Here is a 72,089-nt window from a genome sequence, read left to right on the forward strand (position 1 = left end):
ATTTCGTCACTATATTGTTGTCTTGTACTTTATTACTTTTCTACATATAAAGTTGACCGTCAGAGTAAAAAAATATAAGCCCATGTCAATTATGATAATTAAATCTCTATTACCAACTTTGATTTTTCACTTGTATCTTACTTCCATGTAATATTGATAAAAAGATATTGTTTTTCTTTTTCTCCTTTTATCCTTTCATAATTTTCTAATTATGACTGAGCTATACCTAAACACATATTTTAAATCTCTTACCAAACTATTTTCCGTTAATTATACACAAAACTAAATATCATTGACATTAGAGAAACAAATTTGGAAACTCTCAATACATAAATGGGTGTGAAATTAAGTTACATATTACAACATATTTGGAAAGCTGATAAAAGAAAACAACATATTTGAGAAAAAAAAAACATAAACTCTCAGCAAAATAAACTTTCTTCATCTCAATATATGAAGTATAATTTCCAGTAAAATCAAGCTCTAAAATCTCATAATCAATTAAGAAAATAAGCTTTTACTAACTTCTTTACATCTTCATCAAATTCGATTATGTACAGAAAAGAATCAGAGACATTTCCACTTATTTAGGTGACTTAAGAAAACTTTGTTGAATAACTTGAATGTACAAACAAAAAATACTTCTCACAAATGCCAACAAATATATAACCTTTTTCAAGACTAAACAAGTTTCACTTTTCGAAATTTTGTGTTTTTCTTATAAATATTACTATTACTTATAAGTTAACCAAAAATTCTTAGAATATCAATATTAAATTCTAAAATCACCTCAACTCTTCGTCTATACCTAAACTTAAAATAGATCACCAGCAAATAATTTCAATTCCAGTTCGTTAAAACCGTGACATCATCGAATCGAAAAAAAATAAAAGTTAAACCTTCTTGGTGACACTGAATTTTTTTTTTCCTTTTGATGAGAGCATCACATCATAAACAAAAAAATTTAACTTTTTTTTTTAAAGTCTTACATCGAATAGAGATAAGGTCAATTCTTAGTTTATAAGTTGGTGTAAACCTCACCCTATAAACTGGTTTTGTGGGGTTGAGTTAGACTTAAAGTTCACTTCTAGCATGGTATTAAAATAATGTTAGAGCCTATCCTAACGATATTTATTGTTTGTTGGGCATATTATTTTACTCGGACCATCCATTTTTTCACCGAAATTTATTATGAGTAGAATTTTTTTTACCAGATTTTAAAATTTGACTATGTGGGAATTTTTTTATTTATCAAATTTTAAAATTTGACTGTGTTAAAAAAAATATTAATTGAATTTAGAAATGATTATGTATATTTTTTTCATCAAAAATTTTGAAGTCTGATTATGTGTGAGTTTTTTTTTTCATAATATTTCAAAATCCAATTAAATGTCAAAATTTTTTAAGCATCGGATTGTGATATTTGATTGGCAGTTGCTCCCTACACCACCACATACTACTTTCAGCACCTCCCCATTCCTGTTTTGCCCTCCAATAAAATTTAATTTTTAAAGGTTAATATTTTTTAACTTTTACCTTTTGTTGGCAGTGTGGTGGTGGTGTGAGTGTGTTTCACAGTGTGCGGTGTGCTTATTGGAAGGTTACAAAGATTAGTGGTGGTGCAAGGAACTCAGCTAGAGATTGATCTTGCTACTAATGCTTGAAGGTACATTGGGAAAAGTGGGGAAAGTGTTTCCCAACCGTGTAATAAACCCTAAAAAAAGTATTATCCTAAACGGATGTGAGTATCCGTGAGCGGATGTCAACATCCGTTAAAGCTAAAACGAATCTCGACATCCGTGTGGAGAAACGGTGTGTTTCAAGCGATTTCGTCGGAAGTGAACGGCGACGGCGTGTCGGTGGAGGACGAGGCGTCTGCGGTTTCGCGCCAAATGGCAGTGGATGTAGTGGCGCTGGACAGTACCATGAGCTCTTCAAATGTAATGAAGTTTTGCTTCCATGGTTGTAGTTCCGAAACACTAAATAGGCCACGTGTGTTTCAGTATTCTCTCTTTTTAGATTCTTTGATTTCTTAAAAGTTCCGTGTACGCAGCTATTTTTGAACCTTCTATGTTTTGCCACTCTCATATGTTCAGCACAGACCTTGAATTTTGAATTTCTCTAAAACTTCAACTCTCCCTCACCCCTTTTTCTGGTTTAGATTTGGTTCTTTTCTAAATCATGGGTACCACAGAAGTGAAGCTCTTGATCACCTTCGCAACATGGCTTCGAGATTTATGCCTCAAAATCCAACTTTTCGGCATAGTTTAAGAGTTGCAAATCTTGGTGTACCAGAGGTGCCGGATGCTGTACGGAAGGACGCCCATATAGACGGCACCATATCTGGGCGTCCGCCCAAGGCGTGGACGTCCGCCCAGAATTGGACGTCCGCCCAAGAAGGACGTTCGCCCAAGCAGTGGACGTCCGCCCGAGTGGACGTTCGCCCAAGAGTTGGACATTCGCCCGAGAGTAAGACGTTCGCCCAAGAGTGGACGTCCGCCCAAGAGCCGGACGCTCGTCCAAAGATTGGACGTCCGCCCAAGGAGTTGACGTCCGCCCAAGGAGTTGACATCCGCCCAAGGAGTTGACGTCCGCCCAAGAAGTTGACATCCGCCCAAGGAGTTGACGTCCGCCCAAGAGCCGGACGCTCGTCCAAAGATTGGACGTCCGCCCAAGGAGTTTACGTCCGCCCAAGGAGTTGACATCCGCCCAAGGAGTTGACGTCCGCCCAAGGAGTTGACGTCCGCCCAAGGAGTCGCCATCCGCCCAAGAGATGGGACGTCCGTCCAAGATGGGACGTTCGCCCATTGACTGAATGTCCGCCCAAGAGCTGGACGTTCGGCCAATGATGGGACGTCCGCCCAAAGATTGGACGTCCGCCCAAAGGGTTGACGTCCGCCCAAGGACTTGACGCCCACCCCGGGTAACTTCCCTGACCGACCACCATTCCCAACCGATCCGCACTTAGTTGTGCTAATGACACAATAAAGTCCTTAATGAAGATTAAGGTATTATTGGGCCGTTCCGAGGCCCCCAAAAGGTAAAAGCCCATTACAACTCACTATAAATAAAGGTCTCAGGTATGAACTCTGACTAACTTGAATAACGATGCATGCACGCATCACAATCGCCCTGTGATATTACTGACTTGAGCGTCGGAGTGCCTTTAGCAGGTACCCGGCCCCTCTCCAATTGGGAGCATGGAGCAGCACCAGGAGAGGGCGTCCGCCCAACTTGGATCAGAGAGCAAGCGTCTGGAGAAGGAGGACGTCCGCCCACCTTGGAGTGAGGAACAGCACAGAAAGCGTCCGCCCACCTTGGAGTGAGGAGCAGCACAGGAAGCGTTCGTCCGGTCAGTACTGTTCGCGTTCGTCCGTCATCGAACGTCCGCCCGTCCGCTGGAGAGAAGGCGTCCGCCCGCCCGACTCGAGAGCAAGCGTCTGGAGAAGGAGGACGTCCGCCCACCTTGGAGTGAGGAACAGCACAGAAAGCGTCCGCCCACCTTGGAGTGAGGAGCAGCACAGGAAGCGTTCGTCCGGTCAGTACTGTTCGCGTTCGTCCGTCATCGAACGTCCGCCCGTCCGCTGGAGAGAAGGCGTCCGCCCGCCCGACTCGACCACTCAGAGACGTTCGTCCGATTCTGAAGTTTGTTTTTGTAGGGTCCGCCCGGATCCAGCCGAAACACTTGGTATTTAGATTCAGGTTTAAAAGCGGCTATCTTTAATGGGTTCTCTTCATGGTGTTCGATTTCTCAGAGGCAAGGGGCACAAGGTGTTGTTGAGTTAATGGTAACTTTCACAATCTCTTTCCTTTGGAGGCTAAGAGATTTTACTGTATTGATCCATATAATGTGCAACATTTCAAGCCGTGGGGATAGGATTTGGGTATGTTTCATGAGTTTGTAGGAGATGATGATGTAAGGTTGATTGGAGTTGAAGGTGGAGGTTTGGAACTTGACAATGACAAACATTATTCAACGTTGATCAAAGGAGAAGTCGGAGTAAAAAGTAAACAAATATAGTTAAAGTAAAAAAGAGTATTTTTGTAATTAAAATTTTTTGGGGAGGTGGAGAGAGTATTTGATGGTGGTGGAGGGAGGAACTCGCTATTTGATTTGTGTTAATATTTACTGAATTTGGAAATCCCATATAGTTAAATGTATATTGAATTTTAAAATCTAACAAATATGTATCTTCAAAAATTAACTGGATTTCTTGTTCTAGTTCACATCATATCCCTCAAACAAGTTTGGAGTGTTGTTCTCTCCATCGTCACAGTTTCTTCCTCCACCTTCCCAGTTTATTTTTTCTCCAAAAATATTTTTAAGTTAATTTTTTTTTTACTTTTACCATTAACTTTTTATACTTTTAATTAAAAATCTTAATTCTATACCCTCCTTCCAGTGCATACCACACTTACCCCCTCTCTCTTCTCCTTCTCCCACCCTCACCCCCCTCCCCCAACCCCATAGAAACTAATCTGAAATAAACAGCAAATAACTGGAAGGAGATATTGTTATATTAGTTTAAAATATCATAATATCTATTAAAAGAGCCGTTGCTTTAAGATATTGGGAATTGAAAAATAATGTATATGTGAAGGAGATAATAATTGGCGAGACTTGAAATTTGTAAGAATGGAATGGTTTTAGAAAAAAAAAAAGAGACAAAAACATCAATGCATATATTTTGAGCAAAGATGCTTGTATTTACAGAAATCATTAAAGAAATGAGAAAGAGAAGGAAAAGAGGGGAGGCAGTGTAAGGGTTGGTGACAGAAATGGGAAAGAGAAGGAGAAGAGAGAGGGAGGTGGGTGTGGTGTGCGCTGGAATAAAGATATAAAATTAGAGTTTTTAATTAAAATATAAAAGGTTAATGATAAAAGTAAAAAGAGTTTAACCTAAGAATATTTTTTGAAAAAAAAATTGGAGAGATGGAGGAAGAAAACTGTGGTGGTGAAAGGAGTAACACCCAAAATTTTGATCGAATTAATTCTCTTACGAACAGGGTAAAATGGAAAAGAAAAATTGAAGGTGCAGAAAGAAAAATGTGGAGTGCAGGAAGGAAGAAGCGCTCACCTTATGTGGCATTGGGTATTATTTATCATATTAATTAACCTAATAAGACTAACTTTATATTTTTATCACGTTATAAAAGTGGTTTTTAAACGTGAGAGTTGGTTCCACCTCACCTTACGAACTTTTATGGATACTTTACTGAAAAAAATAATTATTTTTCAAGAAATACTTTCATGAAAATATTAATATTTTAAACATAAATAAAATATAAAAAACTAATATTTTTCAACTTTTTAAAAACTAAAAAGAATAAAATATATTTAAATTTACTTGCCCTTGCATTCCGATTTTGTTTTTCCTGAAGCAATTAAAGTGCAAAACAAACCTTTATCAGCAATATACATTTTCCTAACTTGTATTTGGTGGTGGGGCGTGACGTTTATGCTTTTGGATGACTATCTCTGTCATTTATAATTTGTTACATGGCGCTACAACTTCTATTTGTTTCTTCCTGCACCCCATAAATCACTTTTCACTAAAACTACAACAGACAGGTAAAAAATAATCTTTCATCTCATTCTTTTTAATAACTCTAACTCAATGTTCCTTTGAACAGATTTTATTGTTCAGAAACGAATACGAGCGATGAAATACAAGACGGATTGTGTTTGGTCGAGAGGAAAAACAAAGACAGGTCAAGATGGATTTGTGGGAAGAGATTTGAGAATATATTTTTAAATTTGAACACATGTTATGAAATATGTATTCATAGATATATTAAAAAAATATTTTTAAAAATAGAATATATTTTCTGTGAGAACCTGATAAATTAATAAACACTAATCTATTCTCTGATCACATTTTACTGCACCTTGCCACGTCAAAAATCCACTCTCTTTCTCTCTGCATGCACTGAATGCCATATGTCACTTTGGAAGCTTCTAAAAGCTGTAGTGGAAGCCAAGTGGCAGTGAGTAACTGCTCAACCGTTTGACGAGGGAGAGAAAATAATTTCTCTGAAAACTCTTCTCTTCCTTTCATGCAATCTTCTTCTTCCTCACAAATTCTGATCTTCCATCTTCTCTGCATTTTCTCTGCACTCTTCCATCTTCTCTCTAAAATACCTCACTATCAACTCCTCTGATCTAATTTCAGAGACCATAGACGCCTTCACTGCACCGTGAGCGTTATTCTGATCCGAACCAAACTGAGAACTGAACTGGTAAGTTCTCGTCCCTGCACTTGTCTGTTTTAGTTCATGCAAATCAAGATTTTTGGTTGCATGTGTAAGTTAGAAGTCTGATCTGTTAATGATTTTGGTGTATTAGATAAGTGGAAGTGGTTGAGTGAATTCTGGATAGGAAGCCGTGAGTGGTCGAGATAAATTCTAAGCATTTGGAAGTGCAGTGTTAGACCAGGTAAGGGAAGCTTTAGTAATTTAATTTAATATATGTTTGATCTGTATGACAGTAATGAATAATGCTGGATGTCTGAAATGTATGCAATATATAAATTTTGAATATGCGTGAATGAGCAGATTTGAAATGGATGTATATCAGGAATGTGGTGTGAAATTATGCAGTGAATGAGATGTATGATTTATAATGTGATTGATTTCTGCATAATTTGGAATGATAATGATTTGAACTATATGTTGGTGATGATATGTTGGAAACTGGAAAATGGAAGATTCTGTATTTATGAGATGATAATATGAATGTTGTAATGTATAAGATTTATGGTGAAGAAGAAAATTCTAAGTTATGAATCGTATAAAAACTGTGCAGTATAGTGTCTGAAAATCTGGAAATCTGATACTCTATGATTGATGATGTACGCTCGTCACCGAACGGTCTTATACCGTTCGGTTTCCCTGGAACATCCCTTAGAATAAGGATTCTTTCATTTGGAAAGGACCTGATCGAGAACGAGCGTTGTTGGTGTTAAGAGTTAGGTGAGCGTTCGGCTTAGCCTAGCGGGTCCAACCATTAAAAAATATAAAGTGAAGTATAGTTAGGACGCTCGGTTTTGTTTACCAGCGTTCGTCATAAGTGGCGCTTAGTATTATACTGAGCGTTCGTCCAAATGAACTCTCAATCTTAGATTGAGCGTTCGTCCCATTTAGCGTTCGGTCTGATACTGAACGTTCGTTCCCATGCGTGTTCGTTTCCATGCACATTCGTTCCTATGTGCGTTCGTTTTATTTGGTGCTCGGTCATTGACCTGGCGTTCGTTCTGAGCAGTGTTCGTTTTTATGATTGAACGTTCATCTTTCCTTGCTTCGTGAGCGAACGTATATGGCGTTCGTCCAAACTGATAATTAACGTTCGGTCTTTCAATTGCAGTGTTGTATCTGAACTTTTATCATTTTATGGGTATTTATTCAAACATATCTAAATTATATTTATCCTTTTTATTCAACCTCCAGTATTATACTTAGAATTATCCTAAGTATTAATCAGATCTTTTTGAATCAATCTCAATTAAATTCTTAAGTGTTCTTAACATCCGTAAATGAATAAAGGTTCGTTTCTTTTGTTCAGAAACGAGGCTGCAGTGCACTGTAATACAGTCGTCTTGATCTATTAAATAGTAACTTGTATTTAAATTAAAAGAGTGGAATACAGAAATGAAAATTTGATTAAGAGAAATTGTGAATATGTACAAATGGTGATTTGAATGGATTTATGAGAATTGGATTGTGAATGAGCGTTCCAAGGAGGAACGTCTCCATGATGTGAATATGAGAAGTAGTGTAGTATGACCATGGTAAAGCTGCTGATGGCTGTTCATCCTGATATTCCGTGAGTGCTCATCCTCATGTAGAGGGGAGTAGGTCATGCGTGGGAATGGCAGGAGGCCCTAGTCCTATTGAGTACTTTGGACTGATAGGGTTAACCTCGGGTGGCAGCTGATGGATGTTCCAGTTACTACACCACCCGGGTGCAAGAACGCCTGTAGATACATGGCATCATACAGTCCGGACAGTCTTTAATTATGAGAATATGAATGAGTTACTGTATGCGTGGATATGTGTTTAATGTTGTATGAACTGCATGACTGATGTTATATGTTAAATTATGTTGATTGTGTTGAATTAAATTACCTAAGCTTACCCTTGCAATTTCCTTGTGTTGTCTACTGTTTTCTGTATGTCCGTCTTGTCAATGCAATGATCATCCGTTGTGGATGTGAGCAGATGGTGATGCATCCCTTGAAACCATGCTGGAAGAAGAAAATTTGGAGGATGCCAACCTTGTGGACGTTGAAGTTAAAGCTGAGCAGTAGAGGCTCGTTTCTGTAGTAGCATTAGTTAGTTTTCTGTGCTGTATTTTGACAGTTCTGTATATAGTTCTGCAGAAGTGTTCATCCAGATCTGTTTTGTATTTTAATGAATTTACTGAACGCTGTACAGTACTGTATGTTCAGTTTTATCATTTTGAGCAGCTGTTGTAAATGTTAAGACTGCACTGTTTTCTGTAAATGTGATTAGTTCTGATTAATGGTAATTACTATTTATTGGGATGTTACATTTATTGGTATCAGAGCAGTTTTGTTCTTTTAAGGACATATAGGGTATGAGTGCACTGTGCTTTTCGTTGTGTGCTTGATATGTGTTTGATGAGTTATTAATTTTTAACTCTTGAACATAGCTAACGTACGTTTTCTCTGATCCAGAAAACGAATGGCTCCTAGACTTCCTCCCCCACCTCAGCCGAATGAATCTGATGCACCAATTAGTGCCCGTGTGTTGGAGGCAGTCATAGACAGGCTTCAACAACAAAACACAACTTTGGTTGAGCAGAACGCTGCCTTGATGAGGCAAAACCAGGAAGCAATGCAAAGTATGGAGGCTTCTCGTGTTCACTCAGAAGCAACGCAAAGACAGCTAATGGACATCTTGGCAGCTGGCCGAGGCACACCAGGAGCCTCCTCCTCTAATGCTGCACCCCATGCAGAATGGAGTTTGGAAAGCTTCTTGCAGCACCATCCTGCCAAGTTCAATGGCAAAGGGCTTCCGGATGAGGCGGATCAGTGGCTTAGAGATATGGAGCGGATCTATGATGCCAAAAGATGCCCAAATGAGAACCGTTTGGCATTCACAGAATACTTATTGACTGGTGAAGCTAGTCACTGGTGGACAAGTATGAAAGCTATCTTGACTGACGCGCAGAACCCCATTAATTGGGAGGTTTTTAGAGCAAAATTCTATGAAGAATACTTCCCGGACAGCGTTCATTTTGCAAAGGAAGTTGAGTTCTTACAGCTGGTTCAAGGGGGTATGTCAGTTTCAGAATACACTAATAAATTCAAGCACCTTGTGCGGTTCAATACTATGGCAACAAGTGAAGAATGGCAATGCAGGAAGTTTGAGAACGGGTTGAGGAGTGATCTAAAAGTATTAATATCCTGTTTGTGTATCAGATCTTTCCCTGCTATGGTGGAAAGGGCAAAGGTCCTTGAGAAGAACATTGCTGAGGCTGAAAAACATAAGAAACAACAAGTGAGTAGGGGTCCGGTTTTGTCCAGAGGTACATCAAATATGAGAGGGTCCCCATATACTCGTCCAACTCAATCCTCTGGTGGATCACAAGCTTTGGTCACTGTTGGCCAATCTGGACAGCCGAGAAGCTTGACCTGTTATCAGTGTGGAGGACCACACTATCGGTGGGCGTGTCCGCAGCTGGCAGGAGGAAAATATTGTACTCGTTGCAGGCAGAGTGGGCATTTAGAGAACGAGTGCAGTATGGGAGGAAGAGCGGCAATGAGGCCGCCAAACGCTGGGAGGACCCAACAAGGGAGAGGTGGACGTGCACAAGCCACAGGGAGAGTTTATGCTATTACTGGTGCTGAAGCTGCTAGTTCAGGTACACTCATCACCAGCACTTGCATGTTATATGGAAAGCCTTGCTGTGTACTGTATGACTCGGGGGCAACTCATTCCTTCATCTCGAAGGCGTGTGTTGAGAAACTGGGAATAAAAGAGAGTGAATTACAGTTTGATCTGGTGGTGTCAACCCCAGCAGCTGGTGGGATTAAGACATCTACAGTTTGTGTAAGATGTCCTATAGAAGTTGAGGGGCGTAGATATAAGGTCAATCTTATTTGTTTACCCCTGCAAGACTTAGAAGTAATTTTGGGGATGGATTGGTTGGCTACCAATCGGATCCTCATTGATTGCGGGAAGAAGGAGTTGGTTTTTCCCAATGAAGAAGAAGAAGAATTGTCTCTCACTCTCGGTCAATTGAAGGAGGATATCATGGAGGGAGCAAGCTGTTTTCTGATAATGACGTATGAAGATAATGGGGTAGAGAGTTCGTCCAACAATGATGGCAGCAGAGGACGAACAGTAGTAGATGAGTTTCCAGATGTTTTTCCAGATGAAGTCCCTGGTCTACCTCCTATTCGTGAGGTAGAATTCACAATCGATCTGGTAACCACTGCTGCACCCATCTCGGTCCAACCTTACAGATTGGCACCAGCTGAATTAGTGGAACTCAAGAAGCAAATTGAAGAATTAATGGACAAGAGGTTCATCCGTCCAAGTGCTTCTCCTTGGGGAGCGCCTGTATTGTTGGTAAAGAAGAAGGATGGCAGCTCACGGCTATGCATTGATTATAGACAACTTAATAAGCTGACCATCAAGAACAAGTATCCTCTTCCAAGGATTGATGACCTGCTGGACCAGTTGCATGGTGCCTGTGTATTTTCTAAGATTGATTTACGTTCGGGCTATCATCAAATTAGAGTGAAAGAGGAGGACATTCAGAAGACTGCATTTCGGTCTCGTTATGGCCATTATGAGTATGTGGTGATGCCCTTTGGAGTGACAAACGCACCTGCAATCTTCATGGATTATATGAACAGAATTTTTAGACCGTACCTGGATAAGTTTGTTGTGGTATTTATTGATGACATCCTCATTTACTCCAAGAGCTTTGACGAACATGAAGAACATTTGAGGATCGTCTTGAGAGTGTTGAGGGAGAAAGAGTTGTATGCCAAACGTTCAAAGTGTGAATTTTGGATGAAGGAGATCCAATTCTTGGGGCACGTTGTTTCTGCTGGTGGTATTGCAGTGGATCCAGCCAAGGTGAAGGCAGTGCTGGATTGGGAGAGTCCACGTTCAGTCACGGAAGTTAGAAGCTTTGTGGGACTCGCGGGCTATTATAGGAGATTTATTGAAGGATTTTCCAAGATAGTAGCCCCTCTGACTTACCTCACCAGGAAGGACCAGCCGTTTGCTTGGACAGATAAATGTGAGGAGAGCTTCCAGGAATTGAAGAAGAAATTAACAAGCGCTCCTGTGTTGGTCATTCCAGATACAGCCAAACCTTTTGAAGTGTATTGTGATGCATCATATCAAGGTTTGGGCTGTGTACTGATGCAGGAGAGGAGGGCAGTGGCTTATGCTTCCAGGCAGCTGAAAATCCATGAAAAGAATTACCCCACACACGACTTGGAGCTGGCAGCAGTCGTGTTTGCTTTAAAAATCTGGAGACATTATTTGTATGGTGCAACATTTCAAGTGTTTAGTGATCACAAGAGTCTCAAGTACCTCTTTGATCAAAAGGAATTGAATATGAGGCAAAGGAGGTGGCTTGAATTCTTGAAGGATTATGAATTCGAACTGTTGTATCATCCTGGAAAAGCAAATGTGGTGGCTGATGCATTGAGTAGGAAAGCTGTAAGGGTCTCTGCAATGATGGTGAAGGAGATGAATTTGGTGGAAAGCTTTAGAGATCTAAGATTGCAGTTTGACTTGGGAACGGACGTTATCAGATGCTGTAATCTCAGAATTTCCAGTGATGTATTTGACCGAATCTGGAAGAAACAACGTGAGGATGAAGAGCTGGTGAAGATATTGGGCGAGCTCGGTTTGAATAAAGATAAGGATTTCAATGCAGGAACAGACGGTATGTTGCGTTACCGGGGAAGGACGTGTGTCCCTAATGATGGCGAACTGAAGAAAATCATATTGGAGGAAGCACATCACAGCCGTCTTAGCATGCACCCTGGCATGACTAAGATGTATCAGGACCTTCGTTTGTCATTCTGGTGGCCTGGTATGAAGAGTGACATTGCATGTTTTGTGTCCTCTTGCTTAACTTGTCAAAGAGCCAAAGCTGAACATCAAAGACCAGGAGGATTGCTGCAGCCATTGGAAATTCCAGAATGGAAGTGGGATAGCATCTCTATGGATTTCGTGACTCATCTGCCACGTACAGTCCGAAACCATGATTCAATTTGGGTAATTGTGGATAGATTGACTAAGAGCGCCCATTTCCTGGCTGTTAATTTAAGGATGTCCATGACAAATTTGGCCAAGCTGTACGTCAAAGAGATTGTTCGGTTGCATGGAGTTCCCTCAAGCATTATATCAGATCGAGACACGAGATTCACATCTCGTTTTTGGCAGTCATTGCAAGGAGAATTGGGAAGCAAACTTCAAATGAGTTCTGCATATCACCCTCAGACGGATGGCCAATCTGAACGAACCATCCAAACTCTTGAAGACTTGTTGAGGACCTGCGTTATAGATCATATGGGAGTATGGGATGAGGTTCTGCCGCTTGTGGAATTCACGTATAATAACAGTTATCAAGCAAGCATAGGAATGGCACCGTTTGAAGCTCTTTATGGAAGAAAGTGTAGAACTCCTTTGTGTTGGTTCCAAGAAGGTGAAACTGCAGTCACTGGACCAGAATTAATCCAGCAAACAACAGAGAAAGTGAAACTGATCCAAGAGCGTTTGAAGACTTCTCAAAGCAGGCAGAAATCATATGCAGATAAGAGAAGAAGACCCTTAGAATTCACTGCTGGAGATCACGTGTTTCTGAGGTTAAATCCAATCACTGGTGTGGGAAGAGTCCTTCGTCCAAAGAAGCTTTCTCCTAAGTATGTTGGACCTTATCAAATTCTGAAGAGGATTGGAGCAGTGGCGTATGAACTGGCGTTACCACCTCAACTGTCCAACCTTCATCCAGTCTTTCATGTCTCTCAACTCCGCAAATATATAGCGGATCCATCACACGTATTGGAGTTAGAAGATATCCAACTTCGGCCAGATAGAACACTGGAGATGCAACCAGTCTGCATTGAAGACAGCCGCACCAGACTTTACAAAGGGAAGGAGGTTCGTCTTGTGAAAGTGGTGTGGAATGCAAAGACTGGTGACTCAACATGGGAGGTTGAAGAGGCTGTGAGAGAATTGTACCCTCACCTATTCCCTGGTAAGCTTTAGAATTTTCGAGGACGAAAATTTTTGTAGTTAGGGGGAATGTGAGAACCTGATAAATTAATAAACACTAATCTATTCTCTGATCACATTTTACTGCACCTTGCCACGTCAAAAATCCACTCTCTTTCTCTCTGCATGCACTGAATGCCATATGTCACTTTGGAAGCTTCTAAAAGCTGTAGTGGAAGCCAAGTGGCAGTGAGTAACTGCTCAACCGTTTGACGAGGGAGAGAAAATAATTTCTCTGAAAACTCTTCTCTTCCTTTCATGCAATCTTCTTCTTCCTCACAAATTCTGATCTTCCATCTTCTCTGCATTTTCTCTGCACTCTTCCATCTTCTCTCTAAAATACCTCACTATCAACTCCTCTGATCTAATTTCAGAGACCATAGACGCCTTCACTGCACCGTGAGCGTTATTCTGATCCGAACCAAACTGAGAACTGAACTGGTAAGTTCTCGTCCCTGCACTTGTCTGTTTTAGTTCATGCAAATCAAGATTTTTGGTTGCATGTGTAAGTTAGAAGTCTGATCTGTTAATGATTTTGGTGTATTAGATAAGTGGAAGTGGTTGAGTGAATTCTGGATAGGAAGCCGTGAGTGGTCGAGATAAATTCTAAGCATTTGGAAGTGCAGTGTTAGACCAGGTAAGGGAAGCTTTAGTAATTTAATTTAATATATGTTTGATCTGTATGACAGTAATGAATAATGCTGGATGTCTGAAATGTATGCAATATATAAATTTTGAATATGCGTGAATGAGCAGATTTGAAATGGATGTATATCAGGAATGTGGTGTGAAATTATGCAGTGAATGAGATGTATGATTTATAATGTGATTGATTTCTGCATAATTTGGAATGATAATGATTTGAACTATATGTTGGTGATGATATGTTGGAAACTGGAAAATGGAAGATTCTGTATTTATGAGATGATAATATGAATGTTGTAATGTATAAGATTTATGGTGAAGAAGAAAATTCTAAGTTATGAATCGTATAAAAACTGTGCAGTATAGTGTCTGAAAATCTGGAAATCTGATACTCTATGATTGATGATGTACGCTCGTCACCGAACGGTCTTATACCGTTCGGTTTCCCTGGAACATCCCTTAGAATAAGGATTCTTTCATTTGGAAAGGACCTGATCGAGAACGAGCGTTGTTGGTGTTAAGAGTTAGGTGAGCGTTCGGCTTAGCCTAGCGGGTCCAACCATTAAAAAATATAAAGTGAAGTATAGTTAGGACGCTCGGTTTTGTTTACCAGCGTTCGTCATAAGTGGCGCTTAGTATTATACTGAGCGTTCGTCCAAATGAACTCTCAATCTTAGATTGAGCGTTCGTCCCATTTAGCGTTCGGTCTGATACTGAACGTTCGTTCCCATGCGTGTTCGTTTCCATGCACATTCGTTCCTATGTGCGTTCGTTTTATTTGGTGCTCGGTCATTGACCTGGCGTTCGTTCTGAGCAGTGTTCGTTTTTATGATTGAACGTTCATCTTTCCTTGCTTCGTGAGCGAACGTATATGGCGTTCGTCCAAACTGATAATTAACGTTCGGTCTTTCAATTGCAGTGTTGTATCTGAACTTTTATCATTTTATGGGTATTTATTCAAACATATCTAAATTATATTTATCCTTTTTATTCAACCTCCAGTATTATACTTAGAATTATCCTAAGTATTAATCAGATCTTTTTGAATCAATCTCAATTAAATTCTTAAGTGTTCTTAACATCCGTAAATGAATAAAGGTTCGTTTCTTTTGTTCAGAAACGAGGCTGCAGTGCACTGTAATACAGTCGTCTTGATCTATTAAATAGTAACTTGTATTTAAATTAAAAGAGTGGAATACAGAAATGAAAATTTGATTAAGAGAAATTGTGAATATGTACAAATGGTGATTTGAATGGATTTATGAGAATTGGATTGTGAATGAGCGTTCCAAGGAGGAACGTCTCCATGATGTGAATATGAGAAGTAGTGTAGTATGACCATGGTAAAGCTGCTGATGGCTGTTCATCCTGATATTCCGTGAGTGCTCATCCTCATGTAGAGGGGAGTAGGTCATGCGTGGGAATGGCAGGAGGCCCTAGTCCTATTGAGTACTTTGGACTGATAGGGTTAACCTCGGGTGGCAGCTGATGGATGTTCCAGTTACTACACCACCCGGGTGCAAGAACGCCTGTAGATACATGGCATCATACAGTCCGGACAGTCTTTAATTATGAGAATATGAATGAGTTACTGTATGCGTGGATATGTGTTTAATGTTGTATGAACTGCATGACTGATGTTATATGTTAAATTATGTTGATTGTGTTGAATTAAATTACCTAAGCTTACCCTTGCAATTTCCTTGTGTTGTCTACTGTTTTCTGTATGTCCGTCTTGTCAATGCAATGATCATCCGTTGTGGATGTGAGCAGATGGTGATGCATCCCTTGAAACCATGCTGGAAGAAGAAAATTTGGAGGATGCCAACCTTGTGGACGTTGAAGTTAAAGCTGAGCAGTAGAGGCTCGTTTCTGTAGTAGCATTAGTTAGTTTTCTGTGCTGTATTTTGACAGTTCTGTATATAGTTCTGCAGAAGTGTTCATCCAGATCTGTTTTGTATTTTAATGAATTTACTGAACGCTGTACAGTACTGTATGTTCAGTTTTATCATTTTGAGCAGCTGTTGTAAATGTTAAGACTGCACTGTTTTCTGTAAATGTGATTAGTTCTGATTAATGGTAATTACTATTTATTGGGATGTTACATTTTCAAATTTAAAAATACTTTATAAATTGTATATGTATTTAAAAGTATATATATATAATTTTTCCAAAATAGGTGTTTAGAAAGGTAATTTTGGATTCATGTTCCCACACTTTTATCCTTCCTGTCTCTCATGCTTCTTCTCTTTCCTTTCCACATTCCTACTTCTTCCTTTCGTTTCAATACTTCTTTTTCTTCTCCTTCTCCACCCTTACTTTTTTTTCCTTTCTATTATTAAAAAATAAATTTTAAGTTGAACTCAATTTTATAAAACCAATTTATGAGATAAAATTTACACTTATATATATATATATATATGGTTTTTTTTAAATTGATATTATTTTTAGTTGACGTAAGACTTCTAAAACCATCCTCACACTGAGACATTTCACATATGAGACTAAACATTAATGTGTGGTATGATAATATCCGATAGTGGGTGAAATAATAAATCTAACAAACAATAAACTTTGTTAAAATACGCTATAACTCGTGGTTTTAATACCAGGTTAAAAAAATGAAATTTAAACCTAACTCAACCATATCAAATCAACTTTGTAAGGTGAGATTTCTATCACTTACATATTGTAAATTAACCTTATATCTAATCTATGTGAGAATTCCAAGATATTTCTTTAGGCTAAGGTATATAGATATCGAACATTGAACTAGATATTAATGGATGATACAATAATAGTATGATAACGGATAAAACAACAGACTCAACATTTGTCTATCTACGAATATTTTAAAATCCTATTATTCAATACACAATTTTAAAATTTTATAAATGTATGTATGTAAAACTTCTAACAAAAACTTATAATAAAATATCATTTTATAAATTATTAATAAGTATTTATAGAAGTTTAAATTAAATATGTTAAAATAAGCGAATTTTAATTTTGATAAACTATAACAATGTTAATTATGGCAAGTTTATAGTTTAAAAACCATAAAATAATATAAAATAAAAATAAAGATATAACAAATTGAAAATTAACATCAATGAGTAAACTGAGGTTTTATAAGAAAAAAAGTAATATCAATAAATTAATTATAATATCTACCAAATAAGTTATTTTATTTATTTTAACAAACACATCACCACGATACTTTCCAATGTGTTTTGCCCTTACTCACACACTTTCTGGAAAAACTTTTCAGAAGGTCATCCATCCATAACTTACTCTAGGCTAAACACTCTTAACCATGGAGTTCTTATGAGTTAGGCTACCAAAAAGCAAAATTCACTCGTCAGTGCCTGGCTGTCACATGCCCATCAACTTCCGCTGGACGAACCACACCGTACTGGAAGAGGCTAGGTTCTGATACCACTTGTAACGTCCCGACAACTTACAGGGAATATTGACTGCCCCTACACATCACCACGAGGCTTTCCAATGTGCTTTGTCCTCACTCGCACACTTTTCGGGAAAACTTCTCAGAAGGTCACCCTCCCTAAATTACTCTAGGCTAAGCACGCTTATCCATGTAGTTCTTATGAGTTAGGCTACCGAAAAGCAAAATGCATTTGGTGATATGAGTAGCCAAATCAATCCCTTTAAGCTATCCTTCAACTGTATAGTCTCATACCTATACAGTCTCTAGATCCCTCTCATTCCGCTATATGTTCGATTCGTCCATGTGCCCCTTCCACTGGAAGCCTGCCAGGAGCCGCTCAATGCCCCTTGCACTTCGTGCCTCTTGCACTGACGATCACTCCCTGCCCTAGTTAGTGCCCGGGTGACATCCCAAATATATAATAACCACAATCATATAACTTAGACGTCCACATTCCAATAAAGAGAACGGTCAGAGTAGAATAGTAGTTCAGTAGCTGATATTACAGTCATCCACAAAAGGACAGAACTTAAAACTTAAACAGTTTAGAGTACTTCAAAATAACACCAACTTAAATTTAGAAATCCTAAAATTACTATATTGCATCATCAACATCCTCCAACTCTTGCTCCAAGGGAACCTCCTCATCAACATCTACTCCCATCCAAGTGGATGATCATCGCAAAGAAAAACATACACAAGCAGCACACAACAAAGAAGCAAGGGTGAGCTAGATAAACAAGTAGTAATCATATAGTTCAATCAATAAATATCATCGTGCTTAGCTACATATAAAAAACAATCAAGGGATACCATTTTAAACCATGACTCAACCACTCACATGACTCATCCGAATTTGTATAACTGTCGAACTATTGGTCGTCTTTGAACTTGCGTAGTTCAGCTGACACTCCCCAACACTATGCAAGGTAACTCCCTATCTGTCTATGTTTAAACTCTAAGACTATAGATGAGAACCTCCCTCTACTCTTACCACTCACACTGCTCTCCTCTATTTGAGCATGAACAGTGCTTCGAGTGTAGGGATAAACATACCAGTTCAAAGCTCCATACAGTTATACAGAACAACCACAACACCCCACACATCACTTTCAATCATCTCACCCTGAGATGTCCACTTCATACTCAATTACATCATTGTAGTTCACATTCATATGCTTTACAATCACTCAATAACACTATACATACATCCTGGCAGTCAAACAACATCAATCAATCCAAACAGAAGAAGAAAAAATGAGTGAAATCCCCTCCATGCACCAATTTACGTTCATATATATATATATATATATATATATATATATATATATATATATATATATATATTATATGGTTCTTATTTGGTAAACTACTTGTCTAATTTTCATCATATAGTAGACATCTTACTTTGTCCTAATTGGATCAGGCCAGGGTTGCTCTAGGATCAGAGATGTGCCAACTCAGGTTTTTAAGTCCACTCTATTGTACCAACAAAGAAAGACTTTTAACAAGTTATGATTTAATTCTCTAAGTTATTAAAATTGTCCTATAGTGTTCTAGACATCAAATACCCAATTATATATATATATATATATATATATATATATATATATATATATATATATATATATATATATATATATATATATATATATATATATATATATATATATATATATATATATATATATATATATATATATATATATATATATCACCCTTCCCCTCACAGGCCCATATACATGTTATCACATAGCCCTTACTCCCAAACCCTCCAACCAGAACAATTTCAACCAAAACAAATTAAATTCAACAGAGACACTTACAAACATAATTGCCACATGTACCCGTTCAACACCAAAGCATAAATTATTTAAGCACAATTTCACAGTCTCAATTATAATTATCCAATAAAAATTAGCATCGTAGAACAACTTCACAAGAACAACACACATGTTCAACATTCAACCTACATATATTTGTATACAATAAATTCATACAAAAATAATTAGCTCTCCTTACCTGAAAAACTTCAGGTTTACTTGATAGGATAATCTAAATAGTGCTCTTCAACAAAATTTAAAGACACCCTATAAATCACCCAATGGTGATAGAATTAGCTTTTTAGACTAGAAATTACCACAAATTTGAAGTAGAACACTTCTAGTGGCAAACATTCAGTAAAATAGCAATGCCCTAGGTGCTAGAAAGGTAGAGAAAAGGAGAAAGTGACTTATCGGTTGGAATAAGAACCCATTCGGTCCGTTACAGAGTCCTTGACGCGATGATCATTTGAGCATCACCTATTCAAAAATTGAACGGTTCAACAAGATGATATTTTAGAGAGAAGACAAAACAATATCTAGAAGATAAATTTAAAAAAAAAAAAAATTTGACAGAAAGAAAAACTGACTTACAAAAAAGACTCATAAGATTATGTGCCTTTGATTAATGGACCTCCCAAAGCCTCCTTATTCATTTTACATGCCCTTACCACAAGAATTAATATAAAAAAATTGAAAGTTATTCTTTAAATAAACTTTTTCAGTTGAAATTCTCGTTGGTTTTGTACTGGTTTAGTAGGCTATTGACACGTTCACACTACTTTTGAAAATTTCAACTTCTGTAAAAGGTTAAACCAATTCAGCTGTCAGATTTTTATAATTATGGTCAAACCCCGTTATAAAATAGTTTTATGTTATCATATAAGGTTTAATCATTCACGAAGTCCTTTTTTTTGCGTGGAATCTCAATTTAGTCCCTTTGTTTTTGAAAATCTCAATTGGGTCCCAAATTTATGAAAATTGCAACAATTGGATCCTTTCCGTTAAATTGTCTCCAACGGCGTTAGTGTGTGTCTGACGTGGCACGTCATCCACATCAGACTACAGCGTGCCACGTCAGACACACACTAACGCCGTTGGAGACAATTTAACGGAAAGGATCCAATTGTTGCAATTTTCATAAATTTGGGACCCAATTGAGATTTCCAAAAACAAAGGGACTAAATTGAGATTCCACGCGAAAAAAAGGACTTCGTGAATGATTAAACCATCATATAATAACTTCTCTTTATCATCTCACCTCTTTTAAATAATTACAATAAAAGTAAAATAAATATCTTTACCTTAAATCGAAACCTTATCTAATTTATCTCTCTTTTAAGTTAAAATAAATAAATATTATTTATTCTTTAAATTTGATGCGAATTTAAAATTTAGTTTTATTAATTTATTTTTTAAACTTTAAAAATAAATACATATAATTTTTTAAACATAATTTTGTTAAGTTTTTTCATGTCAAATACATCTTAAAATGATATTTGAGTTGTTTATTTTATCACATTTCAGTTTAAATATTAATTATAATACATTTTAACAAGTAAAAAAAATAATTAGCATTGTTAAATTAAAAAGATTACACGTTATTATGTTTAAAGTTGGATGACATCCATATTAATTCAGATTCTTATATTCAAAACCCTATCCTCTATCTCAAATAGCTTTCACCTCACTTTTTTTTTGTTTGTTCTAATATTTTCTGGATATATTAAGGACATTAATTTAAATATTAAATCACTTAAATTTAAATATAGCAACTTGAAGGATACATGACCTATGATGAATGATATTTGACTAATAATATTTTATGATTAATAAAAATCTTTGATAATCCTTACATTCAGGATTTCACGGCTAGTGCAACAATTATTATGTCATTGCAGAAATAAAAGGGTTGCTTGAAATATTTTGTTTCTTGAAACTCTTAATGTTTAGATAAAGTAATTGTAATTATTTTCAGTTGTTGACGAGTTTTCAGACTTGTAATTGAATTAAACTATAAATGTATTATTTTCAAATTTACAGTATATTATTATATTTTTTTCATACTAAAAATAAAAGCCTATAAATTGGTCATAATATAGAGGGACTTTTTTTAGTTCCAATCCACATGGTTCGGACCAAGTTTTTCAATATAAACTTATTTAACAAGCCTATTTGATATATCGAAATTTAAAATAAATGAATTTTAATTTTACATATAATTACAAAGACTAAAAATATATTTAACTTAAAAAAATACAAACTGTCAATTTTACTGTCTATTTTCTAAATAAAATTTATTTTCATCTTATTTTATATTACACGAGGATGAAATTTTTATTTACTTTTTATTTATATAAGAAAATAAGTATATATATATATATTTTTTTTTTCTAATTTTAAATATTAACAAAACATCTTCTTATTAGATAATTTTACAGAAAAAATGATATTACTATTTATACCAGAATTTTCTGTTTGGCACACATTTTTTTTTTCAATTTATCTATTTTTTAAATTTAACTATTTCTTTTATTTGATTAATTTTAAAAATCAACTATTAAATTAAAATAAATTTCTATAATAAAAATACCTATGAAATAAACAAAATTTATCCATAGTAAAATTGTAAAAACTATTAATATTTATTTTTATAATTATAATGACAATAACATTTTTCTTGTTATTATAAAAAATTGAATACACATGTACAGAACATATTTTTTCTAATATTAAATATAAAAAATTATAATAGTATAAAAATTAAATAAATAATAAAGGAAATATTAAATATTAATTAAATAAACTTTAAATAATTATAAAAAGGAGTATAAATATTGGCTTTTGCACCAAAGTAGGCAAATATGCCTTCTTTATTACCAAAATAGGCAAAATTTGACCGAAAGTGAAGTCGTGGGGGGCCAAAACGACTTCAAAAGAAGAAGTCGTGCCCCCCCTGCACGACTTCACACTGTTCATAGGTACAGTGTTGAAGTCGTGCATCCCAAAAACGACTTCTGGATCCTGTAATCGATTACATTGATTTGGTAATCGATTACAGAGTGTTGAAACTTTCTGAAAGAATCGCGCGCCCGGGCGCGGACGATCTGTATGTGGACGAGCGTTCACTGAAAATGGACGAGCGTCCACTTCTCCTGCCGAGCGTCCACTGAGCGCATCTCGACGAGCGTCCTCTTAGCTAGATGGACGAACGTCCTCTTAGCTTTCTGGACGAGCGTTCTCTCTGCCTGGCTGGACGAGCGTCCTCTTCTGCCTGGCTGGACGAGCGTCCTATTCTGCCTGGACGAGCGTCCGCTTCTGCCTGGACGAGCGTCTCTTCCGCCTTGCACCAAAAGTGGACGCTCGGCAGGAGAAGTGGACGCTCGTCCATTTGCATTGAACGCTCGTCCATTTTCAGTCTTGCAGGGGTCAGGATTTCAACATTGTGTAATCGATTACCAAAAAATGGTAATCGATTACAGGACCCAGAAGTCGTTTTTGGGGTGCACGACTTCAACACTGTTGCTATGAACAGTGTGAAGTCGTGCAGGAGGGGCACGACTTCTTCATTTGAAGTCGTTTGGGCCCCTCACGACTTCCCCATTTTCGTAATATGGTTTGAATTTGCCCATTTTGGTAATATTAGAGGCATATTTGCCTACTTTGGTGCAAAAGCCATAAATATTAAATATGTTTTCTAGAACTATGATAGGAAACTAGAAAAAAAAAAGTATAAATTCCTGTACCATCTAATAAATTAAAAATGTTTTAATAATTTAAAATTGATACCTGAAAAAGTATCGGTGTAACATCCCGATTATATAATAACAAATATTACATAATAAAGACGTCATCATTCAAATATAGAGAACAGTCAGAATACGACGTGTAATTTAAGTACGAAATTACAGTCATCCAAAATAAAGGAAACTAAAAATTCAAACTTAAACAGTTTATAGGTTCGAACACTACACGTGTTCAGATAGGAATTCCTAAGAAGACTACTCCACAACCTCGGTATTCTCCAGCTCTTGCTCCAACGGACTTTCCTCAACAGCATCTGCTCCCATCCAAGTGGATGATCATCGCCAAAGACATATATCCAAATTGGCACACAACACAAACAATGCAAGGGTGAGCTAGATATAAAAAGCATGTTATCTCATAGCAAAATTAATTCATGTCATCATACAAAGATATCTATAGGAACAATTAAAGCATACTCATAACCCACATCTCATAACTTCATACGACTCATCTTTACACCTATATAGTTCAGCTGGCACTCCCCAACACAATGCAGAGTAATTCACCAATACACAACTCAATAACCCACAGTTCACACACACTCATCTTTATATTCGTATAGTCTGCTGGCACTCCCCAACACTATACAAGGTAAATACACACCACTCATCTTTACCCTCGCATAGTCTGCTGGCACTTCCCAACACTATGCAAGGTAAATACACACGTCTCATCTTTACCCTCGCATAGTCTGCTGGCACTTCCCAACACTACGCAAGGTAACTACACACGATTCACTCGCATAGTCTGCTGGCACTCCCCAACACTATGCAAGGTCCACACACGATTCATCTTTACACTCGCATAGTCTGCTGGCACTCCCCAACACTATGCAAGGTAAACACACACGATTCACTCGCATAGTCTGCTGGCACTCCCCAACACTATGCAAGGTCCACACACGATTCATCTTTACACTCGCATAGTCTGCTGGCACTCCCCAACACTATGCAAGGTAAACACACACGATTCACTCGCATAGTCTGCTGACACTCCCCAACACTATGCAAGGTCCACACACGATTCATCTTTACACTCGCATAGTCTGCTGGCACTCCCCAACACTATGCAAGGTAAACACACACGATTCACTCGCATAGTCTGCTGGCACTCTCCAACACTATGCAAGGTAACCACACAATACTCACAAAACCACTTTCATCCATCTCTCCCTCAAGATGTCCGAATCATACTCAATTTCATCAATTTACATTTACAATCAGATCATTACAGTAATTTATCATATTTCTCACTCATTCACACACTTTCACTTATATCACTTCCCATAGACAACATAATTTGTAGAACACTATTCCGCCGAACACTATTCACCCAAACACTATTCACCCAAACACTATTCATCCAAACACTATTCATCCAAACACTATTCATACGAACACTATTCATCCAAACACTATTCATCCAAACACTATTCATCCAAACACTATTCATCCAAACACTTGTGGAACGAACGTCACTAGACGAACGTCATTTTCCAAACATTAAACCGAACCCTACTTTGAACGTACGTCAACACCAGGACGAACACTATTTGGACGAACGTCGTCTAATTAAACTGGACGAACGTTGTCTAACGATAGCTCTACTGCCGAACGATATACCATTTGGACGAACGCTAGAAGATCATTTACTATTGAGCCGAACACTTAAAACTTTACAACACATAGGGCGAATCAAACTTAGGCCGAACGCTCAAAACCGAACCTCGTATTAAATTCCATACTGTTTGGACGAACGCTCACAGATCCAATCTCGCCAAGACCGAACGCTCAAAACCATGACCGAACGCTCACAATTACGCCAAAACCCAACGTTCACAACCATGACCGAACGCTCATAATTAAAATCGAGTCAAGACCGAACGCTCACAACAATGACCGAACGCTCACAATTAAACCAAAACCGAACGCTCAACACCATGACCGAACGCTCACAATGCCAGATACTTTCTCAAAACCGAACGCTCCAGATCTTAACTTCAGACAATCCAATAAAAACCGAACGCTCAAGATTCCAAACTTTAAGACTGTTGAATAAAATTCGAACGTTCAAGATTAGAATACTAAGTTATCAACGAACGCTTATATTCACTAATTCATCAATGACGAACGTTTAAGATTCAAACTTAGGACATTATATTAAGGTCGAACGCTCAAGTCCATTTTACACTTAGACGAACGCTCAAAATCCATTACACGAAGAACGTTCTAAATCACTATCATAGCCTATTCAATAAAAACCGAACGCTACCACTCAGATTCAAAGACGAACGTTTTACTCATATGGCAGGACGAACGCTACACTTTAAGGACGAACGCCAACTCCCGTCAAATTGAAGACCGAACGCAACACTCAGGACGAACGCAAACACTCGTCAAACTGAAGACCGAACGCTCAGCGTATTTTAGCCGAGCCATGTGGACGAACGTTCTAATTTGAACGTTTCGAGCGAACGCTCAGAATAAAAGCCGAACGTTCAGAGTTTCACTATTTTGGACGAACGTTCAGAAATTTGGTCGAACGTCCAATTCTTAACAAATTGGACGAACGCTAACTGAAAACCATGGCTTTTGCACCAAAGTAGGCAAATATGCCTTCATTATTACCAAAATAGGCAAAATTTGACCGAAAGTGAAGTCGTGGGGGCCAAAACGACTTCAAAAGAAGAAGTCGTGCCCCCCTGCACGACTTCACACTGTTCATAGGTACAGTGTTGAAGTCGTGCATCCCAAAAACGACTTCTGGATCCTGTAATCGATTACATTGATTTGGTAATCGATTACAGAGTGTTGAAACTTTCTGAAAAATCGCCCGCCCTGCGCCCCTTTGTTGCGTCCGATCGCGGACGATCTGTATGTGGACGAGCGTTCACTGAAAATGGACGAGCGTCCACTTCTCCTGCCGAGCGTCCACTTAGCGCATCTCGACGAGCGTCCTCTTAGCTAGATGGACGAACGTCCTCTTAGCTTTCTGGACGAGCGTTCTCTCTGCCTGGGTGGACGAGCGTCCTCTTCTGCCTGGGTGGACGAGCGTCCTCTTCTGCCTGGACGAGCGTCCGCTTCTGCCTTGCACCAAAACAACCTGGTAATCGATTACACATGTTTTGTAATCGATTACCAGTGCTTTTGGTGGCATACAAATTTGAAGTCGTGCAGGGTGGTCATGATTTCAACATTCTGTAATCGATTACCATTACATTGTAATTGATTACAAAGTCTTGAAGTCGTTTTTGGGGTGCACGACTTCAACACTGTTGCTATGAACAGTGTGAAGTCGTGCAGGAGGGGCACGACTTCTTCATTTGAAGTCGTTTGGGCCCCCCACGACTTCCCCATTTTCGTAAATTTGGTTGAATTTGCCCATTTTGGTAATATTATAGGCAAATATGCCTAGTTTGGTGCAAAACCCGAAAACCATAAATGGACAAACGTTCCTAGCTATTGTGGACGAACGTCCAATTTGAAACCAAATTGGACGAACGCTCGATAATTTAGACGAACGTCCAATTTGTAGCCAAATTGGACGAACGCGCCTGCAGAATTTCAGAATTTACAGAAACCCAGAAACGAAACCAGAACTCAAATATTCATCCCATTCTTCCCAGATTTGCATCAAATACAACATATATCATCAATTAAACAAAAGATCTAGCTCCCCTTACCTCTTGAAGACTTCCTTTGTGAATCTTGAACCTAGAATTGCAAGTGTTTGGATCTCCTTCCAACTCCAAATCTCTTCACTTCTTCTCTCCCAGCAAGCCTTGCACTCCTCCAGATGCAGTACCGCACACCTTTCAATCTCCTCCAAGACTTGCAGCACCAAGGTCTTTTGCACTCCAACAGCAACTTCCCCTCACTCACGAAATTCAGCTAGGATTTTTCTCAGTGCAGAGCCCCTCACTCCTTTTATTTCTTACGTTTGCAGCATTGTGAGAATGGTGCCAAAACTTTGACTGCTGCCTCCCCCAAAACCCGGACGTTGCTCCCCCCTTTGCTGCTGTTTTTCAACACCTATGCTCCCCATTTTTCCAAATAAAACAAAACCTACCTCTCTTTATGCCAGCTACTGCTCTCTCTCCAGCATTAAATGCTTCTCCACCCCTTTTAGAAAAACGGGGCCTTACATTCTCCCCAACATCAAAAATTTTCGTCCTCGAAAATTGAGCTTACCAGAACAAGTAAGTTTCTTTTATCTCGTCCTTTAACTCCCGGTAGAGTTCCCTGCTCTACCGTCCAAGATTTACACTTAGACAACTTGGCATACAATCTTCTTTTTCTCAGTACTCAAAGTACTGCACTAAGGTAATCTTCATGCTCACGTGAAGGAGGTAAACCAGAAACGTCTCTACGAAACTCACTGCGAGGTTTACACTCCGTTTACACAACTTGCTTCTCTCTACGTTCGCTGCACCTTCTCTCTAAGGAACCACCGTTTCATCTCCTCCAATTCTGGGATCCGGCAGCGGAAGGACGAACGTAATCCAAGGCTTCCCGAAAAGCCGTTCGTTTCAGACTGAGCTGGTAAGCCTTTTCCACTCTCTGGACGTTCGTTTTCCGCGTATGCAAAATCAATTCTGAGTTGTACGTTCGTTATTTTCTTAGAGTGGAGTGGTTTTGATTTTTGGTATTGGGGTTCGTCTGAATAGTGGATTAACGAGCATTGGTGATAAGGAGTTGAGTGGAGAGCGTCTGTGTGCGTCTGTGAACGTTCGTTCATTTCCAGGTCAGGGAAGCTTATTTGATTTAATTCATGTGGTGTGCCTAGTATGAACGTTCGTTAATTTACTGCATGAAATTAATGCATGATGTATGATACGTATGAAATGTTTGAACGATCGTTATTTGATTCTATGAATATAATGCATGATATTGGATTTTCTGAATGTATGAACGTTCGTTATTATTGGTGAAATGAAACGTATGAAGATTGCATGATATTAGTCGTATGAAATCTGAGATTTTGGGGTGATTAGAACGAACGTAATTATGCAATTATGATGAGAAGTGAACTAAAAATGTAAATGAACTCCCCATGAAATTCACGTTCGTACTGGACGGTCATTGACCGTTCGGTTTTCCGTAGTAATATGTTTGAAATGTTGATTCGGTCATTTGGGCAAATTTGTGGTTGAGGACGAGCGTCCTCACTCTAAAATGTTCTATTTGAGCGTTCGTTCAAATTGACGTTCGGTCTTATACCGAGCGATCGTCCATAAATTAAACTAAACGTTCGTCCTAATCTTATATTGAACGTTCGTCCTAGTCTTATAATGAACGTTCGTCCAAATGGTGTTCGGTCTTAAACCGAACGCTCGTTCAAAATGGCGCTCGGTTCTGAACTGAGCGTTCGTCCAAATAGTGCTCCAAATTGAGCGTTCGTCCAAATGGTGCTCGGTTTTGAACTGAGCGTTCGTCCAAAAATGCTCCAAATTGAGCGTTCGTCCTATTTGTGCTCGGTTTTGATCTGAGCGGTCGTTCTAGTTGGTGCTCGGTCTCAAACTGAGCGTTCTTCCTAATTGTGCTCGTTCTGAACTTAGCGTTCGTCCTTTTGTGTGCTCGTTTTAATGTGAGCGTTCGTTCAAATTGGGGTTCGGTATTATACCGAACGTTCGTTCAAAAGGGTGTTCGGTTCTATACCGAACGTTCGTCCTAAACAGGGGCTCGGTCTTAGATTGAGCGCTCGCTCAAAAATCGGTAGCGTTCGTTTTCTGATTCTTAACGAGCGTCCGTTCATTCAATTGAATTTTTCAGGTAAATAACGTTCGTCCAATGAACAGGGTACGTCATGGAAATTCTGCCGTTCGTGCTCTTATTCGAACGAGCGTCTTTTGGTCTTGCTCACAGCGTTCGTCCTTAGTCTTATTCGGGACAGAACGTTCGTTTTTGATGGTTTCCTTATAAATGATGAAAATGGATATGAATTGATGAGTAATGAATGATGAACACTATACGAGATGAAAATGAAAGTATGATGATTGAACGAGCGTTCCAGTCAGGGACGACTCATTGATGAATAGTAAATTTTGGAAAGTATTCGAAATGGAATGAAACTATGATTATTGAACGAGGGTTCCAGGTAGGAACGACTCAGATGAATGTTGAAATTCGTAAAGTATGACTGTGGGAAGTTAATGCTGGCTGTTCGATCCTGATATTCCGTGACTACTCGTCCTCACATAGAGGGGGTATGCCATGCGTGGGAATGGCAGGAGGTCCCCGTCACATAACAGTAATTTGGACGGAACCGTTACATAACAGTAATTTGGACGGAATGGACTAACCTCGGGTGGCAGCTGATGAGAATGCCAGTTACCACACCACCCGGGTGCGTGAACGCCTGTAACTACGCAGATTTCATACAGTCCGGACAGTCAGTCGTGTCGAGTCTTATTTTGTGCATGCGTTATAATGCCTTGATATGTGATGAGTTATGTAATGAATTGTATGACTGATGCATGAGTTAAATTAAGTAAGCTTACCCTTTCGTTTCCTTGTGTTGTCTATTGTCCTTGTACGTCCGTCTTGTCATTGCAATGATCATCCGTGTGGATGTGAGCAGAGGGAGACGAGCGTTTGGAAGAGGCGCTGAATGAAGAGAACCTGGTTGATGTCGAAGTGAAGACCGAGCAGTGAGGCGCTCGGCCAGTTATGTAACCTGTATTAGAGTGGTCGTTCGACCATCTTGTCTTGTTATTTTATTTTGAGAAACCGTCCGGTATTTGTGCCGTGTAAACCGTTCGGTCAAGTTTCGTGTACGTTCGGCTTTTTCATTTGTAACTCTTATTTAAGGACGTGCGGCTTTGCACGTTCGTTTCTTTAAAGTTGTAATATTGTACTCAAGGACGTTCGTGTTTGAGTGTTCATTCGTTTTTCGTTTTTAGTTGGAAAGACTGTGCTGTTTTATTATTAATTGTGATTTTCTAATTATATGGTTTATGACTGTATTTTTGGGATGTCACAGGTGTCCTTTAGCAACTAAATCACATAAATAATTTGATATTTGTGTATACTAATTAAAGATTGAAGTTAGATATTCAATTTAGAAACACGATTAAAAATGATGATTTTTACTCTTAAATGGCCATGAACAAGAAGGAAAAAGTTCAATTAATTATAAATAAGTAGCCCCAGCTGGTTATAAAAAAAAACAATATAAGTAGAGCTAAAGTCTAAAATTGGGCAATGTACCAATGTACCGAACTTGAACTAAATTTGAATGCACACAATTGGTTGTTTTTCTGTCCGATATGTGTTTTATGAGGTTCAAATCTCCATCGGATTTTTTAAGGTACCCCACCCAAATATTTTTTTTCACATGATTGTTAAGGTTATGTCTGCTTTATGATTTGGACTTCAACGCGTTGAAAATGCAAATTGAAAAATAAGGACATGTATTTTCTTATTCTTTTCACATCTTCATCTTGAAACTTTCTTCTCTCTCCAAATGAATTTTTCAATTTACCTGTATATCCTTTTGTAAGCATCTTGTGCATTTGAGAATCATAATATAAGCTGTTTCGGTTGGGATGTGGAGAACGAGATACGAACCTAACAAACTTGCTCTGCGCTGTTTCTCTGTGCTGCTTTCACTGTGTTACCTTTTTTCTGTCTCCTTTGAACAAGGTGGGCTGGGTACCTGCAAAAGTACTCCGACGCTCAAGTCAACAAGGGTGTTGTCTGAAAAATGAGAATATCTATCTGAAAATAAGAATATCTCTCTTCTTAGGGGAAAAACGTACCTTTTTTCTGGTCTGCTGTGTGTATTTAAAGGAGTAAAATAAACCGTTTACCTGAAATCTCGGGTGGTTACTGGAGTTGGCTATCTATAAGTTATAACTGCTAGATATTGAGTCAAGTACTTCCATGATTCACGGCGTTTGTTAGCCAATATGCGTAACTGTTTATTTGTAACCGCTAGATCACGATGTCGCATATTGTATGTCGATCATCATGCGTGTCGATCTGGGCGGACGACATGTCGATTGTCGAGCCTCAACTGGACGACAACGCCACATGGTCGTATGTTATTATAGTCGGTTGTCTAGTGGTCGACCACACTAAGTGGTCGGATGCCCTGCATTGGTTTAATTGTCGTCGGGTTATTGGTCGACAGTTGGAGGATTAGGTATCCTATAGTACAAGCCCCCCAAGTCCGAGTAAATGGGTGATGACAGAGTTATGAAGGACTTTTAAGTAATGTGTGAAGTGTATGACAGCTGTACGGGGCGTTACGAATTTTGGGTTTTCCCGCTCCTGTAGGGAAGTGAGGGGACGCGTCGTAATAGCCGTTAGATTAGAAAGGATCGGACGGCGCCTGACGATTAAACGGTTTGGCTTCTTCAGCACGATTCAGAAGGAGGTTATTCACTTTTGCGGAGGAACAGAGTTTGACAGTGTGCATCCTGAGCGAGATTGTTTCTCTTCTATCTTCACTGCTTACCCTGTTACGAGACGTTACCAGGTAACCCTAAAATCTCCTTCATCTTAGTTTGTTTAGTGTTGACTATGGAAGGAAAGGGGCAGAACCTTGGGGGCGAGACGCCGGGGCCGTCATCTACGGCGGAATGTCGCGAAATTACCACATTGCCTTTTGGGGAGGAGGCTTTTACATATGGAAATGTGTGTGCTGAAGGACCGGGGGGGCGTATAATATCTCCGATTAGTGGAGATGAGTACGCCTGGGCGGCGCGTGAGGTGAAAGAACTTAGAAGCCAGTTTAGGAGTAGGGTTGTGTTAGCAGACTGGATTGAAAATAGCTGCGTGTTGCGAACCCTAGGGTATCAAACTTGTATAAAATTGATAGCTTGCCGGGATGATGAGAGAGTGTGCCATGGGAGGGAGAATGCTTCTGAGGAATTCTTTTATTTTTATTCTGTGTTATTCTACGACTTGTATGTGAGGCTGCCTTTTACCAGCTTCCAAATGGATGTTCTGCGTACCCTAAACGTTGCACCGAGTCAGTTGCACCCCAATAGTTGGGCGTATGTGCAGGCTTTCGCCATAGTGTGTCGGGCACTAGCTATTAGGCCCACTGTAGGTTTGTTTCTGCATTTCTTTAGATGTCGACCAGTAGCCACAAAGGGATGGGTGTCATTGATTTCGGAGCCGGGTAACGCGCTGTTAGAGCTATATTTGCAATCATATAGGAATTTCAAAGAAAAATTTTTTAAGGTGTCGATTACCGCTGTCGGTCGACAGTATTTTTTCGATGATGAGGGGAACCCTAGATTTCCCCTGTACTGGACGCAGGACCCGCTGAGGTTCACCTCTTGGTCGGAGGATAAGATGACGGTTGAAGAGTTAGAGGCGTTGAGTGTGTTGACTGCGTTGCCACGCCCCCTTTCTTCTCGTCAGCTTATTAATTGCCTCGAGTTCGACGACGCAGGGGCGAGGGTGTTTGGTATGTGTCCTTGCTTATCATTTTTGTAACTTGTTATGTTGTTGCTGACCATGCTGGATGGGTTTTGGTGTTTTGCAGAGATAATGGGGAGGAAAGGAAGTGGTCGCAGTTGGTTTCAGACCATCGACGATGAGAGGGATGAAGGCAATCGTCCAGGGTCATCCGCTGGGCAACAATGCCCTCCGGTGCCACCATCTGGTCCACCTCCCGTCGTGGTGGCAGCGGCTGCGGAGACGACAATAGCTGAGGTGCCTCTCGTGCGCAAAAGGAAATCCAAGACAGGCGACATCAACCGCGAGGCAGCAAAGAAAAGTAAGGAGGTGGTTGAAGAAACTGAACGCCCCCTGCCGCAGGGTATATGGGACCGTGCCTTCATGCCTGGTCATAGGGTAGACCTCAACTTGGATGTTTCAGAGAAGAAGGTGATCGAAAACATGAGCGAACAACAGATTGCTGAAGGCTTACTAGAGATGAACACACGAGCACAAGCGTTGGCTTGGCATCTAGCGTATGCCTCGGATAGGGGTCAGATGCGGTCCGAGTTAGAGAAGGTGCGCGCCCAGCTGAAAGAGCTCGCCGAGATCCATGCAGGCTGTGAGGCCAAGCAGAAGCATACTGAACAACTGCTGAAGGAGGGCGAGATATTGTTGAATAAGGCTCGAGAAGCTGGCGTGGCCCTTCAACAAGAACGTGATCAGATGGGCCGGGATTTGGATCAAGCAAAGAACTCAATGTTGTTAGTGGCCCGAGAGAGAAACGCACTAAAGGTAGAGATCTTTGACAAAAATGAGTTGATCGAGGAGTTGAAGGATGCAATCATGGACGAACATAAGAGAGGTTTCAGGAAGGCCTTGAGACAAGTCGAGCACTTGCTTCAGGTATCAACCAAAGGAGCTGAATTTGACGTCCGGAAGGATGTGCATGAAGGTCATCTGAAGCCCTTGAAGGAAATTCCGGATGACGCTGTCCTGGAGGGGGAAGAGAATGAAGAGGAGGTCGCCGACAATGAGCCTGAGGGAGCAAAGGAAGCTGACGAGCCTGCCAAAGAGACTGCTGAAGCTGTTGAAGGCGACGCACCCCCAATTGTAATAGAGTAGGAAGTAGCAATGATCTGCGTATACATACTTGAGTATTTGATTGACGACTATGAATGTTTAAACTTTGATAATTTTATGAATGCTCGACTTGTATGTTTGGTGACTTTGCGGTTTGCTTTTTAACTTAGCTGATTCTGCAATGTATTTGCTGTAGTGATGGCTAAGTGTGAGTGTCGAGTGTGTTGATAGCATGTCGTGTGACAGTTGAGAACGATGGTTGAGTGAAGAAAATACTGGGTGTTCGAGGGTGAACCTCTACCAGATATTGGATGTTCAAGGATGGACATCGACTAATGGGAGTGTATTCCACGTGTGTGGGATGTTCAAGGGCGAACATCGATTAATGGGAGTGTATTCCACATGTGTTGAATGTTCAAGGGCGAACATCGAGTAATGGGAGTGTATTCCACGTGTGTTGGATGTTCAAGGGCGAACATCGATTAATGGGAGTGTGTTCCACATGTGTTGGATGTTCAAGGGCGAACATCGATTAATGGGAGTGTGTTCCACATGTGTTGGATGTTCAAGGGCGAACATCGATTAATGGGTCTGCTCTTAAATCCTTTGTAGGTGGAAGTGTCCTGTACGACAGCCTTGGGACTCGACATCATAACATTGATAAATGAATTAAGACAATAAGCATGATGGAATGTAATCTTTATTTGATAACTGAACTTGATAGAGTTGTGAAAAGAAATGAACAATAAACGGATATTAGCTAAAATAATATTTAAGATGAGTGGCGTTCCAGGTATTGGGAACTGGGTGTCCATCAAGCTGTTGGAGGCGATATGCACCGTTCGACATGTCTTCTGTGACCCGAAAGGGTCCTTCCCAGTTAGCTGCAAGCTTGCCATGGGCTCGATTTTTCCGAGCCTCTCCCCGCTTTCGCCATACCAGATCGCCGCTTTTGAAGGCTCTGGGCTTAACTTTTGTGTTGTATCGTCGAGATAGTATGCGTTTCTGGGCCTCTGCGCGGATGGTGGCAACCTCTCGACGTTCAGGAAGTACGTCGAGGTTTGTCCGTAATTGCTCTTCATTAAGTGACATATCNGGGGAACCAAAAAAAGTAGCCATCTTGAGGATGAACGAAAGTTGGTTTAGATAGAAAAGGTAAAAAGAAATATCTCACAAGGTCCAGTTAGGAGATTGTGGTCCCCACCTTATCCCTCTCAGGATCCATCTTAGCCTTTAGTTGCACATGTCACAGATGATAACATAAACTATAAAACCTTAGCTGTTACGTATAAATTATGCAGAACTGATTCTCTGCTTTTACAGTAAAACAAAAATAACACGTTTCTTTCTTTCTTTCTTTCTGTCTTAAAGGGGAAAAGGGAAAAGTTTCCCTACCAATGCCAACTATAGCTACATCATGGCTCTCAATCTTCCCAATCTATTATATATATATATATATATATCTTAACATACTCTGCAGAAAATTTAAAGAGAACAATATTTGCTTGTGGAATATGAAGCATGGTAATTGTTGCCTCATATGTCAGTAGTCTTTTAAAATCTGAGGTAAATTTTCTTTTGATCCTCAAATTTGAAATTAATCTTTTAAATTGAAAATATTTATTTTAATATTTTTGATCTAAATACCGCTACAAACTTTATTTATATAATTAGCAATTACTAGTCGTTGCCTTAATAATGTGTTATCATCAGATATTAAATCAGATGTTTGCTTACATTTTAGTATGAAACACTTGGATAGATGAACTAAAACTTAATCTGAGTTTAATTGATTAAAAATATATTTAAACTTATTCACTAAATATAAATTATACTAGTTAATGTATCAACCAAGTGAGACCAACTCCACTAAAATACAAAACCTATGTTGTTGCTCAGTCTCTAGAAACACAAACAACTGAATAAATAACATTATTTTTCCTTTAACAGTGTGCAAGTCCAAGAGAGAAATGCAAGGCTCACAGAGAACTTAGCACATTAACCCAGTTAACATGGTCACTAATTACAGAAGCAAGCAACTTTCAATTATGTTAATCCTTTCTTCTATCCAAATTACAGTTGCAATTTTCCGTTACTATTTATGAACAACAAAATTTAGACACTGATTACAACATGTTTCAAAGAATTTTGTACAAACAAATGGTACAACCTGACACTAACAGCACTGTGGATAACACAGAAAAGAAAAGGAAATGGAGGAAAACAAAGAAGGAGAAGGAACTAGAGGAGTGAAAACCTTGAATGAGAATGTAAGTTAGCTGAACCAATCACTTTTGTCAATCCCAAACGGTAAATACTCTACAATTTGCCCTCACATTTATAGCAGTAAAATGAAAAACAAAATGTTAGTGGTATAATTTTCTTCTATCCTGCGGGAAATTCAGTAACTCGTGATGACTGAGCACTTGATCTAGGCACTTGAGAAGCAGTAATTGGCCTCTGCAATGGCTTCAGAGCAGCCATGATTTCAGCAAATGTTGGCCTCAGCTTTGGATCTCTGTAATTCAGAAAAGTAGAATATCCAGTCATACATCTTATTGTAGAAAAGAAAAATATTCTATCACGTGCATAAATTTATTACATGCAATGACTGAGATATATTATTGCAACCTCGTATGTACAACCTTAGAAACATGTTTATGCCCTTTAAAAGATCACATTCAAATAAGAAAACATATCATCTCCAACTGTTTCACCGTTTAAACTTAGAAATTCATCCATAGAGTTGGAGAACGTCAAACAGTCTAAACAGAATGAGAAGAACAGCTTCTCAGAGTGATATGCCACAATTCTATATTGTTAAATAGAACAGTATAAACATATTTGAGTCATAGTTCAGAATGGAAGGACAAAATGATTGAAAGTACACTCACGTCTGCCAGCATTGTCTGATAATATCTGCAATGACAGGGTCTACATCATCTGGAATGTCTAGACGGCGATGTTGGAAACCCACAGCACCAACAACTTGCATTGGATTCATTCCTCCCCAGGGTTGCTGCAACGTAGAGAGCTCCCACAATATGACGCCATAGCTGAAAACGTCGCACCTAGAAAATGAGTAGCAACTTGTCATCATAAAAGCATTGAGTTTTAAGAAGTGGCTGAGCCAACAAGAAAATTGGTTTGAGACAAGACAATGATAGAACAGTTTTTAGTGAACTGCAAAGAAAAACCTTGTTTTGTTTTACCTAAAACCGAAGATTCCAGAGGATTAACCAAGTTAACCAAGCTTATTTTTTTGTTGATAAAAGAATAATTTTAATTGCAAAGAGAAAAAATGGAATATTACATTCCTCCTAGGAAAAAAATGTGGATGTTAGCATCAAGAACCAACTCTCCCAAAATCTTTAGTTTTTAGGTGCAAGACCATGAATGTTTTTATTAATATTATCATTTCAGAAAAAATAAAAAGAGATATGGACCACATTGGAGAATTCGACCTAGCTGCAGTATCCAAGATCAACTGATGATTCTGTTTCTCATCATCAGCCTGATGCTAAGAAATCTAAAGATTCCTCATGATCAAACTATAGAAGACAGACATTTGATCTCCAGTCGTGGAACTCAATCTGTCCAATACCCTATCGTGATTCATTGCTCCAACCTCAAATATGTTTTTCCTCAGTGTAAAGCCTTAAAAACCATACCTGAACATTGTAGAACCTTCCATATAGCATCTGAAGGTTATTATTATCCAACTTTTTAATTACCGAGTTTGACATGCAGTTAGTTCCTGTTTGGTATAATTAGCTTGCTTGGGATAGTATAAATTCTAGCAAATAATAACTTTTCCAAAAGCTCTTTCAGAAAGCTAACAAACATGAAAAATTATTTCTTCAAAATAAGCTGAATCAAACGTGCACTTAATCTAAATTCATAAATTTGGCTATTGATATTTAGAATAGGCTAAAGAATCAGTCTGTCCAGCCTACTTGTTAAACTAATGAAATCTACATAAATATTTGCATGCACAATGTGCTAGTCATTCATTTGTGGCAATGTTAAATAGAGGAAGAGTGGTGGGATTGGAAGGGTTTTCACAACACCTTCGTGTCCCTAAAGCAAAACAACAACTGCCAAGAATAACAGAGCTTACTTTTCATCTGAAAGTTCATTTCTCAACACTTCTGGAGCCATCCATTCAGCCTGAAACATATCATACACATAAGTATTTGCTTGCATATCCAATTCCAATAAGTTCTACTAGGTGGCCTTTCATCATTGCAGATAAAAGAATGATGATGCAAGAAAATATATGTCATAAACAATGCCCAAATTAGGAGCTTCAAAACGACAGAGCCAAAGCATAACAGAAAAACCGTAGTTTAAAAATTTACAGGGAAGAAAATCCTCAGCCTTCCAAAATTATTTTTTTGGTAAAGGATATACCAAGTGTCTTTAATTTGTGTTCTAACATATGATTATTAGCATGATATTATTTCATAAAGGGGACAGATTTTACAACAGCTATTGGACAAAGGAATCAAAATTATGATAGCTTACTGTTCCCGCAGTTGATCTGGAAGAAAGGAAGGTGCTATGCTTCATTCGTGATAAGCCAAAATCACATACCTATTCAACAGCAAAAAGAGTGATAACCTATCAACAAATAAAGTCAATCACAACACTATAAGGAACACATATCACAAGATTAGTTATCAGAACCTTTACAACCCAGTTTTTATCAACAAGAAGATTTGGGGACTTCAAATCACGATGCACTATCACTGGAGTACTGCTGTGCAGATAGTTCATTCCTCGGGCCTGAATAATCAAAAGAGAGAAAGGTTATAAATCATGACATCTCTGGTTATTACAGCAATAATTTACCGAGTGAAACTGCATTCACTAAGAGACAACAAGATCCTACAGCATCAAGGGCCATCCGCAACCGCCTTCGCTCATCTAATTGATTGTTAGGTCGGTGAATTAATCTATACAAACTCCCTCTGCAAAAGATTATCTACATCTCAGTATTCGAAGAATCAAACTCAGAAAGATATTAATCAAGTATAATAAATACCCTTGAGTGTGGTTATCTATAATTTCTGACTTCTTACGTTACCAGCCTAACAAACATCAGTATAAAGTGATTTTAGAAAATAATTTTTTGAAGATGAAGCATTACTCTTGTCTCAGAACAATAACAACTATTTGTCTATTTAATTGATTAAGCTGGTAGGGCAAGCAAATATCGACTTCTAAAAAATTGAGAATCCACAAGATCAGTCTCATTAAGCTCAGGAAATGAAGAAATTCAAGTTACCTAGGAAGAAATTCAGAAACAATTGAAAGATTTGGAGGCCGAGTTACTGCTCCCATGAAGAGAACAACATTTGGATGCCTCAGTCTTTTCATTATTTGGACCTATTGCAATTTACATAAATTAAACAAGCACCTCCATCATTCAACAGGGAACCAAATAAAGATGTAAATGAGATGGTGGCACAACAAAAACAACCAATATTACATAATAGCTGAAGAATTGACACAAAATTACTTCACACAATATTTTGAAATGGTAAATCTTAAATTAGAAATATTAAAGAAACAACTCAATCAAACTATCTTCCATTTGATCCACTTATCTCACTAAAACTCTAAAGTCTCTACTGATATTATCTATTGACGAGACCAAACTATTGTACACTCAGATGGAATCATTGATCATATGGGACCATACATAAGTAGAAATGGAAAAAGAAGAAAACCGTAGGTAGGAAGTCCTTACCTCACTTTTGAACTCTTCAAGTAATTCACCAGAGATATCTTGATATAAGAACTTTTTTACGGCAACTTCCTGAAAAAATAAGAGAGGGAACATACTGTAAATCTACACAATGTAATAGGAAACAACGGCTATACATATATTGACAAGTGGTAAAATAAATTAGGTAGGAAATACTGCAACAAAATCACATTTTATAAAATGTTGTACTTGCATATACAAAGGTGCAATTGCAGTAGTGAAGGCTCACATTTCAATCCAAACAACGATGACTAGACTACCAATAATAATAAAAAGATGAAAAACTTCTGTAGTACACTAAATAATCCAATAGATAAGGTTCATGATGGTATGATACTCACAGTTCCATGCCATTCACCACGGTAAACTTCCCCATATGATCCTGCATGTCAAACACAAGCCACGCAATAGCAAATTGAGATTTTCTACAGAACAAGGACAACAACCAAGTGCTCCACTAAACACTAGCACTGTCAAACAGAAAAATGTACGACTAATATAGAACAATGCACAACCAATACCTAGTCCAATACGCTCTCCCATTTTGATTTCCTCCCATGGAATGTCATACTCGGCAACCTCATCCAGTGCAGAATCAGATTTGTTGCTGTCATTACTTACTGATCTGTCAGATTTTCTCTCACCTTCCGAGTTTTCTCCTAAAGGATTAGGCTCTCCATCACCACTACCCTTTGACTCAGAACCACCACCCTCTGTATCCCCATCACTTCGACTGTCCTGCTCATACTTACTGACAGCAGCAGTGGTTGCTACAACAGCTGCAGCAGTAGCAGTAGCAGCTGCTGCTACAGGAATCTCAAGATTAGAGTCAGTGTTTGATTTTGTCGCCGCAACTACCATAGAAGATGCAACAACAGCAGCTGCAGCAGCTGCAGCCGCTGCCACTGGGACATTTTTCCCGTACTTTACCCGAGCTGCTTCTGCCTGAGATGGTATGTTCTGTCCAACAGTTTCCCCTGTATCAAGGGGAAGACCAATTCCTAAGCCATCTACAGGCTTAGAATCTAGATGACTGCCGGGAGCTGCTTTGCGAAGAATTTTGTGGTAAGGCAAAGGAGGCAAAAATCGAGCAGGAACTAGGTTGTCATCAATCTTAATTTCTTGCTGCACACTTGGTTGTTTATTTTCATCTTTCTGTTCAGTAGGAAAATTTGTCCCAGTTGGAGTACCTAACTGCCCATGATACATTTCAGAAAATAAGTTTGGAGGTGCGACAACACCACTTTCAAGTAAAACGTCATGAAGTTTTTGAGCCAAGTTAGGATTCTCCTTAGCAGCATCAATCATGTATTGGGAAACATCTTTGACTTTCATTCTACGTGCTGCAGGGGAACTGATGCCCTCAGTCCAAGAAGGAGATCGTCCATGCGTGTATGGATAGTTAGTTCTACCGGAAGAATCCTTCACTCTGATCTTCTCTGCATAGGGGGTACTTTTGGATTCATTTGATGGTTTCTTTAAATCTTCCTTGCCTGTAGCAAACCCACTCAAACCAGATTCTTTCCCTCCACAGTCTGAAGTTTCTTCAGATGAACTTCCAACCCCGCTACTGAACGATGCTGCATTGGACGAATCTAGCTCTCTTGATGAAGGACTGGCCAAAAAAGAAGATCCATCGCATTCAATGTGTGATGCAGTAGCATCAGATGGAATAAGTGCTCCAGGAGCTGCCATTAGGTCCACAATGTACTCCCTGAAATTCATATCAGTCATAACTTTTAGATACATGATAGCAAGGCTTTGCAACTTCTACTTAAGGAAGTTACAAAAAGAATAAGAGAACATTCAGCTCTAGGCAATATTAAAGGATTTATTGAAAACCTGACATGAACAAAGAAATTAAATAGTATTAGAAATAGTAATATAACACATTTTCAAGTTAGGAACAATATATGACAAAGGAAACATTATGAAACAAGATTTCATGCCCATTCCACTGAAATTTAGCATTGCCATTCAAGACAGGTAAAACTGTTGTACTTGGGTATAGAAACCTTGTTTCAATGACCATGACTCATTAGGGTCTAGAGAGGATAGACAGTTGTAAGCAGTCTTACCTTACCTCAGAGAACTATATATGAACAAATAATGCTGCTCACTTGTCTATACCACAAAATCCAACTTTTAGAGTGCTTACCTTCCATCATCAATCTTGACAAAGTTCATTGCCACATCATCAGAACCCATATACTGCAGTCCTTTCACCAATCGACACGGAATGCCCAAACTGTCAGCTAAAACCTACATTTAGAAAGATAAATATAATTTTATTAGATGAATCATGGAAGCTTCTAGAAGAGTATAACAAAAATTTCATAGCAAATAGCGTTTCAGACTGCTCATTGAAATAATATTTTTTGGATTAAATCTAACCATAACCAATGTTACTATAGGCTTACTCGGCCAGACCATTCTTCATTGAATGTAAACCTGAAAGAAGAATATTAGGAAAAGCACCTTGAATAACAATGCTCGATGCCGAGCCAATCCAATGGTCAGTGAACCAAGAGGCAAAACCATGCTGCCAAGGGTGGCTTTTAGACTGTAACTAAGACTCCTCCAGGCTCTAGACATGCTTTCAGGATCTTTAACTGATCCACCCATATAGTCAGCTACCATTATTGCAAGCTTGTGTACCAAATTGCTATTTACAACTACTTCAAAATCTTTTCCTGAACTGGCAGCCATCTTCATGGCTTCTTGTTCAAGTTTCAACAAGTTGGAATCAGCAGCCCTATTGACCAAGACTGCTTCCCATGTGACATCAATTGAGGTTGATTTTCCTTGCAGATCTACTAGAGAAGGCATTCTTGCAGAGGTTGACTCAGTCAAGATGCCATACAGATCATAGAAACCATCTGAGATCTTGTCATCATAACCAAGAGCATTGTAATTCTGTGAAGCACGGATAAATCTACGATATGAGATAAGTCAGAAAGGAATATAAAGTAGGACATATTACAGTTAAGTGATTAAGTGGCATAAAGAAAGAAGTTAGCTTTCATCAGTTCATGCATCGACATCCTGATCAATTCAGCATCATTAACTCTAAAATTACTATCCCAAGATGTCAGCAAACCATTACTAATATAAATCGTTTGATGCCAGGAAATATGTCGTATAAGTCACAATTGAGATTTCTTATTGCATCTCAAGCACAACTTGATTATCCTTTTTCAATGTATATGATATGGATGAAATAGTAACCATTATAAAACTCCAACTTCTAAGAGCAAATATGCTGAGTGATATTGGAAGCTCCAGCCCTACGGCACTGTTCAGAGTGCTATTGATATATTTAATGATGGAAAAATTCTTCCAACAATCATGAGTTGTTATCTTAGTCATCTCATACAGATAAGAACGTTTAAAGACAAAAAACAAGTGAGGTCAAATGCAATATAAAGAGTCACAGATCCTTTGCTTTCAAAATACCACCACCCCACCCCACACCACACACACACCTCCCTTTCTTCAGGCTTTATATCACAATTCCATGATTCAAGTTATGAAAATGAAGCAACATCTCTGAATTGCAAATCTCGGTTTGTAATAGATGATACTTTTGCTCTTGTGGCACCCTCATAAGTACAACTAGAAGAATGTGACATTGGCCTTGAAGTCAATGGACTAACAAAATGACTTACCCAGTACCGGTAGGCCACAACTTCAGCTGGTGTATTATCAGGGTCACAAGATCCCAAACTGATCTGCTTAACAGCTTCAATCTGTACAGCCTCAGGATCCTCTTTTGCACTCAGCTCCAAAGCCAGTTGTATCTGATATTCCTCTTCCACTTCAGGATCCCTAGACGCGCTAGACTCCGAATCACGCCTTGCTGAATCAGACACAACATCCAAACCACCACTGCTCACTGAATCAGATGGGTCCATTCTTTCTCCTCTGGCAAGATTAGGAGACGGAGGACTGGGACTCTGCCTATTAGAAACTGAATGCAACCAATTCGAAAGCTTCTTAGGGGTAGTGGAAGATGAACCGTCACTGGACTTGGTGCTCTTTGATGAAGTAGCCCCCTGTGCATCATCCGATTGGTTAGACATGATATGAAGCTTCTTAAGAATGTTCTTCATATCTATTCCCTAGAGTACTGAATACTAAAGAAGTGGAAACCTCTCCATTTCGTTCTTCGACCAAGCATGAATCTCTCTGATTCGAAGTATGGTCTCCGGTATCTAGAAAACTATCCAAAGAACCCCTTTTTGTGAAACAGCTCCCGAACCAAGACAATCAAATCCAAACAACAGTCCCCAAGCAACAGGCCTTGCAAGCTTCCAAGTGAGGCGATCCAGATGGTTTAATTGAGCTGGAGCAGTCTCCTATTTAGCAGACAAGACTAAAATATTCCAAAAGAAACACAAACAGATGTTTGATACCATTCACCACCTTTAGGAAGCAGGGAAACCAAAATCACTTAGCCCCTATATGGAGAAAGAATGGATCTTTGTTTCTGTTTGTGGAAGGAATAAGAGCACAAAAATGGAAGAGACAAGAGGGTCGCGAAGACAACATTAAAGGGCAGAGGCTAAGACAGCAGAGACTAGGAGCAAGTGGGAGAAGGTAGGGGCCACAAAGCATGACCCACTTGAGAAGATAGAGGGTCACAAGTACTTCACAGTCCCAGAGAGAAAATTAAAGGGAAACTCGGTGGTGGGACTGGGAAACAAACACACACAAACAACAAATTTGCTTTCTTTTGTTCTTCCTCCTCCTCCTCCTTATCTCTGTGTGTTTGTGTGTTTAGTGGAGCCCCAAATGAAAGTGGTGATGGTGGTGGCATGAGTTGGGTGCTTGTGGTGAACTACTCAGAATTGGCATACAGAATGAACAAGTTGGAAAATAAAAATGGTTGCTTTGAGTCTTCAACTTTTGCTATTTCAAGCAAACCCAATCTTTGTCCTTAGTGATATGCAAGTATAGGACAAAGGGCATTTCATTGAAGTGGAAGTGGCTAAAAAACTCACTTTCATGTGCACCCTCATCTCATCTCATCTCTTCTACTTGAGTAGCCCGCACTCTGCTCCCACCTTTTCAATGCTCTCTTCAATTCTGTTCGGTTCTATGCTACTCGCGGATAACGGTACCCATTATTACCCCTTTCCTTTTTCCTTTTTCAACTAAATCTAGTGTGTGCTACACTCCTAGTGCTTCCAACACAGTATTACACCATAAAAAATTCCATCCCACCATTCTCCATAATTTATACATGGTGGAGAGTCTACTAGACTTCGTACTACATTTCACCTTTACCTATTAGCCTCCACCATTTCTACTTTTCCACAATATCATTTCTCATTTCCTTTTCTCGTTACTCTTCTTCTTCTCCAATCATTCACCAACTCACTGTACACATCGCTTCACTTTATTACTGTCCATGGAGGGCACTTGTAACATCTATATTTCAAATCTCATCAAATATTAAACATGTTTTAACACAACCTTGTCTCACATGTCCCGTTAAATTTAACCTCTTTAGTCAATTTTACTTCCTTAAATCCTTAGTTGTCAGGTTTCTTTCACAAAATGAAATGCTGATAAAGCAGTGATGCATTACCCTCTCTCTCTCTTTTCGTACGTAACGGTGATACGCATTCAGTTTAGCCCTTTCGAAAATTAAAATTCCTCTACTTAAAAAAAGTTAGCTTTTTTACGAGATTCATTTGGTTTTTTAAGAAATCAGATTATGTGGTTTTATTTAACATTTTTTTTAAGAAAAAATTCCCTGTTAAAACACGTCTAGGATTCTTCATAAAATTATAAAATAGGGCAACTTAAATACATTAATTTTACTTCCAAATAAATTATTAATTTTAAATCTGTATATAACAACATGCTTAAACACTTATATAGACTGACAGCATATAATTTAAAAACAATGCAGTATAATTTATTAGTGTATTTTTTTTATGTTTTATCCGAAACTCTTTTATTGTATAAAATTACTATTGTGAAGTGTAATTATAGGTGTTTATTTATTATTGTGAGTTTTATTAATACTAAAATAAACATCAGTCTTAAGCATTGCTATAAATAACTGCAAAATTATAATTTTTTTAAAAGTACTTATTACTGTAATTACCAGAAATAAAATAATGAAAGAGAAGAAGAGGTATTGACTAATTAGTTTTGGTTGGTAAAAATAGCGGTGTTGACCATACAGTCGGTTTGATTGAGTTTTGAAAACAACAATATTTAATTTCATAAAGAAAATACAATTTGATTTGAATATTGGAAAAACGAAATTTGATATAGTAATTTAAAATAACTTTGATTTATATTAGATTAAATTAATTTTAACGTATATGTATATAACTTTGGTTTATATTAGATTAAATCAATTTGGAAATTATATCTGAAATTAAATTGAATTAAATATTTTTCATTCAATTTTTTCTTGAATTTTGACATTCAATTGGAGTGATCTATTATAAATAAAGATAATAATATTTTGATAATATTTTTTCATAATATTTTAATATTATCTACGTGTTATTTTATGATTGATTTACGTTAGTATTTATGATTTATTATTTTTATAATAGAATAATTTTAGATTATAAAATGATACATAAATAATTTTAAAATATTGTGAAAAAATTGATTAAAGTTTCATTATCTATATATAAATAAATAAATAAATACATTAGAGATAAAGAAGGAAAACTGAAGAAAAAGTGACGTGAGCTGTTACTCTGCAATACAACACTTATTGCTGTTTTATTAATGACCACTAATTTTATTGGCCACAAATTTCTTAGATGCATAACCCTAAAGTCGTTGCCCATGAACAACAGTGACTTATGAGTAAATGATAACGGTTGTTTATATTTATTTAAATTTTATTTTCTAATAATAGACATATTAAATAATATAGTTTAATAAAAAAAATTTAAACTTCTTCGTTAAAAATTAATTTAAACATATATTTTTTTAGATTATATGAGTTATTATTTATTATTTTATTATTATTTATTATATTGTTATTCTATTTTTTAAATAAGTATTATTTCAATATAACAGGTGCTCGTATTTATATTAATTTTATAAATATAATTAATATATTTACTTCATAAATATTTACTCTCATCTTATTTAAAAAAATTAATATTTTACTAATTTGAATATTAAAAAATATTCTACAAAAAAATTTCTTCTCTCAACAATTATTAAATAAATCTGTGTAAACAATTCAAATTCCGGATAAAATAAATTTATCTGATAGTTTAAATTACAATCTAATATATTTATAAATATCTTAAAATAGTACTTTTGAAAAAACGGATAATTTCTCAAAGATTAAACAGATATTTTTTTTCTAACATATTAAAAATTAGTTTTATTTGTAAGTAACACACTGACAAATTTATGAAATTTATAAAAATTAGAAATTAGATTATTATATTTTATGTTTGGGATTAAATACCAAAATCTTGGAAGGGTGGAAAGTGGGTGACGTGGCTATTTCGTTCTCGCGGTGCCCTAATTAACAGGACATTCTCGTCATCCTTTCTGTCAAACTACTTTTAAAATAGAACTTTCTGGAATCCAATTTAAATTAATCAACTTTTTAATTCTTGAAAAAATGACAAATTAATTTAAGATACAAAAATAATTATATAAAATAATTTATTTCTAATACAAATATAAGGGTAAGAGTTTTTAGTTTGTACATAAAATTCTTCATCTAATTTATATAAAAGTGAGTTAGTTTGGGTTCTATCAAATTATAAATAAAATTCAACCTAATTCGATTAGATTAAATTATGAGTAACCCAATCCAATTAACATCCCTAAATTTTGGTTAAATTTGTCCTAAATTCAAAGAAAAACATTTGGTAATATACTGAAACTTTTTACAACAAAAGGTTTTTATCACAAATTTTTTAAAATAAAAAAAAATCAAATATAAAATATGATTAGAAAGTATTTAAAAGTGTTTTTCTAATTAAGAAATTTAATTATCGATTAACATGTATCGTTAAACGTGTATTAGTAAGTTTTTAAGATATTGCTAAACTATATATTAACTTTGTTTTGTTAAGTTTTATGATTTATTATGATTTGTTGTTTGTATATTTGAAGAGATATATAGTCAATATTTCACATTTGATTTAAACTTAGTTTTTATTGTCATTATGTTGAATTAAAGAACAATGATTTTGACTGGTTAAACTAACATTACTTGTTTATTATAGTTGAGTGGACTGATTAACTAGTTGAAATGCAATTAATTCAATATCAAGCAATATAGTTACTATAAAAATAGGATATGACGTTGGAGAAAAATGTAGAAGTTTCTTATAGAAGAAATTAATAAAGTAGAAGAATTCCATTGGATTTGTTCAAAGTGACATGACTCGGTGCAAATCAAAAATCGTAAAATTGAATAAATAATAAATAAAAAAAGAAAGAGATAAGAACATTAATGAAAAAGGTAAAGCAATGATATGATAATAAATGCTTAAAGGACGATAATTATAAAAACAAGAGAAATGATAATGGCAAGGGCGGCGCTTTTTGTCCTTAACTACTAACCCTTTTCATTATTCTCATCAATTATTCTAATTTTACTTCACTATGTCTATGGTTGTTTATTTTTTTCTATTTGTTCTATATGCATTAAATATATTATTGTTTTTTAATTCTTTACTTCATTTTATTTCTATAAACGATCAAAATATTATTTTGAAGTAAATTTAAAATTTAATTTCATTTTATAAAATTAATTTGGAAAATAAAGTTTTTATTATAAAAACTTTAATTTATCTTTTAGTTAATATAGATTTCTAACATATTTTTATTACATTGAAATATATATACCATATTAAACATTAAATGATTTGATAACAGTCAACAATAAATAACATAATCATCCATTAATTTCATGCAGTAAATTAACGAACGTTCATACTAGGCACACCACATGAATTAAATCAAATAAGCTTTCCTTACCTGGAAATGAACGAACGTTCACAGACGCACACAGACGCTCTCCACTCAAGTCCTTATCACCAATGCTCGTTAATCCACTATTCAGACGAACCCCAATACCAAAAATCAAAACCACTCCACTCTAAGAAAATAACGAACGTACAACTCAGAATTGATTTTGCATACGCGGAAAACGAACGTCCAGAGAGTGGGAAAAGGCTTACCAGCTCAGTCTGAAACGAACGGCTTTTCGGGAAGCCTTGGATGACGTTCGTCCTTCCTCTGCCGGATCCCAGAATTGGAGGAGATGAAACGGTGGTTCCTTAGAGAGAAGGTGCAGCGAACGTAGAGAGAAGCAAGAGGGAATTCAGAAACGAAAATGGTGCAGCGTGTGGAGGGTGGAGGATTTATCAGAGTCTTTCCACCTCGCCAGCGTGCGTTCACACTGCCAGCGCGCGTTCCCATTGCCAGCGTGCGTTCCCACTGCCAGCGTGCGTCGCTGAGGTGGCGCGCTCGAGGCTCGCCACGTCATCATTTTTTTTTTTTTCTGAAACCTCACAACCACGAATGGAGAGTGGTGTGTGGTGATCGTGGACCTTGGTTGTTACCATTAGAAGAAGGTGAAGATGCGTTGAAGATGGGCAACAAAAGGTTGAAGCACGAAGAGCAGATGAAGATGGAAAAGCAAAGGTTGAAGACGAAGATTGAAGATTCGGTTCCAGACACTGTATCTGATTCCATTTATCAGAAAAAAATTTGGAATGAGTGTATTCGGTTACGGGGACTGCGTATTCGGTTACGCTGCAAAATTATAGGAATGGTGGATGGTGTATTCAGTTCTTGGAGGTTGTATTCGGTTACAGGTTTTTGGGTGAGCGTGGTCTAGAGGCGGATTTGGTTACGAGCTGTGTTATTGTGCAACACCAAGTTTGATCGTTCTTCCATGCTTCGTCCATTGGGTGATCTGATATATAACATGGTTGATGTTGAGTCCTCTGGTCAGAACCTTGATTGACATCTAGAGGTCCATGAAGCAGTGCATGCAGGAGGCGGAGAATTGATCCGGCCATGGCAGTGGAAGGAGTTCGTTGTAAGTCATCACCTCTAACGTTTTCATTGTGTTGCAAGTTTTACGAAGCAAAACTGGGGGCTTGGTTAGCTGGTGAAGTTGTTGAAGACGAATGTGGTCGCTGGTGGAGCTGTTCTCAAAGAAGACAACGATGTTAAGGTGGTGGACGTTGATGAGGTCACCATGAACGTTGTTGTTTCTGAAAAATGATATAACAAGCGATTATAATGTTGCAGGTTATGACGTGCAGTGGAGTTGGAGATTGAGAGGAGTTTGATGCCTTCGTGAATATCATGGACTCTTTGCAAAGTTATCCTTGTTTATTGTGATTCGAGTAAGTGATTGTTGTGTTGTATGTGTGTAAATTGGTCTTTTGTTTTGTTTGTTCATAATGAAAGGAAATTATTATGAGTTCCACTGTTTCGTATGTTAAGCAGTTTTTATTCACTTGCATTGGTACGAAAGAGGTGGTTGTGCGTTGCATTGGTACGAAAGAAATGGTTGTGTGTTGCATTGGTACGAAAGAGGTGAAAGTGGGGGATTGTGGTGCATGAGGGCAGCGAAGTGGTTCCTTCTTATGATTCAAACTTCTTTGCAAGGTTATTGTAGGAGGATATCTTTATGTTATGGGTGCTTAAAAATAATATAGCTATCAATTGGCCTCATCACATCATGCAGCATATGTTTAAATGCAAGGCCAATGACACACCCCTACCATATGGTGTACTAATCACCCAAATCATGCAATATTGTGGAGTACATGTTGATGTCGATGCCAGCACTCATATTGGGAACTGACATCATTTTTCAATTAATTCTTTGAAGAGGTTGAATATTGTTAATGTCAACGGTGTTTAACAACACGATGTCGGTGACGATGAAGAAGAAGAGCAAGCACACCATCATGACAACCCTATGCAACCTCCTCCACCTCTTTCAAATCCTAATATGATGAGTCAATTGGCCTCATCACATCATGTAGCATATGCTTAAATGCAAGACCAATGACACACCCCTACCATATGGTGTTCTTATCACCCAAATCATGCAATATATTGGAGTACATGTTGATGTCGATGCCAGCACTCATATTGGGAACCAACATCATTTTTCAATTAATTCTTTGAAGAGGTTGAATATTGTTAATGTCAACGGTGTTTGACAACACAATGTCAATGATGATGAAGAAGAAGAGCAACCACACCATCATGACAACCCTGTGCAACCTCCTCCACCTCTTTCAAATCCTAATATGATGAGTCAAATGTGGGAAGGGGTACAAGACTTGCATAGAATACAAGGTATGGAACAAATGCAGATGCAGGTTCAACGTATTGAAGATAACTTGGCAAACCTTTCCCTCGACATGAACCACCAATTTGCTCAACTCAATTAGAATGTTAACTTGATTCTTCACCATTTAGATGATTAAGTTCATTATTATTCCGATAATCTATTACATGACTTTTTATTTCTTAAATTGATTTATGTGTTTGAAATATTGCATTACATATTTTTCAATGTTATTATCTTTCACATCAACTTTGCTATTTTTATTTATTGTCAACTTAATGATATGCAAATTAGATGGATTCTCGAATCATTGATGAACTGCAAAATCAAATTAATCAATCAAGAAGACTATGTGCTGCTCTTGAACGACATACACAGGCCATGGAGTATCGAATATCCCTGGTAAATGCTAGGATTCAATCATCTAATCCAACTATAGAAGAAATTGAAAACTTATTACGGACTATGAACATTGACAATCAGAATTTATTCAGACGGTGCTTCAACTTTTTATCTTCGCATCCATCCCATACAAGACGTCTAATAGGATGCCAATACAATATCGTTTCAATACATTACAACGATACCTCACTGAAGCAACATCATCATGAACTATTACAAATATATTTGTATGTTATTATGTTGCCACTTTTTTTGCAAAGTCGTGTAATATTATAACTTTGTTTAATTATATGTTTGTTTAAAATTAATCAATCTCACTTTTGTAACAAATAAATTTATACTACTTGGTAGTAAATTATATTACAAACAAATACTACATTTAAAATAAATTCATTTTACTACATTATAATTTTTATAATTTTTAAAAATTAATTTTAAAAATTATTTATAATTTTGGTCTCTTTATAAACATTTTTATAATTAAATATAACATTAATAAATAACATTTTATATTACTTTAATAATTATGGGCATTTTGGTAATCTTTAATTTTTAACAATTATACTAATTTTTTAAATATGTTACATCAATCAAATCCTACACTAATTCTCACAAACTTTACTTCCAAATCCACTCTCAATTACCCACAAATCCACTCAAAAAAACAACAAAAAAATTACCCTCAAATTCATTCAAATCATCTTCCCCAAATCACTAAAAAGAAAAAAGCCTAAAACATTGTTAATGGACCATGGATTTGAGAAAGGAGATTAGATTTTGTTGAGTTGATACTTCCAGCACATTTGTGAGTGAACTCCTTTCCAGTCATTTGCGACTCCGCTTGAGTTTCTAAAACTCTCCTCTGAAAAAAAATAAAAAATTATAATCTTTTATTAACATTATTGCAAATACATACTTTTATAACACAAGCAATTTCAATTTTCAAAAATATAGTACCATTTCTGTAAATAAATTGTTATATATTATATAGTATTTGTTGATGATAATCAAGTTGAAAATTTTGACAATTATTGTATGGATAGAAAATAAATGTGTTAAGATAAGGATAACCGAGAAGAAGAGTTGAATATAAACATTATTAAGATATCAGAATAAGAAGCTTCATCAGGATAAAATAACAAAAAAAAGTTTAAATGGAAGAGAAATATTGAGAGAAGAATAATTGAAGCAAATATTAAATAACAACAGGTGATATACATTTATTTAACACACAATAAATATCATAAAGAAATAAATATTTGTATTTTAAAAAATAATAATAATAATAATAATTTTAAATGAATGTAAAATTTTTATGCATATCAAAATATATTATTTAATATTAAAATTAATTCAATGAAAAGTGAATCAATAAGAATATTTGATATTTACCCAAGTAGTTTAAGACAATTATTCAATTTATGTAATTTTTTTATTTTATTATATCAAGTAACTATTACAATAGAAAGAAATATAAATAAATAAAACAAACATAAATAAAATGCGAAAAATTGAATGTATAATTTTAAACATTATAATAACATCGCGAACTATAAAAAAAACACGGTATTAATTTCAATAATTTAGATCGTAACTTTTAGGCATAATACCCAATTTTGTCCCCACTTTGGTTCGGAAATCTCAAATTAGTCCCTTTATAGAAAAGTGAGTTGAATGGATCCTTACTTGTAATTATTTGAATCTAATGAGTCCCTTCCGTTAAATAGAGGGAAACGGAGTTAGTGGACTGATGATGTGGCAGTCGTATTTGGTGAGGTGTCAATACGGAATAGTTTGCTTGCTTACGTGGTGTTAGGGTTCCCATTTCCATTTGTGGTTGTATTAAAAATTGGGGATAAAGGTTTTAGGGCTCATTTGTTCGAGACTAGGGCATGACCGAGAAAGAAGGCAGAGGCAGGCAGTGTTTCGAGATTACAAGTCATCGCGGGAACTGGTGAGAACTTGTAGACAAAGCATTTGTGAGTGGACGACCATTGGTGGGGTAAATAACGAAAAGCGACTTTGGAAGGTGCGTTTATGGTAGGTTTTGTTCTATGTTTCGTTGCTTTCGTTGTGGTCCCCCCAGAAGTTTTGATTTATTTTATGGTTTGTCTGTGTTGTGTGCCCCATTGTCAGTGCATTTGCTTTGTTTGTGTTGCGACGTTGTCGTTGTGGTCCCCCTTCATAGTGTGTGGTACTGTGTTGTGGCATTTGCTTTATTTAATGTCATAAATGTGGTTTTGTTTTGTTTGAGTTGTTTATGGTCTGTACAGTAGTATGTTTATGCTTTGTTTTTTGCTTAGATATCATTTGGGTTAAGGGTTAAGCATAGATTAACTAACTGTGACCAATTTTATATTAGATAATATGGCCAACTCAGACATTGAAGTCGTGTTTCACCATGGGGGAAAATTTGAGAATAATGGGACATTTGGATATCACTATGGTGAAACCACAACTATAAAAATAGACCCTGATCGATGGAGTTATTTTGAAATATTAAGCATTCTAAAGGAGATGGGTTATAGGAATATAAAGGACTTATGGTATTCATTGGGTCGTGGTCCTGTATTAGAAGATTGTTTGGAACCTTTATTAGATGACAAGGGTGCTTGTCATCTGATCAATATTGCTATGTTGAATGGTGAAGCTCACCTCTATGTTATACATAGGGTGTGTGAACCTGAGTATCTTCTGCAGTTGGAATGCATATCTGAACCCCAAATTGATAGACCTAGTGTTGAGGGAGAAGTTGAGAGAGAGAGTGCTGAAAAGGAAGTTCAGATAGAGATTGGTGTAGCAGATGTTGAGGCAGTGGGTGAAGCAGAGGGTCAGACAATAGCACCTGCTGTAGAACCTGAATCAGAAATGATAGAAGTTGAGGTTGATGTACTGGCTGATATAGAGGGTATGGTAGAGGATGTAGAGGATGTTGGTGTGGAGGATGCAGTGGAGGATGCAGTGGAGGATGTTGGTGTGGAGGATGTTGGTGTGGAGGCACAGGTTGAGGTAGATGATGTTGGTGTGGAGGCACAGGTTGAGGTAGAGGACGTTGGTGTGGAGGCAGAGGTTCAAGTAGAGGGAAATGGTGTGAATGTAGACGTCCAGTCTGATGTGGAGGGGCAGGCAGAAGTAGAGGGTGAGGTAGAGGGTAATGGAGTAGAAAGTGATGAGTATGATGTTAGCAGTTGGAATGGGTCCGAAGAGGATGTAGTGGGATTTGATATATTTGAAGGTACTAATGAAGTTGAAGTTGGTGGACCTAGGGGTTTATCTGACAGTGATTGGGAATCCGACAGTTTGAAGAGTGTTGTGGAAAGTGATAACACAGATGATGACAGGGATGACCATGGGGATTTTGGTGTTTTTTCAATGCCCAAAAGTATGGAACAATATAAATGGGAAGTGGGCACGTATTTCAGTGACAAAAAAGAATTTACAGAAGCTATAAGAACCTATGGAGTAGAGAATGGTAGAAAATTAAAGGTTTATAAAAATGACAAAAGAAGAGTGGGTGTCAGATGTTGTGGGGCAAAAGGGAAATGTCCTTGGAATGCATATTGTGCATATAAGGCAGCTGAAAAGACATGGCAGCTAAGGAAAATAGTAGACAACCACACTTGCAGTAGAGAATTTAACATCCGTCTAATGACTTCAAAATGGTTGAGTGGGAGGTTAGAGAAGACTATGAAAGACAATCCAAATATTAATCTGTATAACCTCCATAACAAAGTTTCTAAGAAGTGGAACATTGGTGTTTCACGGTCGACAACCTGTAGGGCAAAAGCAATGGCATCCAAACAAATAGAAGGTGATTTTAAAGAACAATATAGAAGAGTGTATGACTATGCCAATGAGTTGCTTCGGTCAAATCCTGGTTCAACTGTGAAAGTTCATGTTGAACCTAATGAGGACACTCCAATTTTCAAGAGACTATATGTGTGTATGAAGGCCTGTAAGGACAGCTTCGTGTCATGTAGGAAGATTATAGGTTTGGATGGCTGTTTCTTAAAAGGAAAATTTGGAGGTGAGTTGTTAACTGCACGTCATCCACATCAGACTACAGCGTGCCACGTCAGACACACACTAACGCCGTTGGAGACAATTTAACGGAAAGGATCCAATTGTTGCAATTTTCATAAATTTGGGACCCAATTGAGATTTCCAAAAACAAAGGGACTAAATTGAGATTCCACGCGAAAAAAAGGACTTCGTGAATGATTAAACCATCATATAATAACTTCTCTTTATCATCTCACCTCTTTTAAATAATTACAATAAAAGTAAAATAAATATCTTTACCTTAAATCGAAACCTTATCTAATTTATCTCTCTTTTAAGTTAAAATAAATAAATATTATTTATTCTTTAAATTTGATGCGAATTTAAAATTTAGTTTTATTAATTTATTTTTTAAACTTTAAAAATAAATACATATAATTTTTTAAACATAATTTTGTTAAGTTTTTTCATGTCAAATACATCTTAAAATGATATTTGAGTTGTTTATTTTATCACATTTCAGTTTAAATATTAATTATAATACATTTTAACAAGTAAAAAAAATAATTAGCATTGTTAAATTAAAAAGATTACACGTTATTATGTTTAAAGTTGGATGACATCCATATTAATTCAGATTCTTATATTCAAAACCCTATCCTCTATCTCAAATAGCTTTCACCTCACTTTTTTTTTGTTTGTTCTAATATTTTCTGGATATATTAAGGACATTAATTTAAATATTAAATCACTTAAATTTAAATATAGCAACTTGAAGGATACATGACCTATGATGAATGATATTTGACTAATAATATTTTATGATTAATAAAAATCTTTGATAATCCTTACATTCAGGATTTCACGGCTAGTGCAACAATTATTATGTCATTGCAGAAATAAAAGGGTTGCTTGAAATATTTTGTTTCTTGAAACTCTTAATGTTTAGATAAAGTAATTGTAATTATTTTCAGTTGTTGACGAGTTTTCAGACTTGTAATTGAATTAAACTATAAATGTATTATTTTCAAATTTACAGTATATTATTATATTTTTTTCATACTAAAAATAAAAGCCTATAAATTGGTCATAATATAGAGGGACTTTTTTTAGTTCCAATCCACATGGTTCGGACCAAGTTTTTCAATATAAACTTATTTAACAAGCCTATTTGATATATCGAAATTTAAAATAAATGAATTTTAATTTTACATATAATTACAAAGACTAAAAATATATTTAACTTAAAAAAATACAAACTGTCAATTTTACTGTCTATTTTCTAAATAAAATTTATTTTCATCTTATTTTATATTACACGAGGATGAAATTTTTATTTACTTTTTATTTATATAAGAAAATAAGTATATATATATATATTGTAACATCCCAAAATATAGTAATTACCATAGATCAGAATTAATTACAATTAACAGTACAGTAAACAGTCTTTAAAATTAAACAGAGTTCAAGGTTCCGAAGCCGAACGGCTGCAGTACAAACTAACGAGCGTTTCAGAGTAACAGGAAATAAATCAGAACGAACGGTTTTACAAAATAACTGACCGAACGTCCCAAAAAAAAACTATACAGATAAACCAAAGACTAAAACTTAACGAGCGCGCTAAGGCTCGGCTTTAACCTCTACTTCTAACAGGTTGGCGTCCTCCAAATTTTCTTCTTCTAGCATATCTTCAAGAGGTGCCTCTCCATCTGCTCACATCCACAACGGATGATCATCGCATTGACAAGACGGACGTACATATACAGTAGACAACACAAGGAAATTGCAAGGGTAAGCTTAGGTAATTTAATTCAATACAATCAGCATAATTTTTAAACATAGTAAATCAATCATACCATTCATACATCGTTAGATACATATATATCCACGCATACAGTAACTCATGCAAATTCTCATAATTAAAGACTGTCCGGACTGTATGATCCATGTAACCGCAGGCGTTCGTGCACCCGGGTGACGTAATAACTGGAATTCGCATCAGCTGCCACCCGAGGTTAACCCTTATCAGCCCAAAGTACTATGTAGGACTAGTGTCTCCTGCCATTCCCACGCATGAACTACTCTCCTCTACATGAGGATGAGCAATCACGGAATATCAGGATGAACAGCCATCAGCGATTTTACCATGGTCATACTACACTACCTCTCATATTCACATCATGGAGACGTTCCTCCTTGGAACGCTCATTCACAATCCAATCCGATAGAATTCATTCACATAACCATTCTCGCATATTCACAACTTCTCTTAATCAAATTTTCATTCTGTGTTCCACTCTCTTAATTTTTTAAAGGACGTTCATCTCTCAATAGATGGGGAAGAACATATTACAGCACTCATACATTCACGTTTCTGAACAAAAGAAACGCACCCTTATTCATGCACGGACACTGATACAATTAACTAATTTAATTGAAATTGAGTCTAAAAGATCCAAATAATACTTAGGAAAAATTCTAAGTATAAAGACTTGAGATTAAATGAAAAGAACCATTACAGTTTTTCATGACTTTAAGTAAATAATCAGAGCCTTTGTAAATTCGGAAACGAACAATGCCAGTCAAAGACCGAACGTTAATTAATCAATTGAACGAACGTTACAAGATTCGCCCACGAAACAATGGTAAGGACGAGCGTTCAGTAGAAACCGAACCCTCTTTAGGACGAACGTCAGGTCAATGACCGAACACCATTTGAACGAACGTGCATTTGAACGATCGTGCATTTGAACGAACGTTCGGTATCAGACCGAACGCTAACTAGGACGAACGCTCAATCTAAGATCGAGAGTTCATTTGGACGAACGCTCAGTATAATACAAAGCGCCACTTAGGACGAACGCTGGTAAACCAAAACCGAGCGTCCTAACTATACTTCACTTTATTTTCAATAGTTGGACACGCTAGGCTAAGCCGAACGCTCACGCCTAACTCTTGACAACTAATAACGCTCGTTCCAGATCAGGGTCCTTTCCAAATGAAAGAATCCTTATTCTAAGAAATTTTCCAGGGAAACCGAACGGTATAAGACCGTTCGATGACGAGCGTACATGATAGATCAGAGAAGGTAAAATTTCCAGGTTTTTCAACTCGATAACTTCACAGATTTTCATGTGATTCAAAATTTTAAAGTTTTCATTTCCATCCTACATTTCATACATTACAGAATTCATATTACTCCATCATCAATACAGAAATTTCCAGTTCCAAACATATCATTCCAAATTCTACATAGCTTCAATAATATTCCAAATCATACAGCACATTTTCTGCATAAAATTCAACATTTCTCAACATCTGATCAACCCGAATTAATCATTTTCCAGTGCAGACATACCAGCATTAATATACAGTTTCAAACATTAACATTCATACACAACCAGTGCAACATACTCATACATGCATACTTAAAATTCATATATTTCATACAATTCAACATCCAGTGCACTTCATTACTGTCATTAACATTAAAACAGCATTAAATTAAATTACTAAGCTTCCCTTACCTGGTTCAGCAGTGAACTTCCAAATGCTAGGGTTTCACTCTTGCTCTCACAGCTTTCTATCCAGAAGTTTACTCAACAACTTCCACTTAATCTATTACACCAAAATCATAGACAGATCAGACCCCTAACCCACGCATGCAACCAGAATTTTGGTTCGCATGAACTGAATGAACGAAGTGCAGAGATGAGGACTTACCAGTCACAGAATTCTAACTTGTTCGGTTCAAATGAAAGCTTACAACACCGTGAATGATCCTACGATTTCTGAAATGGAAGCAAAGATGCTGGTGGTGAGTGATCTTAGAGAGAAGATGAAAAGAGTTTAGAGAGAAGCTGGAGGATTTGAATTCAGATTTTCTGGAAAGAAGATGAAGCATGCAAGGAATGGAGAAGAGGTTTCCAGAAAATATTTTTCTCTTCCCACGCAGGACGAACGTCCATTCTCTGCATGCCACTTGTTTTCCACTAACGTTTTTGGAACGTTCCCTCAGTGACACATGGCAGGCGCATGCAGAGTGGAAGTGAGTGGGTTTTGACGTGGCAAAGGGGTAATAAATGGTGATCAGAGTGTGGATTTAAGTGCTTAATTAATCAGGTTCTCACATTCCCCCTAACTACAAAAATTTTCGTCCTCGAAAATTCTAAGGCTTACCAGGGAATAGGTGAGGTTACAATTCCTTCACTGCCTCTTCAACCTCCCATGTTGAGTCACCAGTCTTTGCATTCCACACCACTTTCCCGAGACGAACATCCTTTCCTTTGTAAAGTCTGGTGCGGCTGTCTTCCACACATACAGGTTGCATCTCCAGTGTCCGGTCTGGCGAATTTGAATGTCTTCTAACTCCAGTACGTGTGATGGATCAGCTATATACTTCCGAAGTTGGGAAACGTGGAAAAATGGGTGAAGGTTGGACAGTTGAGGAGGCAAGGCCATGTCGTACGCAACTGGCCCTATTCTCCTTAAGGGTGTGTTCGGTTGAAGGGAATTCACTGTTTACAGTAACTTGTGAGCGACGATGGAAATAGCGAAAGTGTTCGTTTGTAGCGATTGTTGATGACGGAAAAGAATGGATTTGTGGGATGGCACAGCTTGATCGATAGCCGCACTACTGAAATGCCTTGAGCAGATTGATACCACATTTACACAATCGCCATGAGCCATTTCCATAATACCCAGGAAGATGCACGATCAAATGCCATGCGAGCACATTATTAACTTTTGACTGGCAGACGCGTAATCGATTTCAACCACACCGATCGGTTATATTTGAGTAAGGCTGAATGATCATGGGAAGAAAATGAACTACAGAAGAACGATGACGTAAAGAACTGGTTGACAACATTTCATTAAAGAGATAATAGCTTTAAAAGGTCGACCAACTCATGACATAAATACAGAATGGGAAAATTACTAGTAGGAAATCACGAGTCTTTCCAAAGAAAATGGTGAAATGGGAAAGTTTATCACTGTTTGATTCGAGTGTGAACAGAGAAACAGAAGGAATCAGAGAAATAGAGGAGAGAAAACACCTACACAAGTAATCTGATCATCACGGGGAAAAATTATTATTAATTGAAATTCAAGACATATACGTATATATATATGTATATATATATATATATATATATATATATATATATATATATATATAGCTAATCCAAGTAAAGAATGGAGATAACGAATGTCCAAGAAGAGAAAAATAGAACATTCGTTTATAACTCACGTGCAGAAAGAAGAGAATAGAAAGTTTCACTACGAACGTTTAAACGAAAACCGAACAACTAATCAGCAAGAAAACCCACTAAATGAATTAAAAGTTGGTCTATCTGACAGTTACTGTTTAAAAAGGAGAGCATAGAAACTTTTCCAATTGATTGGTGGAGAGTATCAAATTTCTTCAGTTTATGCAAGGACTGAACTGCTTGGTTCTTGGAGAAAATGAGACTTCATCTCTAACCCATAATAGACTCAAAACATGCGTATGCCCAGGTCTTCCTGTTTTGGGATTTTTTTTTTTTTCCTATCCGTCTGGCCGTTCGCTTGGAGTAATAAGTTGAACAAATCATCAATTGGTTTCCCCCAACTTACTCTTCAATGATTGTACGGAACCTAGAGATGAACTGAAAATGTCTACCAGAATTGCTACCAGTTTGGATTCTAAAAAATAAATCTACTTACCTACTGTGGAGTTAAACCCATCATTATGGTTAGTCCTCAAACCGATGATCATAAAGCAAAATTTCTTGGTCAGCCTATCCTCAGTAATTCTAATAGTACCTCTACCTTATGACCGATCTATAAAGGTAATTGACTTAAGTTTTAGGTAACCCTATCCTGTTGTCGTGTGATCTACAAAGTTCCACCTTTACATTTTGACATGTTACTTTATAACACGTAAACCTAGCTACTCCTGCTCAAAAACCCATCTACTAAGTTGATCGTGATGACCTTGCAAAAATCCATCTCCAAATCCACTATAAAGGACCAAATTCTTTAGCTGAATTTCCAATACACCACCCATTCGTAACTTAAAAATCTGCTCATTACTTACTTTCGATTGGTTCTACCGAGCGCTTCACTTCCTACTTCCAATTAAGGCCCCTAATAACGTTCGTATCATCCCTTAAAATGTTAAGTGCCTGAATCTTTCAACTAACCCAACTCTCGATTTGTCACTGCTTACACACGCCCTAGTATTTGTATTTTGCTCATCCAGTAATCCACACTTTGAACTATTCTACTCACAATTCTTCTTATCCTTAACACTCCTAGCAATGCTCTCAAATGTTTCATTCTTATTCATCCTTCTTATACGCTAGTAAAAAGTGGGTACTACATAACAAAAAAATCCAACTTACTTAACTAATTCTTGGTTCCCATCCACTCGGTAAAGGTTATTTTGAAAAAAATTTTACTGATGTTAATCTAGCATCTAGCATAAGTGTGAAAGAGACTCAATTCTTACTCTAAGTATGTATCCTTGGCATCGCTTCAGGAAGACTCACCAGTCCAAGTATTTGTTATTACCGTTCTGTTACTTTTTGCTACAGAATGGTCTAATCTTAAAAGAAGCCGAACGTCAACACCCCGTTCTCGGGAAGTAGTCTCCTAGGGTAGTCAATTATAGAAATTTACACCCTCCCTAATATCCTAATAAGCGTCTATCTCACTGTCGGATATTAAAACTAATCCAATTGTTGGTGTATACACTATCAGACCAGACTGCTTCCTTATCACAATAATTAAAACAGCGTACAGCAAGACATTTCATACCGCAAGAAAGTGCAGGTGATAAGCGTACCTGGACTTGTTGCTTCAGTGTACGTTAAGACATAGACTCATCCCTCTTATGCTCGGCCACCTCTTCCTGGTTGATCTCTGCCAGCATTTGGTGGCCCAAACTCTGCTCGTCCTCCCTTGCTGCACTCGTTCTTGACATGTCCGCTTCCCCCACATTGAAGGCAGTATTTTGCTTCCACCAGTTGGGGACACGACGATCGGAAATGTGGTCCTCCACACTTAAAACACTTCACTGCCCTTTGCTGTCCAGACCGATTGACAGCAACTAACGATTGTGCTCGAGACCCATTAGGAGTAGATGGTAATCCAGTACGAGCGTAAGGCGTCCTCCTTGTCCTCCTTGAATTAGTAATATTCCTTGAAGATTTGGGTACTCTCATTACCTGCTGTTGTTGCTTCATATGTTGTTCCACTTCTGTCACGTTCTTCTCTAATATATTAACTTTCTCCACCTCCCCAGGGAGACACTCCTCATTGAACTTAGATGGATGATGTTGAAGGAAACTCTCCAAGCTCCACTCGGTCCTTTTATTCCCAGAGGAAATGGATGCTCCTGAAATATTCTCAGTGATTTCTAGGATCTCCACCAGCTGTTCTTGGGTCGCTTCAGAATTGGCACGTACAGCTTCCAAACTTTGTAAAACATTGGTAATCTGCTGCACTAATGCAGCGTTCTGTTGTTGAAGTACTCCTATTACTGATTTCAATAGCCTATTGTGGGCAGATGCATCACGTTCGGTTGGTTGAGGTTGGGAAGGAGGTATTGGTGCCATTAGTTCTCTAAGAAGCAGAGAAAACAATTATTAGCAAATTTTAAGAAGTTTGAATCATTCATCAAACGGACGTTGAGCACACAGCAAAAGCATAGTATGCTCATAACCTACAGTGTTCCTTTAAGGAACAAAACTGCTCTGATACCACTAATGTAACATCCCAAAATATAGTAATTACCATAGATCAGAATTAATTACAATTAACAGTACAGTAAACAGTCTTTAAAATTAAACAGAGTTCAAGGTTCCGAAGCCGAACGGCTGCAGTACAAACTAACGAGCGTTTCAGAGTAACAGGAAATAAATCAGAACGAACGGTTTTACAAAATAACTGACCGAACGTCCCAAGAAAAAACTATACAGATAAACCAAAGACTAAAACTTAACGAGCGCGCTAAGGCTCGGCTTTAACCTCTACTTCTAACAGGTTGGCGTCCTCCAAATTTTCTTCTTCTAGCATATCTTCAAGAGGTGCCTCTCCATCTGCTCACATCCACAACGGATGATCATCGCATTGACAAGACGGACGTACATATACAGTAGACAACACAAGGAAATTGCAAGGGTAAGCTTAGGTAATTTAATTCAATACAATCAGCATAATTTTTAAACATAGTAAATCAATCATACCATTCATACATCGTTAGATACATATATATCCACGCATACAGTAACTCATGCAAATTCTCATAATTAAAGACTGTCCGGACTGTATGATCCATGTAACCGCAGGCGTTCGTGCACCCGGGTGACGTAATAACTGGAATTCGCATCAGCTGCCACCCGAGGTTAACCCTTATCAGCCCAAAGTACTATGTAGGACTAGTGTCTCCTGCCATTCCCACGCATGAACTACTCTCCTCTACATGAGGATGAGCAATCACGGAATATCAGGATGAACAGCCATCAGCGATTTTACCATGGTCATACTACACTACCTCTCATATTCACATCATGGAGACGTTCCTCCTTGGAACGCTCATTCACAATCCAATCCGATAGAATTCATTCACATAACCATTCTCGCATATTCACAACTTCTCTTAATCAAATTTTCATTCTGTGTTCCACTCTCTTAATTTTTTAAAGGACGTTCATCTCTCAATAGATGGGGAAGAACATATTACAGCACTCATACATTCACGTTTCTGAACAAAAGAAACGCACCCTTATTCATGCACGGACACTGATACAATTAACTAATTTAATTGAAATTGAGTCTAAAAGATCCAAATAATACTTAGGAAAAATTCTAAGTATAAAGACTTGAGATTAAATGAAAAGAACCATTACAGTTTTTCATGACTTTAAGTAAATAATCAGAGCCTTTGTAAATTCGGAAACGAACAATGCCAGTCAAAGACCGAACGTTAATTAATCAATTGAACGAACGTTACAAGATTCGCCCACGAAACAATGGTAAGGACGAGCGTTCAGTAGAAACCGAACCCTCTTTAGGACGAACGTCAGGTCAATGACCGAACACCATTTGAACGAACGTGCATTTGAACGATCGTGCATTTGAACGAACGTTCGGTATCAGACCGAACGCTAACTAGGACGAACGCTCAATCTAAGATCGAGAGTTCATTTGGACGAACGCTCAGTATAATACAAAGCGCCACTTAGGACGAACGCTGGTAAACCAAAACCGAGCGTCCTAACTATACTTCACTTTATTTTCAATAGTTGGACACGCTAGGCTAAGCCGAACGCTCACGCCTAACTCTTGACAACTAATAACGCTCGTTCCAGATCAGGGTCCTTTCCAAATGAAAGAATCCTTATTCTAAGAAATTTTCCAGGGAAACCGAACGGTATAAGACCGTTCGATGACGAGCGTACATGATAGATCAGAGAAGGTAAAATTTCCAGGTTTTTCAACTCGATAACTTCACAGATTTTCATGTGATTCAAAATTTTAAAGTTTTCATTTCCATCCTACATTTCATACATTACAGAATTCATATTACTCCATCATCAATACAGAAATTTCCAGTTCCAAACATATCATTCCAAATTCTACATAGCTTCAATAATATTCCAAATCATACAACACATTTTCTGCATAAAATTCAACATTTCTCAACATCTGATCAACCCGAATTAATCATTTTCCAGTGCAGACATACCAGCATTAATATACAGTTTCAAACATTAACATTCATACACAACCAGTGCAACATACTCATACATGCATACTTAAAATTCATATATTTCATACAATTCAACATCCAGTGCACTTCATTACTGTCATTAACATTAAAACAGCATTAAATTAAATTACTAAGCTTCCCTTACCTGGTTCAGCAGTGAACTTCCAAATGCTAGGGTTTCACTCTTGCTCTCACAGCTTTCTATCCAGAAGTTTACTCAACAACTTCCACTTAATCTATTACACCAAAATCGTAGACAGATCAGACCCCTAACCCACGCATGCAACCAGAATTTTGGTTCGCATGAACTGAATGAACGAAGTGCAGAGATGAGGACTTACCAGTCACAGAATTCTAACTTGTTCGGTTCAAATGAAAGCTTACAACACCGTGAATGATCCTACGGTTTCTGAAATGGAAGCAAAGATGCTGGTGGTGAGTGATCTTAGAGAGAAGATGAAAAGAGTTTAGAGAGAAGCTGGAGGATTTGAATTCAGATTTTCTGGAAAGAAGATGAAGCATGCAAGGAATGGAGAAGAGGTTTCCAGAAAATATTTTTCTCTTCCCACGCAGGACGAACGTCCATTCTCTGCATGCCACTTGTTTTCCACTAACGTTTTTGGAACGTTCCCTCAGTGACACATGGCAGGCGCATGCAGAATGGAAGTGAGTGGGTTTTGACGTGGCAAAGGGGTAATAAATGGTGATCAGAGTGTGGATTTAAGTGCTTAATTAATCAGGTTCTCACATATATATTTTTTTTTCTAATTTTAAATATTAACAAAACATCTTCTTATTAGATAATTTTACAGAAAAAATGATATTACTATTTATACCAGAATTTTCTGTTTGGCACACATTTTTTTTTTCAATTTATCTATTTTTTAAATTTAACTATTTCTTTTATTTGATTAATTTTAAAAATCAACTATTAAATTAAAATAAATTTCTATAATAAAAATACCTATGAAATAAACAAAATTTATCCATAGTAAAATTGTAAAAACTATTAATATTTATTTTTATAATTATAATGACAATAACATTTTTCTTGTTATTATAAAAAATTGAATACACATGTACAGAACATATTTTTTCTAATATTAAATATAAAAAATTATAATAGTATAAAAATTAAATAAATAATAAAGGAAATATTAAATATTAATTAAATAAACTTTAAATAATTATAAAAAGGAGTATAAATATTAAATATGTTTTCTAGAACTATGATAGGAAACTAGAAAAAAAAAAGTATAAATTCCTGTACCATCTAATAAATTAAAAATGTTTTAATAATTTAAAATTGATACCAGAAAAAGTATCGGTGTAACATCCCGATTATATAATAACAAATATTACATAATAAAGACGTCATCATTCAAATATAGAGAACAGTCAGAATACGACGTGTAATTTAAGTACGAAATTACAGTCATCCAAAATAAAGGAAACTAAAAATTCAAACTTAAACAGTTTATAGGTTCGAACACTACACGTGTTCAGATAGGAATTCCTAAGAAGACTACTCCACAACCTCGGTATTCTCCAGCTCTTGCTCCAACGGACTTTCCTCAACAGCATCTGCTCCCATCCAAGTGGATGATCATCGCCAAAGACATATATCCAAATTGGCACACAACACAAACAATGCAAGGGTGAGCTAGATATAAAAAGCATGTTATCTCATAGCAAAATTAATTCATGTCATCATACAAAGATATCTATAGGAACAATTAAAGCATACTCATAACCCACATCTCATAACTTCATACGACTCATCTTTACACCTATATAGTTCAGCTGGCACTCCCCAACACAATGCAGAGTAATTCACCAATACACAACTCAATAACCCACAGTTCACACACACTCATCTTTATATTCGTATAGTCTGCTGGCACTCCCCAACACTATACAAGGTAAATACACACCACTCATCTTTACCCTCGCATAGTCTGCTGGCACTTCCCAACACTATGCAAGGTAAATACACACGTCTCATCTTTACCCTCGCATAGTCTGCTGGCACTTCCCAACACTACGCAAGGTAACTACACACGATTCACTCGCATAGTCTGCTGGCACTCCCCAACACTATGCAAGGTCCACACACGATTCATCTTTACACTCGCATAGTCTGCTGACACTCCCCAACACTATGCAAGGTAAACACACACGATTCACTCGCATAGTCTGCTGGCACTCCCCAACACTATGCAAGGTCCACACACGATTCATCTTTACACTCGCATAGTCTGCTGGCACTCCCCAACACTATGCAAGGTAAACACACACGATTCACTCGCATAGTCTGCTGACACTCCCCAACACTATGCAAGGTCCACACACGATTCATCTTTACACTCGCATAGTCTGCTGGCACTCCCCAACACTATGCAAGGTAAACACACACGATTCACTCGCATAGTCTGCTGGCACTCTCCAACACTATGCAAGGTAACCACACAATACTCACAAAACCACTTTCATCCATCTCTCCCTCAAGATGTCCGAATCATACTCAATTTCATCAATTTACATTTACAATCAGATCATTACAGTAATTTATCATATTTCTCACTCATTCACACACTTTCACTTATATCACTTCCCATAGACAACATAATTTGTAGAACACTATTCCGCCGAACACTATTCACCCAAACACTATTCACCCAAACACTATTCATCCAAACACTATTCATCCAAACACTATTCATACGAACACTATTCATCCAAACACTATTCATCCAAACACTATTCATCCAAACATTATTCATCCAAACACTTGTGGAACGAACGTCACTAGACGAACGTCATTTTCCAAACATTAAACCGAACCCTACTTTGAACGTACGTCAACACCAGGACGAACACTATTTGGACGAACGTCGTCTAATTAAACTGGACGAACGTTGTCTAACGATAGCTCTACTGCCGAACGATATACCATTTGGACGAACGCTAGAAGATCATGTACTATTGAGCCGAACGCTTAAAACTTTACAACACATAGGGCGAATCAAACTTAGGCCGAACGCTCAAAACCGAACCTCGTATTAAATTCCATACTGTTTGGACGAACGCTCACAGATCCAATCTCGCCAAGACCGAACGCTCAAAACCATGACCGAACGCTCACAATTACGCCAAAACCCAACGTTCACAACCATGACCGAACGCTCATAATTAAAATCGAGTCAAGACCGAACGCTCACAACAATGACCGAACGCTCACAATTAAACCAAAACCGAACGCTCAACACCATGACCGAACGCTCACAATGCCAGATACTTTCTCAAAACCGAACGCTCCAGATCTTAACTTCAGACAATCCAATAAAAACCGAACGCTCAAGATTCCAAACTTTAAGACTGTTGAATAAAATTCGAACGTTCAAGATTAGAATACTAAGTTATCAACGAACGCTTATATTCACTAATTCATCAATGACGAACGTTTAAGATTCAAACTTAGGACATTATATTAAGGTCGAACGCTCAAGTCCATTTTACACTTAGACGAACGCTCAAAATCCATTACACGAAGAACGTTCTAAATCACTATCATAGCCTATTCAATAAAAACCGAACGCTACCACTCAGATTCAAAGACGAACGTTTTACTCATATGGCAGGACGAACGCTACACTTTAAGGACGAACGCCAACTCCCGTCAAATTGAAGACCGAACGCAACACTCAGGACGAACGCAAACACTCGTCAAACTGAAGACCGAACGCTCAGCGTATTTTAGCCGAGCCATGTGGACGAACGTTCTAATTTGAACGTTTCGAGCGAACGCTCAGAATAAAAGCCGAACGTTCAGAGTTTCACTATTTTGGACGAACGTTCAGAAATTTGGTCGAACGTCCAATTCTTAACAAATTGGACGAACGCTAACTGAAAACCATGGCTTTTGCACCAAAGTAGGCAAATATGCCTTCATTATTACCAAAATAGGCAAAATTTGACCGAAAGTGAAGTCGTGGGGGGCCAAAACGACTTCAAAAGAAGAAGTCGTGCCCCCCTGCACGACTTCACACTGTTCATAGGTACAGTGTTGAAGTCGTGCATCCCAAAAACGACTTCTGGATCCTGTAATCGATTACATTGATTTGGTAATCGATTACAGAGTGTTGAAACTTTCTGAAGAAATCGCCCGCCCTGCGCCCCTTTGTTGCGTCCGATCGCGGACGATCTGTATGTGGACGAGCGTTCACTGAAAATGGACGAGCGTCCACTTCTCCTGCCGAGCGTCCACTTAGCGCATCTCGACGAGCGTCCTCTTAGCTAGATGGACGAACGTCCTCTTAGCTTTCTGGACGAGCGTTCTCTCTGCCTGGGTGGACGAGCGTCCTCTTCTGCCTGGGTGGACGAGCGTCCTCTTCTGCCTGGACGAGCGTCCGCTTCTGCCTTGCACCAAAACAACCTGGTAATCGATTACACATGTTTTGTAATCGATTACCAGTGCTTTTGGTGGCATACAAATTTGAAGTCGTGCAGGGTGGTCATGATTTCAACATTCTGTAATCGATTACCATTACATTGTAATTGATTACAAAGTCTTGAAGTCGTTTTTGGGGTGCACGACTTCAACACTGTTGCTATGAACAGTGTGAAGTCGTGCAGGAGGGGCACGACTTCTTCATTTGAAGTCGTTTGGGCCCCCCACGACTTCCCCATTTTCGTAAATTTGGTTGAATTTGCCCATTTTGGTAATATTATAGGCAAATATGCCTAGTTTGGTGCAAAACCCGAAAACCATAAATGGACAAACGTTCCTAGCTATTGTGGACGAACGTCCAATTTGAAACCAAATTGGACGAACGCTCGATAATTTAGACGAACGTCCAATTTGTAGCCAAATTGGACGAACGCGCCTGCAGAATTTCAGAATTTACAGAAACCCAGAAACGAAACCAGAACTCAAATATTCATCCCATTCTTCCCAGATTTGCATCAAATACAACATATATCATCAATTAAACAAAAGATCTAGCTCCCCTTACCTCTTGAAGACTTCCTTTGTGAATCTTGAACCTAGAATTGCAAGTGTTTGGATCTCCTTCCAACTCCAAATCTCTTCACTTCTTCTCTCCCAGCAAGCCTTGCACTCCTCCAGATGCAGTACCGCACACCTTTCAATCTCCTCCAAGACTTGCAGCACCAAGGTCTTTTGCACTCCAACAGCAACTTCCCCTCACTCACGAAATTCAGCTAGGATTTTTCTCAGTGCAGAGCCCCTCACTCCTTTTATTTCTTACGTTTGCAGCATTGTGAGAATGGTGCCAAAACTTTGACTGCTGCCTCCCCCAAAACCCGGACGTTGCTCCCCCCTTTGCTGCTGTTTTTCAACACCTATGCTCCCCATTTTTCCAAATAAAACAAAACCTACCTCTCTTTATGCCAGCTACTGCTCTCTCTCCAGCATTAAATGCTTCTCCACCCCTTTTAGAAAAACGGGGCCTTACATTCTCCCCAACATCAAAAATTTTCGTCCTCGAAAATTGAGCTTACCAGAACAAGTAAGTTTCTTTTATCTCGTCCTTTAACTCCCGGTAGAGTTCCCTGCTCTACCGTCCAAGATTTACACTTAGACAACTTGGCATACAATCTTCTTTTTCTCAGTACTCAAAGTACTGCACTAAGGTAATCTTCATGCTCACGTGAAGGAGGTAAACCAGAAACGTCTCTACGAAACTCACTGCGAGGTTTACACTCCGTTTACACAACTTGCTTCTCTCTACGTTCGCTGCACCTTCTCTCTAAGGAACCACCGTTTCATCTCCTCCAATTCTGGGATCCGGCAGCGGAAGGACGAACGTAATCCAAGGCTTCCCGAAAAGCCGTTCGTTTCAGACTGAGCTGGTAAGCCTTTTCCCACTCTCTGGACGTTCGTTTTCCGCGTATGCAAAATCAATTCTGAGTTGTACGTTCGTTATTTTCTTAGAGTGGAGTGGTTTTGATTTTTGGTATTGGGGTTCGTCTGAATAGTGGATTAACGAGCATTGGTGATAAGGAGTTGAGTGGAGAGCGTCTGTGTGCGTCTGTGAACGTTCGTTCATTTCCAGGTCAGGGAAGCTTATTTGATTTAATTCATGTGGTGTGCCTAGTATGAACGTTCGTTAATTTACTGCATGAAATTAATGCATGATGTATGATACGTATGAAATGTTTGAACGATCGTTATTTGATTCTATGAATATAATGCATGATATTGGATTTTCTGAATGTATGAACGTTCGTTATTATTGGTGAAATGAAACGTATGAAGATTGCATGATATTAGTCGTATGAAATCTGAGATTTTGGGGTGATTAGAACGAACGTAATTATGCAATTATGATGAGAAGTGAACTAAAAATGTAAATGAACTCCCCATGAAATTCACGTTCGTACTGGACGGTCATTGACCGTTCGGTTTTCCGTAGTAATATGTTTGAAATGTTGATTCGGTCATTTGGGCAAATTTGTGGTTGAGGACGAGCGTCCTCACTCTAAAATGTTCTATTTGAGCGTTCGTTCAAATTGACGTTCGGTCTTATACCGAGCGATCGTCCATAAATTAAACTAAACGTTCGTCCTAATCTTATATTGAACGTTCGTCCTAGTCTTATAATGAACGTTCGTCCAAATGGTGTTCGGTCTTAAACCGAACGCTCGTTCAAAATGGCGCTCGGTTCTGAACTGAGCGTTCGTCCAAATAGTGCTCCAAATTGAGCGTTCGTCCAAATGGTGCTCGGTTTTGAACTGAGCGTTCGTCCAAAAATGCTCCAAATTGAGCGTTCGTCCTATTTGTGCTCGGTTTTGATCTGAGCGGTCGTTCTAGTTGGTGCTCGGTCTCAAACTGAGCGTTCTTCCTAATTGTGCTCGTTCTGAACTTAGCGTTCGTCCTTTTGTGTGCTCGGTTTTAATGTGAGCGTTCGTTCAAATTGGGGTTCGGTATTATACCGAACGTTCGTTCAAAAGGGTGTTCGGTTCTATACCGAACGTTCGTCCTAAACAGGGGCTCGGTCTTAGATTGAGCGCTCGCTCAAAAATCGGTAGCGTTCGTTTTCTGATTCTTAACGAGCGTCCGTTCATTCAATTGAATTTTTCAGGTAAATAACGTTCGTCCAATGAACAGGGTACGTCATGGAAATTCTGCCGTTCGTGCTCTTATTCGAACGAGCGTCTTTTGGTCTTGCTCACAGCGTTCGTCCTTAGTCTTATTCGGGACAGAACGTTCGTTTTTGATGGTTTCCTTATAAATGATGAAAATGGATATGAATTGATGAGTAATGAATGATGAACACTATACGAGATGAAAATGAAAGTATGATGATTGAACGAGCGTTCCAGTCAGGG

General features: G+C 37.7%; 2 protein-coding genes across 4 annotated transcripts; one reads left to right on the plus strand and one right to left on the minus strand.

Annotated features, from left to right (window-relative positions):
* Positions 1–35,540: 35,540 nt before the first annotated feature.
* LOC148205315 (putative serine/threonine-protein kinase SIS8) lies at positions 35,541–44,926 on the minus strand. Of its 3 annotated transcripts, none has more exons than XM_088102970.1 (13): positions 42,909–44,892; positions 41,719–42,156; positions 41,399–41,502; positions 39,762–40,954; positions 39,582–39,622; positions 39,223–39,291; positions 38,758–38,858; positions 38,362–38,440; positions 38,157–38,255; positions 37,995–38,063; positions 37,588–37,637; positions 36,362–36,538; positions 35,541–35,985 (listed from the first exon to the last, which is right to left on the minus strand). In XM_088102970.1, the coding sequence occupies exons 1-13, from the start codon at positions 43,350–43,352 to the stop codon at positions 35,853–35,855; spliced, it is 2,997 nt and encodes a 998-aa protein (XP_087959096.1). In that variant the 5' UTR covers positions 43,353–44,892; the 3' UTR covers positions 35,541–35,852. The 3 variants fall into 3 exon arrangements, 2 of the variants coding, with proteins under 2 accessions (XP_087959096.1, XP_087959097.1); XM_088102971.1 differs by having other exon boundaries at positions 41,719–42,175; positions 42,909–43,050; XR_015783237.1 differs by lacking the exons at positions 35,541–35,985; positions 36,362–36,538; positions 37,588–37,637; positions 37,995–38,063 and adding an exon at positions 38,515–38,560 and having other exon boundaries at positions 38,195–38,255; positions 42,909–44,926.
* Positions 44,927–53,341: 8,415 nt separating this feature from the next.
* Positions 53,342–54,572, plus strand: LOC148205316 (uncharacterized). Its single transcript, XM_088112630.1, has 2 exons — positions 53,342–54,010; positions 54,513–54,572. Exons 1-2 carry the CDS (start codon positions 53,342–53,344, stop codon positions 54,570–54,572), a joined length of 729 nt encoding a protein of 242 aa, XP_087968756.1.
* Positions 54,573–72,089: the final 17,517 nt, after the last annotated feature.

The sequence above is a fragment of the Vigna umbellata genome, chromosome 1 (assembly GCF_029865625.1).
Source record: "Vigna umbellata cultivar VRB3 chromosome 1, Vumbellata_1.0, whole genome shotgun sequence".
Taxonomy (NCBI): domain Eukaryota; kingdom Viridiplantae; phylum Streptophyta; class Magnoliopsida; order Fabales; family Fabaceae; genus Vigna; species Vigna umbellata.

What these genes read in the sequence shown, in the direction of transcription:
- LOC148205316 (XM_088112630.1), top strand. Translation starts at nt 53,342, where the DNA reads ATGGCCAACTCAGACATTGAAGTCGTGTTTCACCATGGGGGAAAATTT. An exon ending in ATGTTGGTGTGGAGGCACAG is followed by an intron (nt 54,011 to 54,512) that starts GTTGAGGTAGAG and finishes GTGGGGCAAAAG; the next exon opens with GGAAATGTCCTTGGAATGCA.
- LOC148205315 (XM_088102970.1), bottom strand. Translation starts at nt 43,352, where the DNA reads ATGAAGAACATTCTTAAGAAGCTTCATATCATGTCTAACCAATCGGAT. An exon ending in TTGTGGCCTACCGGTACTGG is followed by an intron (nt 42,157 to 42,908) that starts GTAAGTCATTTT and finishes CGTGCTTCACAG; the next exon opens with AATTACAATGCTCTTGGTTA. An exon ending in TTGAAGAGTTCAAAAGTGAG is followed by an intron (nt 38,859 to 39,222) that starts GTAAGGACTTCC and finishes AAATTGCAATAG; the next exon opens with GTCCAAATAATGAAAAGACT.